The sequence below is a fragment of the Mirounga angustirostris genome, unplaced genomic scaffold (assembly GCF_029215605.1).
Source record: "Mirounga angustirostris isolate CCGP_5_RB_7025 unplaced genomic scaffold, mMirAng1.0.hap1 SCAF_7, whole genome shotgun sequence".
NCBI classification, from domain to species: domain Eukaryota; kingdom Metazoa; phylum Chordata; class Mammalia; order Carnivora; family Phocidae; genus Mirounga; species Mirounga angustirostris.
In genome coordinates this window covers 104,824,046-104,896,134 of record NW_026991715.1, presented here as the reverse complement: position 1 = coordinate 104,896,134, position 72,089 = coordinate 104,824,046, and the positions used below count along the sequence as shown (strand labels likewise).

The following is a 72,089-nucleotide window of genomic DNA, read 5'->3' as shown; positions in this document are numbered from 1 at the left end:
ACAAAGAGAGCAACCCATCATGGAAAAGATAAAACATTAAACATACTCAGAATTAAGAACTTCTGTTCAACAAGACATGATAAAGAGAATGAAAAGGAAAAGTATAACTGGAAGAAGATAGTTCACAACACATATAATGCACAACATATTAGTATCCACAATCTACAACTCCTATTAACCAAATAGAAAGAGACAAACAACCATATAGAAAATAGGCAAAAAGATTCTTCACAGAAGCAGAAATCTAAATGCCCAGAAATGGGGGAGAAAAAAAGTTTAACCCCATCAGTAATCAGGGAAGCACAAATTAAAACCATAGTGAGAAACAATTCAGCTCACTAGACTGGCACAAATGAGATACTACCAAGGTTTTGACAAGAATGTAGGACAGGGTAAACTCATATTCTCTTCATGGAGATACAGTTTGGTACAACTTTGGAAAGCAATTTGGCATCACCCAATAGAGTCAAATAAGCACAGATCATATATCAAGGAATTCTATTCCTAAGTATAAAATTAAAATATCTGGGGCGCCTGGGTGGCTCAGTCGTTAAGCGTCTGCCTTCGGCTCAGGTCATGATCCTAGGGTCCTGGGATTGAGCTCCGCATGGGGCTCCCCTCTCGGCGGGAAGCCTGCTTCTCCCTCTCCCACTCCCCTCTGCTTGTGTTCCCTCTCTTGCTGTGTCTCTCTCTGTCAAATAAATAAAATCTTTTAAAAAAAATAATAAATAAATAAATAAATAAATAAATAAATAAATAAATAAATAAAATTAAAATATCTGTTCACATGTAAAGCAAAAGACACCTTTAAGAAACTCCGATGTATAATAGCCCATAATAGTTCCCAATAGGCAAAAACTTTGGCAAGATTCAAATTTCTATTGACAATAAAACAAATAATAAATTTGTGATCTATCTATGTCATGGATTTTTTATACAGCTGTGAAAATTAATACAAGCACACACATAAAATGGCTGAACTCCAAAAGAGTAAAAGTAATCACAGAATGCCAAATATGATTTAATTGATGTAGTTGAACAGACAAAACTGAATAATAGTTTAGAGGTATATATCTATGTGGCGTGCTATAAAGCAAAGAAGGGCATGCTTAACACCAAATTCAGGATGATGGCTATCTCTGGGTGGAGATGGGGCATGTGATTATGAACTATGATAAGTTTCTGAAGAAAAGGATTGTGTTTCTCTGGAGTTCATCATCAAGGGCCTCACCTAGTCTGTGAATTCACAAAAGCCTACATGAGGAACGGGCATTTGAGCTGATAGCTGAAGAATAAAATTCAATTAGACAATGCTTCTCACAGATACCCATCAGTAGCTGTGAGCTATAATGGTTATTTCCAGTCATAGTCAGATTTTTTTTAAAAGATACGGTTTTATGCAAACAAAAACAAAAGACTGCCCATTGGAGTTCCTGCCCTTATGGAGAAAAGAGATCAATATTTTTAGAAGTTTAGCCTTATTCAGAAAGAATTTGGAGGTTTTCAATCTTTTTTAATGTAAACCAGGCTTGAGAACAAGATCATTAACACAAAAACTGGTGGCCACTAATAAATACTTGGAAATATCCAACTCTTTACTTGGGGCTAAAAGAGAGACTTTGAAGAAATATCCAAGCATTTGGAACAAGTTAAGCTGATGGCTGATATTATAAGAGAGACTTAAATCTTTTAAAAATGCATCAGAACAAGGGGCACCTGGATGGCTCAGTTGGTTAAGAATCCGACTCTTGATCTCAGCTCAGGTCTTGATCTCAGGGTTGTGACCTCAGCGCCCTCCCTCACTAACCCCCCTTTTGGGCTCCACACTGGGCATGGAGCCTACTTAAAAAAAAAAAAAATGCACCAGAACGAACCCAGTTTCAAGTAGCAGCAACCAAACAATATTAAAAATACAATAGCTAATGAAAAACTCAAGGTGGCAATAAAGCTTGGTTTGGATGAAAATGCCTACCTGCAGGAAAGCATAAATCTGCTTCCATAAGAAGCTAAAGGATGGAAAGAAAGAGCAAATAAACTTTAAAAAAAGAAACACTTGCAGAAGATGGGAGATTGGGTTGCTGTTCTTAGACAAAAGAACATGGATGAGGAGCATCTGGGTGGCTCAGTCGTTAAGCGGCTGCCTTCGGCTCAGGTCATGATCCCAAGGTCCTGGGATAGAGCCCCACATTGGGCTCCCTGCCCAGCAGGAAGCCTGCTTCTCCCTCTCCCACTCCCCCTGCTTGTGTTCCCTCTCTCACTGTCTCTCTGTCAAATAAATATAATCTTATAAAAAGAAAAAAAAGAACATGGATGAGATCTTGGAATTGGATATAATGAATGCATTAGACAATGGAGATTTCATAGGATATTAACAAATTTTTTAATTGAGGTAAAATTCACACAAATTCACCATTTTAAAGTTTACAATTCAGTGTCTTTTACTACATTCACAATGTGTGTAACCATCCTCACTCTCTAATTTCAGAACACTTTCTTCACCTCAAAAAGAAACCCCATGCCCAATAAGTACTCGACTGCTTCCCCAGTCTTGCCCCACCCCCCACCCCCACCTGGCAGCCACTAATCTGCTTTCTATCTCCATGGATTTGCCTCTTCTGGACATTTCATATAAATGGAATCATACAATATGTGGCCTTTTGTATCTGGCCTCTTTTAGCTAACATAATGTATTCAAGGTTCATCTATATATCAGTTCCATTTCTTTTTATGACCAAATACTATTCCATTGCATGGATCTACCACAATTTATTCATTCATCCATTGATGGACATTTAGGTTGTTTCCACTTTTTGGCTGTAATGAATAATGCTATGAATATCTGCATACAAATTTTTGTTTCAAAATATGTTTTTAATTCTCTTGGGTGTATGTCTAAGAGTGTAATTGCTGGATCTTATGGTAACTCTATGTTTAGCATTTTCAGGAAGTGCCAAATTGTTTCCCTAGCTGCACCATTTTTCATTCTGACCAATAGTTTACAAGGGTCCATTTCCTCCACATTCTTGCCAACATTTATCTTTTTTTTTTAATGGCCACCATAATGGGTGAGAAGTCTCATTGTGGTTTTGATTTGCATTTCCCTAACAACTAATGATGTTGAGCATCTTTTTATAAGTTTATTGGCCATCTATATCTTCTTTGGAGAAATATTTAGCTCCTTTGCCCATTTGTAATTGAGTTGTTTGTCTTTATGCTATTGCGTTGTAAGAGTTCCTTGTATATTCTGGATACTAGACTGTTACGAGATAAAGGATTGCAAATATTTTCTATTTTGTGGATTGTCTTTTCACTTTTTTTTTTTTAAAGATTTTATTTTTATTTATTTGACAGAGAGAGACACAGCGAGAGAGGGAACACAAACGGGGAGTGGGAGAGGGAGAAGCAGACTCCCTGCCGAGCAGGGAGCCCGATGCGGGACTCGATCCCGGGACTCCAGGATCATGACCTGAGCCGAAGGCAGTCGCTTAACCAACTGAGCCACCCAGGCGCCCTGTCTTTTCACTTTTTTGATAGTGTCCTTGATTAAGATTTTTACTTTTGGTGAAATGCAACTTACCAATATTTTCTTTTGTTGCTTGCGCTTTTGGCATCATATTTAAGAAGCCATTGCCTAATCCAAGGTCATGAAGATTTACTTATGTTAGCCAAGTGGAGTTTTGAATAAACTGGATTTATGTGGCTAAAGTAAATGTGCCTTTAAAGACTGTTAAAGAAAAAAAGCAACCAAATATACATTAAATTATCTGAAGAAGTAAAAATAATAAAGGTACTTAGAGATCATATTAGTCACAAAAACTCACAAGCTTCGTTGCAGTCAGAAAAATCCAGTTTTGGGGATGCCTGGGTTGCTCAGTTGGTTAAGAGTCTGCCTCCAGCTCCGGTCATGATCCCAGGGTCCTGGGATCGGGCTTCACATTGGGCTCCCTGCTCAGCAGGGAGCCTGCTTCTCCCTCTGTCTGCCTCTCTCTCTAACAAATTAATAAATAAAATCTTAAAAAAAAAGAAAATCCAGTTTTAAAGTGAGATTCCAGAGCTTCAGCAGAAACCTAGTCATTTCAAAACTACATCAATAAAGTAACATGACAATGGAGCACTCCACCTAAAGTGATTTACTTTGGAAAGGAAGAAAAGAATCTGTCCAAAGCAGATGAGAAGATCCTTTATGCATGCCAAGAGGTGGACACCTACAGAATACAAGCCAAATCCTTTTAGAAAATCAGAAAGAATCATTGGGTCTCTGATTATCAATTATCATGAGGAAAAAAGGCTCATGATATTTGGTGAGATATCTGTTGGCTGAAAAAAAAAAACTTTGATAAGAAAATAAAATCCATACTTCAGGAAAAATGATGATTTAGGAAGAATTTAAATCTCAACTTTGCAAAAAGTATCTTTCTGTCCCTGGTGTTCCAAAAGGGGCATTTGCCAGAGGTTCAAAGAGGTGCTGGAATTCCCTGGTATGAGGAAGGAAGTCCTCTAAGTTGGGATGGCTCAAAGATCCAGAATCTTGTGTCTGTGTGGACCACATTCTCCAATCAGGCCAACTCCATCCTGACATAGCATTTTCTCCACAACAGCAAGACAGAACTTGTCCTGGTGCTCCTCATGCTGGCAGATGCTCAAAACCTTCCTTGGACAACTCTAAGACATATACATTTTCAGAAATACAGGCCAATAGAATGATACCACATATGATCTTGGCCATTTAATTATGCCAGATTCAATCCTTTCAGCTGAATGGAAGGCAGCTGACCCAGGCTCTGTTCTTCTAAGTCATCTGCCTATCAGAGGTCAGATATCACAGGTGGGTCCCAGGAAATGGTTCCTGACAAGAGACCTCCTGTCATGTTCTTTTTTCTGGAAAGCCAGTTTGGGCCTCCCCAAGAATCTTTTCCACAGAGGGATGTTCATAGCCTAGCACATTCTCTACTGGCAATAAGAAACATCTCTAAACAAGTGCTGGATTTTGTTTTTTTGTCCACACAAGTGAGACACATTCACAATTGATCTAGGCTGCTAATGAGCCCAAGATCAGAATCATAGGAAAAATGCATTTTTGCTTTCTCCTAAAGTGATTTTGATATTTTCTCTTAGTTTTACTGCTATTAAGTGATCATTCCATCCCTCAGGTGGAAGATGGAGAGAATTATCATTCTTAAGATATTGCTTTATCATTGTAGATTATTTAAGCATGAATCTTAAAAGAAAATTGCTTCCATTTTATTCTATTTGTAGGTATGATTATTACAGCATTTTTGTTGTTGTTGTTGACAAGTCCACTAAAATAATCCAGGAACAGAGCAAAAATTTTGCCTTATAAAATAATTTTGAGTATTTTCTCTTTTAGCTTTATTATTATTAGTTAAGTGATATACAAGTGCTCAAATGGAAACATGATAGAATCACAAATCTCAGGACAGTGTTTCACAAATATACATTACATAAATGGGAGATTCATTAGTAAATTGCTTGCATTTTATTCAATTTCTACATAAAGTATAGTATTTTTGATGTTGCTATTAAATAAGTCTCTTCCACTGATCCAGAAAAACACAATAATTTTGTCTCCTAAAGTATTTTTCAATTTTCTCTTCTTTAGTCTTTCTGCTGCCATTATGTGATTACACAAATGCTCAAATGGAAGCTCAATCGAACTGTAATTTTTAAGATAGTGTTTATAAATTTATTTAAAAGTGAATATCATTTTCTCTGTCTCTAGATAGTCTGAAGATAGTATTTCAATTGTTTAACTTAAACTTCCCAATAACATGGTCATAGAAGTATCATGTCCATATTAGTTGTTACAGAAGAAATTTGGAGGGAATGGTATCAGACATCAGGTATGCTAACCATTGATTGTAAATAAAAATCAATACATGTAAAAAGCAACACCAATGAGATGTCTGTGGATGTTAACTGGAGTCCTAAGTTTGCATTCCCCCGTAGAAACTGAATTAAACTGAGGTCAGAGGTAGAGCACCAAGCAACAGATTCTAGTTTTAAAAAGACTGCTGCCAATGATTTTCTCAAACCGTGAGCCAAATGCAGAACATAGTTTGCCCTTTTTTTGTTTTGGGACAAAAAGATATTTTAATCTGACATCCATAATGTTGTTGTCAGAATTAAATGAAATAACACATCTATGGTGCTTGCAGGAATATCATTATTAGATCTACCATTAGAAATATTACTATGGGAGGGCGCCTGGGTGGCTCAGTTGGTTAAGCGACTGCCTTCGGCTCAGGTCATGATCCTGGAGTCCCAGGATCGAGTCCCGCATCGAGTCCCACATCGGGCTCCCTGCTCTGCAGGGAGCCTGCTTCTCCCTCTGATCCTCCCCCCTCTCATGTGCTCTCTCTCATTCTCTCTCTCTCAAATAAATAAATAAAATCTTTAAAAAAAAAGAAATATTATTATGGGAAAGTAATGAAGAGAAAAAAAGCTACAGGTTAGATTCACTATACCAAAAAGAGAACAGTAACTGTGACTCATGTCAAAATTGGAGTTATTAAAATGTAATCAAATTCAGAGGGTGCAATTCTAAGAAAAATTTAATGGAGAGACTCACATTAATTTAAAATTGGAAACATTTCAATATTTGAGAACCATGAACTAATTTGGAATGGTTTAATACTTCTTATAAATGCTAGTAACGGTGACAGCATAAAATACATTTGCAGGTGGCAAAATTTAAAACTAATGTAAATCCAAAGAGCTGTGATATGGGTGGAGAGAAAGAAAATGAATGATTTGCTTATTGATAAAATGTGACTATCATTAAACAAGAGAATGGATAAATGAATACTGAATTAGCTAGAATGTTAAGAAGAGAAAAAGAGTAATACTGAGAGTGGTCAGGAAGAGAACTGACACCATTGACTGTCCGTGTAGAGGACACTTCAGGAGTGGCTGTTTGACCTACAGAGAGGCTTCTTCTCTAGAACCCTTCCCGGTAGACAAGGGCAGGCTCAGGCAGAACCTGATGCACTCTGAGGAGTTGATCAGTCCAGAGGTAATATGACCTAAGTTAGGCCACTAAGATCTTATCTCAGGATTTGGGGATTTGGAGCTGAGTGACAGAGACTGGGAATCAGAGTCATATTAGTAGCGGTACTCTAGGGATAAATAAGGTCTATAGATTTATTGTTAAGGACTTTAAACTTGCCTTGGCTCCTGGTTCAACAACATTCAACTAATTCCCTATGCCAGGTACTGTGCCCTCCTGACATCTCTCTTCCCTCCCCAGCCCCATCTTTTTGGCTCAAGCTAGCTGATTAAGTTTCTATTATTTAAAACCAGAAAAAATATTTCAAAACAAATCATTCAAAGTAATATTTATATAGCATCAAAAAATGTACCACTTTTATATTACCAGTGAAATTCTAAATAGTAAATGTAGATTCTGTGAAGTTGATTTCAATGTGAATAATGAAGCTCTGGAAATTCCAGGAAAGATAAATGCAGACGAGAGAGGTAATAATAGTTATCAATAAAAAGAAAGAACATGGTTTTCCATTTGGCCTTATGACCAATGCACTACATGATCTTTTTATTTCTCATTTTGTAAGCAGAAGACTGATGGAAACTATGTCATAATCTAGTACAGGTCTATACCATGTTGTTTAGGAACTATTGAATTAAACCCTAGAGATTCCGAAATACAGAATTTTAAAAAATCTTTTGTTTATTCAATAAGCTAATTTTTATAAACAGGGATTGAGGTCAGGGGAAATTGATTACCTCAAGGTCAGGAGGATAATTTTAGGCAAGGCTGCTTCTAGAACCCTCTCTAATGCTCTTTGGACATAAACACATTGCTGAAGAAATGTTTCCTGACAATTAGAAGTATAATGAATAAAATAACGGTAGCCTATTCATTATAGATAGCTTATTGGTGATCAAAACTTGCTTTGTCATGCTGTAAATGTTTAGATTGTAACAGTCTAGACATTTCATTAATATTTCTTGAAGAATGGAGATATTAATTTATCCACTTGAGTCACCATGGATATAAAAAACAAATAAATGAAATTGCCCTCATAATGTGAAATGCTGCAACATAATAACAATTTGATATTCTTGTTTAAGATTTCAAATTGAATGTTGCTTAGTTAGCAATATATTATACTAAAATTTTCATTTCAGAAATAGTTCATTAGTCTAGAATTGGTGGATAGGGACATTTGTAATTATTTCTCCCACAACTGAAAAGATATTATCTCCTATGCACGAACTTTGGATATAAACAAGAAGCACAAGTTTTACCATTAACACTGGGTATGGGAAACTGCCTGCAGGGCCACCTATGGAGACCTGTTTAAATTCTATACTTCAACTACAGGAAAATTTCTCCTTTTGATATTTTCCCTATAAGATGATGGCAAAGTTAAATGAATCTGGATTTTCTGCCACCCTGTAGCCTTTATTGACTTTAAAGTCTCATTCCATTTACTAAACAAAGAAAAATAAAATCAACTTTCTACAATGAATACATATTATTTTCATAATTGGCAGAAATACACTTTACTATCAGAATAAGAAGAATCAAATCATGATTTTTTTCCTACAACTGGTAATTTTTAGACCCTACATTAATTTAAACCTACCAGTTTCAGGCTTAAAATTAAGTTCCAGGGACCTACCTTACAACTTTGTGCCTATAGTTAACAATACTATATGGTATACTTAGAATTTTTTTAAGAGAATAGACCACGTTAAGTGTTCTTAATTCAATAAAAAAGTTAAATCTATGTCATATACATGTTTTGTTTTCAATGAAAACAATGGAAAATTTTAAAATCTCTTTTTTCCTAATAATAAAAGTAATACAGAGACTTCCAGGTCGGGGACAAGACAGAGTCATTGCACTTCTCCCGATTCCTTCTGCTAAGTACAACTAAAAACTCTGAATGGTATTATGAAACAAATACAGGAAGACTCTGAAAGATAGAGAAAAGGCAGATTGGCTAGTTATCTCGAAAGACATGGCAGTGAGTTCCCTGGGTTTTCCTTTTGCTTCATATTCCTCAGACTGGGTCCGGCAGATGCAGACAACCTAGAAATGCCAGCAGGCTCAGACAAAAACTGCCCCCAAAAGCCTGCTCTCTCTAGACAAAGGACCAGGAAAGGCACAGCCTTGCAAGGAAAAAAAAAATTTGGTTAATTACCACTCATGCAGAAAAAAGTTAATGTGGGAGGCCTGAGCCATAAAAAGTCTTGCTTGAAGGTTGGCCTTTGGCTATCATCTAGAAGCTTCACTGATAAAACAGTTCCCTACATTGATATTAAACTTTCCCTAAATGATATGGATGTCTCACTGTGCCTAGACTGTTCATGCAAGTGATAATGGTTTATGCTGTACACCCGCTTTCCCTCTGGGGGTCTGGAATTGGTGCTAGGCAGTGGGTACCTATATGACCAGTGCAAAAAAACCTTGGGTACTGAGTCTCCAATAAACTTCTCTGGAAGACTCGGGGTGCCTGGGTGGCTCAGTCAGTTAAGCATGCCTTCAGCTCAGGTCATCACTGGGATCGAGCCCCCTATCAGGCTCCCTGCTGAGCAGGGAGCCTGCTTCCCCCTCTCCCTTTGCCTGCCATTCTGCCTGCTTGTGCGCGCGCGCTCTCTCTCTGTCAAATAAACAAATAAAATCTTAAAAAAAAATGTCCCTGGAATACAATACTTAATACCTATTGTCACAATTCACTGATGGAAAAATTAAGTGCATCCTGGACAATTCTATTGGGAGAGAACTCTGAGAATCTTGTGCCTGTTTTTCACTAGACTTCACTCCACAAAACTTTTCTCTTTGCTGATTGTGCTTTGTAACCTTTTGCTGAAAATATCATCAGTGAATACAACTGTATATTGAGTCCAGTGAGTACTCCTAGTGAATCACTGAACAGGAGAGTGTTCATGGAGACCCCCAACATAGTGCCATACTCCAAGTATCACAGAAAAAGTGGTGGTCCCACCCCCACCTCTGTCAGCAATAGCCCAGTGGGAAACCTAGACTTTCACTCATGCCAGACTATAATGAATTATCCCAATCCCTCTATGAGGACGGTGTCAGAGAAAGCTGAGTGGGAAGCCAGAACTTGTACCATCTTCCAGTGGTAATGAGGTCCTCCCCCACACCACCCATAATGTTGGTGGAGGCCACGTGGGGAGTAGTGATGAGGCATCCTTCGACCTCCCAACTAGGGGGGTATCAGTGGAAGCCTGGTGGAGAACCTGAACTCCCACTCCTACGCAACAGTAATGAGGTGCCCTTTCCTGCCCACATGGGGTAACAAAAAGGGCCTAATGAGAATATGAGCTTGTACATCAACCAGAAAGTTATAAGGTAGAATCTCCCTAACCCCACTCTGCAGTATCAGAGAAGGCCTATTTAAACAGAAGATTTAAATAAGATCAAGAGTATCATAATATAATATCCAAAATGTTCAGGCTACAATAGAAAGGTACCTGTCATACTAACAACCAGGAAAATCTCAATTTGAATGAAAAAGACAATCAACAGATGTCAACACTGAGATAAGACAGATGTTGGAATTATCTGAAAAGGATTTTAAAACAGCCAGCATAAAAATATTTCAATAAACAATCATGAGCATGCTTGAAACAAACAAAAAGTTTCAGCAAAGAAATGGAAGATATAAAGAAAAGACAAATGGAAATTTTAGAACTGAAAAATTACAATACCCTAAAATAAAACTTAAAAAAAATTAGTGGATGGGCTCAACAGAAGAATGGAGGATTATAGAAGAATCAGTGAACCTCAACACAGATAATAGAAATGACCCAATCTGAACAAAAGAAAATAGATTTTTTAAAAATTAACAGTTCTGGGGACCTGTGGGCTACTCTAAAAGATCTAACATTTGTTCCAGTAGAGTCCTAGAAGGAGAGGAGAAAGAGGGTGGACCTGAAAAAGTATTTAAAGAAATAATTTCTGAAAAACTTCCCAAATTTGGCAAAAGACATAAACCAAGATTAAAGAAGCTAAGTGGACCTCAAACAATAAATCTAAATATATCTCCACCAAGACACATCACAGTCAAACTTCTGAAAACTAAAGACAAAAAAAAAAAAAAATCCTGAAGCAGTAAGAAAGAAACAACAGCTTACAAAGAGTAGGAAAGAACAATTCAGATGAGATTTCTCTTCTGAAACAATGGAGGCCAAAAGGAAGTAGCACATTTTTCAAGTGCCAAAGAACTATCAATCCAGATTCTGTATCCAGTGAAATTATCATTTAGTAATAAAGGGGAAGTCAAGACATTCTCGAAGGAAGGAGGTCTCAAGGCATTTGCACCAGCAGAGCTATCCTAATAGAATGGCTAAAAGTTCTCTGAACAACAAGGGAATGATAGAAGGGACTTGGGATATTAGGAAGAAAGAACAATGGAAGGAGTGAAAATATGGGTAAATATAATATACTTTCCTTCTCAAATTTTCTAAATTATAATTGATGATTGAAGCCAACATTATAATATTGTTTGATATGGTTTTCAATGTATGTAGGAGAAATGTTTAAGACAATCATAAACTGTGGAGAGTAAAGAAACATAAATGGAGTTAAGGTTTGTTTGTTTTTAAGATTTTATATATTTATTTGAGAGAGAAAAGGAGAGAACGAGTGAGAGAGCATAGCAGGAGGAGCAACAGAGGGAGAGAGAGAAGGAGAGAGAGAAGCAGGCTCCCTGCTGAGCAGGGAGCCCAACGCAGGCCGGATCCCAGGATGCTGGGATCATGACCTAAGCCGAAGGCAGACACTTAACCAACTGAGCCACCCAGGTGCCCCAGAGTTAAGGTTTTTATACTTCACTCAAACTAGTAAAACGCCATCACCAGTAGACTGTGGTAAGTTAGGTATATATAATGCAATACCTAGAGCAACCACTAAAAAATTCATACAAAGAGATATACTCAAAAACACTACAGACAAATCAAAGTGGAATTGTAAAATCATGTTCAAATAACTAACAGAAAGACATGAAAAAAAACCCAGAAAAACCAAAAACAGAAGGAACAAACAGAAAACAATAAATTGGCAGACTGAAGCCTTAATATATCAATAATTATATTAGATACAAATGGTCTATATCATTTGTAAAAGCCAAAAACTGGAAAAAAAAATCCAAACAGGTGAATAATTAGACAAATTGTGGTAAATCCATACCAGGAAATGCTACTCAGCCATAAAAGGGAATGGACTGTTGCTACAAACAATAGTTTGAATAGATCTCAAGTGTCTTATGCTGAGTGGGAAAAAAAAAATCTCAAAAGGCCTATATGTAGGATTCCATTTACATAATATTCTAGAAATGACAAAGCATAAAGATGGAAAACAGATTAATGACCAAGGGCTAGGAATGGTAAGAGGAATGGGGGTGGGGGTGGGTATAAATGGGTAGCACAAGGGCATCTTTGTAGTGATGGAAGAGTTCTGTATCTTGATTGTAGTGGTTATATGAATCGATATGTGGTAACACATGGCCTAGAATTATATGCACACACATTGTACCAATGTCAAACTTTTGACACTGTACTAAGGCTATGAAAGACATAATCATTAGAAAAAAACTCAGTGAAGGGTGCATATGATCTTTTTGCAACCTCCTATAAATCTATAATTATTTTTAAAAAGTATATATAAACTGTACATACAAATGTATATACATCTAAAGCATAGAAAAGACTTGCAAGGATAGGCATTAAATTATGTGTTAAGGATATATCTGTATTACTTGAAATTTTTTTAAAAAAATGCCTTCATTAATTTCTTATATCAAAAAGAAAAAGAATGCAAAATCATTGTAAAAAATCCAAATATAGAAAAACATAAACAAGATGAAAAGCACTTGCTCTATGATGCCATCCAGAGATAATTTCAATTAACTCACTTAACAAATACTGAGTGTATCCTATGGTGCCATGAACTGTTAGCATTTTGGTGTATATTTCAGAACTTTCCTATGCATCCAAAGCCACATACAAATTATAATCATTCATGGATATGTATTATTATATGCATAATATATAACAAGCTCTCATTACTTGACGTTCTATTCATTAATATTCATCCATTCAGCAAATATTTGATTACCTGCTTTAGCCAACGTCATGCTAGACTCTGAGGATATAATGGTGAATTAATCAGACATGGTCTGGTTCCTCACAAAGCTTACAGTACAGTGAGAGACTGTCACTAAAAAAATTTTCTGAAATAAATACACAATTACAGATTGTGTCAAGTTTAGGTAAACTTGGTAAACTTTAGGTAAAAGGTAAACTATGTTTTTGAAACGCCCAACTATGAAAGGAAAGGTATCTTGATGGCAAGATACCATGGCATGCTTATCATTGATGGAAATTAACCAGTAGAGAGAAAGATTAAAAATACAGTTGCCAGAAAGGATACTAGATTTAAAGAAGGCTGACAAGGAAGGAGCCAGAGCACAAGTATAAGGGTTGGCTTCAGGTAGAAGGAAATTGCCATATAAAAACAAGCAAAATAAGCAAAGACAGGTGCAGATGTAACTTAGTTCATAGATTCAGAGGTCTGAAGTTAATTCCTCTTTGAGATCTTATATTTTCTTTTTTTTTCTTTGAGGGGGGAGGGGCAGAGAGAACCTCAAGCAGATGCCCAGCTGAGAGCGGAGTCTGACATGGGGCTCAATGACCTGAGATCATGACCTGAACCGGAATCAAGACTCAGACACTTAACTGACTGAGCCACTCAGGCGCCCAGAGACCTTCCATTTTCTTATCAAAAATATAAGACAATGTCATCCACCAAGAACAAGGATGTAAATTGGAAGATCTGAGGTTTAAAGAGAGTTGTGGTTTTAAGTTGTCATTTGGGAAAGCAAGCTAAATAGAGAAAGACAGTAAACTTGCCAGCCTGAATTAAGGGCCTGTAGGGTGTGCCCTATGGGGCATATTCTAATCATTTTCAGCACCCTGACTGCCATGAGGGAAAAGGCAAGGGAATAGGTATTAGGAGAAACAAAGTGCTATAGTATCTAAATAAGAAAGAAAGAGAAAGAAAGAAAGAAAGAAAGAAAGAAAGAAAGAAAGAAAGAAAGAAAGAAAGAAAGAAAGAAAAGAAAGAGAGAGAGAGAGAGAGAGAGAGAAAGAAAGAAAGAAAGAAAGAAAGAAAGAAAGAAAAAAAAGAGAGAGCGAGAAAAGAGGGAAGGAGGAAGGATAGTTTTTCAATTGGGAGGAGAGAGAAAATGGCCTGAGAGAAAAGGGGAAGGAAGTAAACAGGTCAGGGGAATGTGGGGATAAAAGCAAGGTGGTGGTGGATTTCTGGCTGGGGTGCAGGAAAGTCCTTTAGCCTTCTAATCCAAATATGATCACAATGATGTCAGCAGCTTATCATCTGATTTTATGAAATTGGTTCCGTATTTATTTTAGTCTCTTAGACCTAACAACCTATCAAAACCCTAGGGAAGAATTCCCAGGCATCTTTAGTTGCTGCAAAGAATTATGAGTGAGGCACAAATATATTACTCTCCACACATTAGAAGGGAAGATCTAGTGAGCAATAGGAAGGAGAAATTTAATTATTTAATTATTCTCTTCCTAATGACACTTTGTGAGTTGCTCTGAGAACTTTTTTAATGTCCATTTTGTATTTATTCCTAGTTCCCAGGAGTCCAGCTCCTTTCTTCTTCTTTTTTTTTTTAATTCAATTAGCCAACATATAGTACATCACTAGTTTCAGATGTAGAGTTCAATAATTCGTCAGTTGCCTATAACACCCAGTGCTCATCACATCACATGCCATCCTCAATGCCCATCACCCAACTACTCCATCCCCCTACCCACCTCCCCTCCAGCAACCCTCAGTTTGTTTCCTATAGTTAAAAGTCTCTCATGGTTTGTCTCCCTCTCTGATGACTTCCCATTCAGTTTTCCCTTTTTCCCCCTATGATCCGCTGTGTTGTTTCTTATATTCCACACGAGTGAGACCATACAATTGTCTTTCTCTGATTGACTTATTTCATTCAGCATAATACCCTCCAGTCCCATCCACATCAATGCAATTTTAAGTATTCATCCTTTCTGATGGCTGAGTAATATTCTATTGTATATATATACCACATCTTTTTTATCCACTCATCTGTCGATACATCTGGGCTCTGGACATTGCTGCTATAAACATTGGGGTTTACGTGCCCCTTCAGATCATTACATTTGTATCTTTGGGGTAAATATCTAGTAGTGCAATTGCTGGGTGGTAGGGTAGCTCTATTTTTAACTTCCTGAGGAAACTCCATACTGTTTTCCACAGTGGCTACACCAGCTTGCATTCCCACCAAGAGAGTAAGAGGGTTCCTCTTTCTCCGCATCCACACCAACATTTCTTGTTTCCTGACTTCTTAAATTTCCAGCTCCTTAATTCTTAAGATATTTTTTTATTTCACGAATGTTTAGCTAAATAGAAATGGACTTGGAAGAACTGAGATATGGGCAAATCTTCTGTTAAATGCACTATTTGTCCAAAATACTCTGCTACCATTATTCTCTAAGAAATACCACTGTTCAACGCTTGCAATTATTAAATTATCTATGCTTGAGTAACACCAAACTTATCAGATTCTTCATACAATGGTTATTTTATCAAGAATTTCTTTATGCATCCTTTTGCTTAGATTTAAAATTTAAAATGTCTTAGTTGACATTTATGATTAACAAAAACAAGCTTCTCAAGAAACAGTAAAAAATATAAAGTGGCCAAGCAGCTGGTTAGCACATGAACAAGGAACAGACTGGGTTGAAAGAAAATTTAATTCATTCTGGAGTTCAGTCCCTTGTTTTTTGACCATCTCTTCGGCTGAACTGCTACCATGTGATTTTTGTACAAATTCTTTTAATTTGGGGTTTTCTTTCCCCCTCCTTTTTGAGAGCAAGAGCAAGAGAGAGAGCGGGCGTGCGCGCGCGCGCGTGTGTGTGTGTGTGTGTGCGTGTAGCACATGGGAGTCAGGGTGGAGGGGTAGAGAATCTTAAGCAGGCTCCAAGCCCAGCATAGGGCGGAGGGGGAGCTCTATCTCAGCACCCTGAGATCTTGACCTAAGCTGAAATCAAGAGTGGGATGCCTAACCAACTGAACCACCCAGGCGCATCCCCCACCCCTTTTTTAAGGAAAAAGGGTGTACTTTTTTTTCTCACTGAAAATGTTTCATTTTTAAAAACGAGCAGCTTTTCATTCATTACTAATGAAATAAAAATTGCCAAAAGATACAGGTAAGGAGAACATAAAATAGTGTTTGTCTTAACTAAGAAACTGTTAAGACACAAAACTTGGCTCTTTGCTTCCCTTCCATCACAGCCAAAAGGGAAACATGAACCAGTTATATCACTGTCAAGTAGAAGGAAAAATATACGTAATTCAAAGACTTGTGCATATCTGAGGCCAATATTACGTTCACATTTTCCCTTTTCAAAATCTAAGTTTTATTTGGCGCCACATAGAACAATCTAGCGGCAATGATTTTTTTCTTCTTCTGCCTAAAAGCAAAGTGATGCACACTGAAAACTCGCTGTATGAATCAGACAGAGACTGCACCGAATTTCCACTAAAGTCTACAATTCTTTTGTCGGGGTTTGTAACTGGCTTTCCTCGCATTCAGAGGGGAGGTGGGGATGGGCAGGTGGAGATAAAATTCGGTACAATACTTTAGCGATCTCGATGGCAGCTCTCGAATTGAGATTTGCTTCTTTGGTTTTTTGAGTGACTTAGGCTTGCCCCTTCCCTTTCCTGCAGGTCCTCAGTTTACCCTTGCATTGAATAAAATGGGTAGAAAAGTCTAAGCTCCTAAAATTACTAGTGTTGGAAGCCCCTGGTGCGGGGGGGCGGGGGGGGTCCAAGTCTTCAGTCTTAAAGGTCACCTTTCAGCTCTCATCCGGAACATGACAAAGCCACGAGAATCCTAGTCTCGAGCCCTACGAAGGTCTCAGCACACCTGGAAAGCCAGGGTAACGCCACCGACCCGCCTCCTTCCGCGAAACAATACCACAGACGTCATTCGCCTGAAGCACCACCCCCACCAGCTCAGCACCCACTGGCGGGCGCATGCGCAAGACAGGAGCGGGCCGGCAGCCGTCCAGGGACCCTAGGTATCTGCACAGTGGTTAAAGTCTCGGAAAGGCCTGGCTCCCTCGCCGGGTGAGGAGATCCCTGGCAGCGGCTATCTAGGATTACCCCCCACCAAAGACCAACGCGAGAAGGTGCCGTGCGGTCTCCAGAGCGTTTCCGTTTCAAACCTGAACTTCCGGTTCGCTAGCCGGTTCCGGTCCCCGTTCTCCACTTCCGGTCGCCCTCGGTTCCGCTGCGGCCGGTTCCTGCGTCCGCTGCTGCCGGTTCCGCCGCGCTCCAGGTGAGGGGACGCAGGGTACCCCGGGGCGCTGCCCACGGAGAGGCCGTTGGGGCCGGGGACGCAGCGCAGCACTGGTGTTCGCGCGACGCGGCTTCCACTGCGGCCGGCCGCGGCGGGCTGGAGGCTGCTTGGAGGAACCCTGGGCCGCGTCTGCCCCAATCCGCGGCCCAGGCCTCCGGCCCCGGCCAGCTAGTCGCAGGGGCCACCGCCCGCCCATCCGGCCTTCTCGCTTCTGTCGTGGGCTTCCCGAACCCCAGTGGGTTTTGCGTCCCCTAACTCCGTTCCTCCCTCCTCCTCAGCCTCCCTCTTGAAGGCATCCGGCCTCTCGGGTTTTTGAGTCTCTCCTATGCTTGTATGCTGTCCCAGACCATGCACTTCCCGTAGCTGTCGTCCCCGCACTACCTCGCAGTTGCTGCTGCTGTGCTGTAGGCTTGTTGAAAAGTTCACCTCCCAATTCCCAAGATGTTAACTTTTGCTGCCGTTAGTTTCAAGTTTTCGCCTTTGCAACATTTTAGTCGTGTGGTCTTGGACAAGTTGTTTTCTTTTTTCAGTTTTCTAATGTGTATAATGAAGACAATAGTCGTTAGTTCAGGATTGCGAAAATCAAGTGAGACAAGTTGTTTAGCATGTTGTCATTTTTCTGTCATCGCCACCATTCGTCTTGCTCTCTAGAGTTTACTAAGTGCTGTCACAGGTGTTATCTCACGCGTTAACACTGTTCTTGTTAAGTAAATATTAATAGTCTCATTTTGAGGTAGGAACTTTGGAATTGACTAGGCAAGTCAGTACAGTATGGTAGAGAGAAGAACTAACCCAAACAGCTGTTCTTGACTCCGGGTTCGCTATAAAGGTGCGATCCTTACTTGTGTAGGTTTAATTGCCAGACACTCCCACCCCCAAATCATTTTTTGGTTTGCAAATCTGATAGGGTCCAGAATGATACATAGTATTAGAATTGTGTGAGAAAGAAGGTTAAATGTGAAAACATAAAAGGACTCAGGCATTTGCATTGTGTGTTCCATTGTGACTGACCTGAATATTGAAGAAATGAGGTTCAAAAGCAGTTTTAAGGACTATGCATTTTTGCAAATTTTGCAAAATTTTGATGGTGTTTGTTTTGTTATGCTTGGTCCTTTAGAGCACTTGCCAACTTGGAATTCCCACTAGCGGTGTAGGTGTACAATGTTTAACATTTGTATACTACTTTACTAAGCATGCAGAGCCCATGCCATCTGGCGTATTTTCTTTTTTAGCTGAGAAAATTGCGTCTAGAGCACTGGCTCTCAAACTTTTAGTATGCCTCAGAGATGGAGGTGAGGGGGAGGCTGAGACAGGGATTGTTAAAAAAAACACAAATTGCTAGGTCCTTTCTCTCCAACTCCAGTTATATTTTTAACAAGTTACCAAGTAGGGTCATGCTGTTAATTGATCTGAGACCACACTTTGAGAATACTGGTCTAAAGGTGAAATGACTTGTCCAGGCTCATCTGGAGCTCAGGTGATCTCCAAACTCTCTGTGCCCCCCCACCCCCCAACACAACATAAACTGTGTTAGTGGTGTTTGCATTCTCAGCTCTTGTAAATTTTCATTTTTATTCCCACCTTCACAGAGAAATAATATTTAAACCATATTTTAGTTTGGCTCAAATTCTCTTTGGCTGTTTATTGAGGATCATAACATTTGTTAGAACAAGTTTTCTCTAACAGAATACATTGCCCTAAATTAGCACTTTCTTTAAATTTCAGTAGAGCAGATATAAACATAAGAGCATAAATATAAGTGATTTTATGGTGCTCTGTTCTAGTGGACATGTTGAAGACACCTTAAGTTTCTAAGTTATTTTTGCATATTATGATTCACAATTTGCCTTCTTGCAGTTGGTCATAATCCAGGGAGAATGCAGTCAAATGTTTCATTAAACAAGCGATAGCATTTGGAAATGGAGATTAGGAAATTCAGTTCTCTGACCTGGAAGGGGGCAGGGGGATAGACTTAGGAAAACTGATAGAAAGTTTTAAGAGGGAAGAGACCTACATGCTATTGTTGATGAGAATAGCAGCCAGTATTTAATCTCTGTGTGCTTAAATCTGTGCCTGTGGGTTTTGTATTAACTGATATTTGACACCTTGCCTCCTGTAGGTCCCAATTTAAGAGAGACAGTTGTGATGTAGGGGAAGAAACATGAGATTTTAGTCAGAACATGTTCTGTTCCCAGCTTTGTGCCCATGAGCAGATTGCCTAACCTCGTTGAAGCCCCGTTTCCTTAATTGTAAAAGAGGGACAGTTCTTATCAACCTTGTTAAATGACATTGCATAAAAACTGTCCAATTTGTTAAATATGAAACACATAATGGCTATACTTTTTATTTAGCACAGTGCCTAGAACACTTCAGCTCAAGTTTTTAGGAAAATATATTTAGCCAATACTTATTTATGTAGGGCTTACTATGTGCCAGGTCTGTGTGACTTATGAGAGTTAAATTAGCTAATTATGTATAAGACCTCCAAAGTAGGTAGTATTCTCATCCTTAGTTTACAGATGAAGAAACCTAGACACTAAGAGTCTGATAACTTCCCAAAGTCAAATAGCTAATAAGTGGGATAGCTGGGATCTGAACCCAGGTACTCTGGCTCTAGAATTTGCACTTTTAACAACTCACTGTGCCACTTCTCAAGTGTTAAATAAATATGAATGGTCCATCATGGAGGAACTTAATCTGTAGCTTAAACCTGGTCAAACAGAGAGGGAGGGATAGGTAGCTGATCGTTGCAGCTTAACAGTCGAACAGGGAGAATCAGACAGAGTATTAGGAAGTAGTAACTTTAAGCCAAAAATTGGGGGGGTAGGGGAACTTTAACTTTGAGTCCTAATTACTTTGGGTGTTCTGGTATCATTTCTGTAAGGAGAAAATGTTATTTCTCCACCATCAAGTTGTAAAGTAAGACTCAAACTGCATTGCTCCTAAAACTTAGTTACAAGTTTGGCTACATCTTTGACATACCTATTTTAACTTATTTACTTGTATATCCCTTTCTTTTTAGGTATCTTTTTCTGAGTGAAAGCTGCTTGATCATATGTTTCAAGGATGGCTCTCCCTATCATCGTAAAATGGGGTGGACAGGAATATTCAGTGACCACACTTTCAGAAGATGATACCGTGCTAGATCTCAAACAGTTTCTTAAGACCCTTACAGGAGTGCTACCAGAACGCCAAAAGTTACTTGGACTCAAAGTTAAAGGTAATTCTCTCCTCACTTTAAACTTTTTTGCATTGATATATTTATGAATTTTTATATTAGCTCTGTTCTCTTTAATAAGTCTTTCCCCTTGGAGATTTCTTTGTTAGGGATATTCCTAAAATTGTTTTATGATGGAAATAACAATATTAAAAATTACTTGAAAATACCACCACTATTAAGATTACTTTTGATTCCTCTGACAGTTGATGTTTGCTTGTGAAATCTTTGGCACAGAAGTCTCAGGTAAAACTGTAATTTCTGACATCTGTGTTCTAGCACAGCTTTTTCGTTACAGCTTGGTTCTTGTACTCTCCCTAAATTGTCTTTTCTGCTTCAAAAATAATGATGATTTAAAATGATGATTTAAAAATTATAGGCAGTGTTCATATCCAGTCTGAAAAGGACTTTCATGGTGTTTGTGTTTGTTGTATCATTGAAGGGTGAATTTTGGGTAGCAATAAATCTCTAGTTTTATCTTAGGTGCTCAGTGTTCAAGACTTTCTGGAAAACATCTTCATCTTGAACGACAAAATAAAACATGAATTTATTTTGTTTAGCTCGTTGAATAAAGGTGTTCCTCTGAGATGGAGTTGGGGAAAAAACAAATCTTGTATTAGTTGCTACTTCTTAGTTTGTTAGACGTTGCTAATTCAGCAGTGACAGTTTGTTAATTTAAGGAAAAAAAAACTGCTGTGGAATCTGTACCAAAACTTTTAATGTTAGGGTTTTGTATAATGGGATAGTGAAACCAGCACCTGAACTTTAGTGAGAAAACAGTCATTTGCTTGTATTGTAGGCAAACCTGCAGAAAATGATGTTAAGCTTGGAGCTCTCAAACTGAAACCAAATACTAAAATCATGATGATGGGAACTCGTGAGGAGAGCTTGGTAAATGTTTACTTTTGTTACCATTTGTCCCTTTGAAGATATGATTTATATTACACTGTTGTATCATGGTTTTAATTGTGGTAAAATTGTCAGTTTGGCAGTCAGTGAAAAAAACTTCACAATGTATGTGGTATTAACTCAGCGGAAAACAAATACTAGGGAACTTGTTAGTATATAGTTAGCCATAAGCATAGTAGTAGTGCAAATGGTCAAAATAACATGGTAAATCTGCCCAGTGAATGTGTATAATGAATTATAAAATGTGGAAATTTTCTCACAGTGTGTGTTTGAAAGATTCTTGACCTCAGACTGTATCTTTTATTTGCTTTTTATGTTATGCATGTATTTGTTCTGTTAAAGACAATTTGGTAAAACAAAACTGTTTTTCATCTTAATAGGAAGATGTCTTAGGTCCACCTCCTGACAATGATGATGTTGTCAACGACTTTGATATTGAAGATGAAGTAGTTGAAGTAGAAAATAGGTAAGTGCTTTATAGTATCAAAGGAAATGGGTTGTAATGTGAGAAAAAAGTGAATGTTTCACCTGATTTTATTTTTCTATTAGGGAAGAAAACCTACTGAAAATTTCTCGCAGAGTAAAAGAGTATAAAGTGGAAATTTTGAATCCTCCCAGGGAAGGGAAAAAGCTTTTGGTACTAGATGTTGATTATACGTTATTTGGTAAGTCAACTAAAACTGTGCTTTATTTTCTGTTACCCATAACAACTCTTTTTTTTCCTTTTGTTTATTTTTTCCTTCCAATATGAAATATTTGAAAGCTTTTCTTATTATTATAAAAAGTATATCATTCATTGTAGAAAATACTGAAGTCATCTGTAATCTCAAACCCCTAAAATAACTGTTCTTATATTTTAAGTGTATCTTCCAGGGTGTGTTTGTATGTATATCCTTTTTACTTTTGCTTAGTGATATTTTGAATATCTCAGTCATTTAATATTATTCATTATGAATTAAAGATACATATTTTTTGGTCACCACTACTCTAGTTTATGACTGTATCTTAATTTAACCATGTCATTCTCTATTGATTAACATTTCAATTTTTTGAGGATTATTTAAAAAGCATTTTTGATATTTTATCATTTCAAGTGATACAGTTTTTCATTTAATTATGTTCAGGGCAGATTCTTTTTTTTTTTAAAGATTTTATTTATTTATTTGAGAGAGAGAGAGAGCACAAGTGGTGTTGAGGGGCAGAGGGAGAAGCAGACTCCCCGCTGAGCAGGGAGTCCGATGTAGGTCTCGATCCCAGGACCCTGAGATGACTTGAGCCGGAGGCAGATGCTTAACTGACTGAGCCACCCAGGTGCCCCAGGGCAGATTCTTAAATTTAAAATTTCCCATGTCAGCAAAAAAGAAAGATGTTTATTTCATCCTCTAATATTGCTAAGAACTGACTAGTTAACTCCTGATATTAGCATGAATTTATTTACCTCTAATCCTAAACTTTAAGTACAGGTCATAAGTTAATGTGTACTTATTTTAAAATTTGATTATTAAGTTAGTTGGGCCTGTCATTCTGGTGAAATGTGATTATATCTGGGAGGTGAATGGCTAAAGTGAGTATAGGTGGCTCTAGTTTGTTTTTCATGTGACAAAATAACGTCTGTATTTTAAAGACTACATGAAAACTAAATTTACAGTTTACTATATAAGCCTGAATTCTGGGTATTGCTCTTCCCAAATTAAAAAAATCGATTAATTAAAATTGAATCGCAGTGATATCAAATTGTGTGCTTTCAAAGACATCTGTCAACCAGTATAATTCAGTCTTAGGTAGTTTGCATTTGAATGTTTATATTACATTTCATAATTTTCATTGATATCAGGTACTTATCCATGATAACAAACTAGTAATCATCTATGACTGATTTTCTTTTAGACCATAGGTCTTGTGCAGAGACTGGAGTAGAATTAATGCGACCATATCTTCATGAATTCCTAACATCTGCATATGAGGATTACGACATTGTTATTTGGTGTAAGCTATATTTTTTGTTTAGATTTCCATGGAAGTAATCTTGTTCTGTAAATTATTCTGCTTTATAAAATGTGACTTAAAATGACCTGTGGTTAAATATGATGCACTTTTCATTTGTTTTAGCTAATTTCTGATGAAACATGTTTGACTTTCTTGCATCACAATATAAACTTATATGTATATTTGCCAATACCACTGAAGTAGTTAAATACAGGAAGAGAGTAGGTTATGGTGTCAGAATAAAAATGATCTTATTTTCGGGGCGCCTGGGTGGCTCAGTTGGTTAAGCGACTGCCTTCGGCTCAGGTCATGGTCCTGGAGTCCTGGGATCGAGCCCCGCATTGGGCTCCCTGCTCGGCGGGGAGTCTGCTTCTCCCTCTGACCCTCCTCCCTCTCCTGCTTTCTGTCTCTCATTCTCTCTCTCTCAAATAAATAAATAAAATCTTTAAAAAAAAAAAATGATCTTATTTTCATAAGACCCCACCTTGATTAGGAATTTTTCTTTCTGATCTTCACTGTAGAGTCTTTGATGCTTCAGGATATTGTTGGTTTCTCCTTTTTTTATCACTCTAGTTTCAAAACATTTGGAGAAAGACGTATAAAAAAAATCACAGTGATGTTGTTCTTCAGAAATAAAGGAATATGAATTAAGGAAAATTAAACAGACTAAGGCAGTATTACTCAAATTGTGGTCTGTGGACCATTCCAGGAACTTACAGGTCTGTGATAAGATCATGAGTTTGCTCCAGAAAGTAAATTTACTACATTACTGAGCACACTGTTTAGTTCAATGGACATTTTGTTGTGGCAAGACTTTATTGAGAAGAGAAACTATTAATTTATATCTTACCTCCCCACAAACAGTTAAAGTTGCTTCTTGGCAAGCCATAGGCAGAAAAGAGCTATCCTGATTGTGAATTAAATAAAATCTCATCATGAAAAATGCTATGTTTAATTGTACTAAGTTTTTGCTGAGTGACCACAAAGGTGTTACTTCAATCTTTAAATTTCCTTTGTACTTTTCCTTTTAATCAGAGTATCTCCATTTTTCAGTATTAATACGAGTTCACAGCCATTTAGATTAAATACATAGTTTTCTGGTTTATAAGATACAGGGAGGAAAGCTTCCTGGGAACAAATTTTGTTCAACTGACACCTGAGATGACATTTGAGAAAAAAGTTTTTCCTCTAAATGTTATTAAAGTAGACTTAGAAATTTAGAGAATTTTTTACAATCATATATTTAAAATAAGTTATTTTTGTAAATTATGATATCTAATGGTAGTATGTTGAAATGGGCACTTCACTTTGGAGCTAAATCAACTAGAGTTTAATTCCGACTTTGTCCTTATTTTGTGATACTGGGCAGGTCAGTTAATATCTCTGAGCCTCAAGTGCCTCATCAGAAATGAAGATAAGTAAACCTGTATTACAGGGTAGTTATAAGAATAAAAGTATCAGTATAGCAACTAGTACCATGTCTGACATACAATAACTAATTAATTGGAAACCCTTTTTATTAGCTATGAATATTTTTGTTTTTCATCTGGGGATTGTAGACCTAAAATAGATACTGAATTTTAAAAAATTGTTTTTCCCAGTCTCATGATTGTTGTCATTGTAGATGTATCAGTCTCTAAGATTTTAGTTCAACTGACCAGTTTTGTGTGGAAGGTGATTTCTTTCAGTTGGTGTGTTTGTGTGCTAAAGACTTTTATTTTGAGAACTCAGGTACCTCTTTTGTCTTTAACAAATACATGCACATACACATACTGTAAAAATTAAACTCCTTTTCCCTTTTTAACCATTTTACTTGGTAACAGCTATGTAGTTTAGTCCAGTAACTTGGGACCAGAAAGGCATATAAAACTGAGGGTTGAATTTTAATATCAGTGATCTCAAAACTGGTTGGTGTCTGACAATGAGCAGATACATAACAGATAGAATTTATGAATTTAGTTGTGTCAGTTTCATTGTTAAAAGCTCCTAGACTCAGTGAGCACTAAGTTTCCTGAGCCTGGTAAAGTGTTGATTTTTATTGGACCTATTGATCTTTAACATCAACTTTTGGCACATAACATTAATCTGCTTATATTGACATATATGCCAGTGCATTGCATGGCAGTGGGAACATGGAAGTAAATTAGAGATCCAGGCACCCTATATTTAAATGTGGATTGTTGGAGAACAGTGTCAGGGCTGTTTTTAAACAGGAATTTAGGTCTTGATTTATAAATTTCCTAGATTCAAAATTCTTTTGAACATTGGTTACCTGCATCTTTTAGATAAAAGTTGTTAAAATTCTATTCTGCGCTGATGCACTAAAAGTAAGTTTATTTTTATAAATACTTAAAATTACCGTAAATATGTTAGGAATTATTATTTGTGATGCATTTGAGCTTTTAATCTTGCTTAGAAAACTTACTTATACAGAAGAAAAAATTTTTAAATGAAGTTCAAGCTTTTCATTTGTATCGTATTATCATTCTTCATATTTTAGCCGCAACAAATATGAAGTGGATTGAAGCTAAAATGAAAGTAAGTGTTAGACAATCCATTTAAGAATGTTTTGAAATTGAATTTGTCTTTTTAGAAGTTCCAAGTTAAATTAATTTCATTCTCATTGGAGGGCATTTAATAGATAAACAGTTGGCCATTATCAGGAATAGAGGTGTGCTTAAAGTCTGGTTAATGGTGGAATATATTGTGTAATTAAGGCTTTTTTAAGAAAAAGTACAGCAGAGCTTCACGTCCTTTTTTTCCCCCATTTTACAATAATGCTTTTTTTTTTTTCTCCTTTTGCTTTGGTGTGTAATAAAGAAGTGATGTTCTTCTGAAATATGTAATGGGATGTAATCTGTTTCTAGTTTCTTTTCTTTGGACTACCATTTGTTGGCTTAAACGAAACTAATAAACTTGGTAGTTGTTGAGCAAAGTGTGGTTGGTGGCCAGTAGGGTAGAAGGTGGCATTATGGGAAATGGTAGCTGGAATATTGAGAAAGCCTGGAATTTTTCATACTACTATATTTTAACCACATGAATATTTGTATTTATAGGAGCTGGGAGTGAGCACAAATGCAAATTATAAGATTACCTTCATGTTGGACAGTGCTGCTATGATAACAGTGCATACTCCAAGGAGAGGACTAATAGACGTAAGAAGTCATTTTACTTTTTAAAGTTTTAAATGTTTATTTTCTAGTATACTTTTTGTATTTATGTTGGTGGAATAAAGTACAGAAAGAGTTGAGAAGCACATTTGAGTGGATAATAAAGTATCAGTTGAGTTTGACATAGGAAGATGTATGTAAGGTTAATAGATTGGAATTTTAATGATAGAATTAAGGATCTTGAGCAAGACCGTCAAGAATGGTCATGGATAATTGTCCCATGATGATGGCAGCACAGTGTTGCTCAAAACAGAGTAGGTGAGAAAAAATACTGAATATCATCGAGGAAGATACGAGAAGCAAACCAAAACATACTCACCCTGCCCTATATAAAACTGATAAGTAAAAGCAGAAAGCATGATGCATGTACTTTGGTGTGATGCATATGTAACCCTGGGGAAGAGCAACAAGAACCACCAGAGAAAAGGGTTGGGCTGAAAAGATTAGGGTTCTTCACTTTGTTTACTCATTGAGTAACCAGTCCTATTATTGAACTCTTATTTGAAGGTGTTACGATAGTCACTGTTGGAGACATGGTCTATACCTTTGGGAAGCACACGAACTAATAAGAATTGGGGAGAACTTAGCAAACTAGGAAAGCATAGAGGAGACTATTGAAATTGTCAAAGTCATAAACAGAATCCTTTAAATGCATGGAGATTTATTCAATAAAGGAAATACTTCATACGTCAAGGGGAAAACATTACCTACTAAAGTCGTACATTTATAAAATCTAAACACTAAAAAAAAGTTGGGGAATGTTAAACATAGTCATGTTTATAATAGTGAAAAATTAGAGACAGAAAAATAAATCTGGTGGTTGCCAAAGAGGAGATAGGTGAGGGGATGGGTGAAAAAGATGAAGGGGATTAAGAAAGACAAATTTCCAGTTATGAAATAAGTAATGGAGATAAAAGTACAGAATAAGGAATATAGTCAATAATGTGATAACATATAGTGACAGATGGTGAGCACTGAGTAACGTATAGAATTGTCGAATCACTATATTGTACACTTGAAACTGATGTAACACTGTGTGATAATTATACTTCAAGAAAAAATGAATAAATCCTCAATATCTAATAGTAGGGAATTGGATATAAAAATTTTTGTTCATCCATAAAATGGAATGCATTTTTGATGTAACAAATATTTGATGTAACAATATTTAGTGATTTAAAAATTTTTCATGACACATCATTAAAGAATAATTTAGAGAACAGTATTTGCAGACTGTTAGAAATAGTTTTTAACCGTTATTTAGTTCAGGTTTCCCCTTAACAAAAGATCTATAAACTGTAAAGCTGCTGGTGTTTATAAAAAAGACTGGAGGAGGGGCACCTGGACTGCTCCAGCTTGGACTCTTGATTTTGGCTCAGGTTATGATCTCAGGGTCCTGGGCTCAAGCCCCACTTAGGGGCGTGGTAGGCATGGAGTTTGCTTGGGATTCTCTCTCTTCCTCTCCCTCTACCCCTCCCCCTGCTCCTGCACTCTATCTCTCTCTAAAATAAAATCTTTAAAAAAAAAAAAAAAAGACTGGAGGTAAATATATCCTTCGTAATGACTGGATTATAGTTAATTTAAAATTTTCCTGGGTGCTTTTTGTGTTTTCAGTTTTTTTTTCCTACAGTCAGCAGTATTATTTCTTTCTTTTTTTTTTTTTTTTAAGATTTTATTTATTTATTTGACAGAGAGAGAGAGAGAACAAGTAGGCAGAGAGGCAGGCAGAGGCAGAGGGAGAAGCAGGCTCCTGCCGAGCAGGGAGCCCGATGTGGGGCTCGATCCCAGGACCCTGGGACCATGACCTGAGCCGAAGGCAGCGGCTTAACCGACTGAGCCACCCAGGTGCCCCAGCAGTATTATTTCTTTAACTGAGAACAAAGTAATCCAAGTTTTGGCACTTGACATAATTAGAAAATGACAGCACTATTTAAGAGGATGTAGGATTTTAACCCTGGGTGTCATAAACTAAAGCTCTTGTCCTATTTCATGAAGCTTTTGTTAGCTAAGAAAATGAAGAATCTGGGGCTCCTGGGTGGCTCAGTTGTTAAGCGTCTGCCTTCAGCTCAGGTCATGATCTCAAGGTCCTGGGATGGAGCCCCGCATCAGGCTCCCTGCTCTGTGGGAAGCCTGCTTCTCCCTCTCCCACTCCCCCTGCTTGTATTCCCTCGCTCGCTCGCTCGCTCTCTGTCAAATAAATAAATAAATCTTAAAAAAAAAAAAAAATTAAGAATCTGGCTTACTGTGTCAGTCATATTTGTCTTGAAGTATTTGGTTGGTTTGTTTCAGTAGTAAACAAAAGAGTAAAAAACTAAGGCAAATAAAATTAAAATATTTTAAATAATAAAATAATTTCAATAATATTCTTTGCAGTAGCTAGGACACTAAGAAAAAAGGCTTTCTCTATATTAAAATAAGTTCTAGAAAGAAAAACAACCTTTTTAAATGACAACCTTTGTTACCATTTATTTACTACCATTTAATCTCCTATAATTATTATTATCATATAATTTCATATTACCGTAAAAGAGACTCCTGTCTTCAGCAAAAAGTACTTCTAAAAATTAATTTATTTAAAAAATTTTTCTGAATGTGTAAAATAAACTCATATGATTCAAAAATAAAAATAAAGTATGTAATGAAAAGTCTTCCTCCCTCTGGCCCTGTAGCCACTTAGTCCTCTCTTCCTACTGTTCTTGTGTGGTCTTACAGAGACTTTATGCAAGTACCAACAGATACGAATATGTAAGGAGTTATCTTTTTTGAAGGCTCATTTTAACAACTCAGAAATAAAAGTAAGAATTTACAAATAATAGTGATTTTGAAGTTAACCAGTTGCCCTAGAAATTGTGCACCTGTGCCACTGAATAAGACAATCAGTTTTCCTCTACAAAATGTTTAAATTCTGTATTAATAGAACCAGGCACTTTGTTCGTTATTAAGGTTTTCTAGTTTTGAAAACAGACCCCATGTGACACTCAAGCTCTAAGGGGCATGTATTAGCCCAGGAAGTCATGTGACTGCTCAGCAGACAGTTAAGCAATTACTTTAAATTCTTACATTTTATTTTTTTAATTTTATTTATTTATTTTTTAAAGATTTTATTTATTTATTTGACAGAGAGACAGCGAGAGAGGGAACACAAGCAGGGGGAGTGGGAGAGGGAGAAGCAGGCTTCCCACGGAGCAGGGAGCCCGATGCGGGGCTCCATCCCAGGACCCAGGGATCATGACCTGAGCCGAAGGCAGACGCTTAACGACTGAGCCACCCAGGCACCCCTAAATTCTTACATTTTAAATAATTACTCCTCCTTTAACCCCAAATCTTCATGTTAAAATTATGGAAAGTCTTACAGTAGGTTTAGGTAGGTAGACATGAGCAGACCTTTCAGAAGTTAACATCGCGAGATCCGTTGTGCTTTAAAGTGTGTTGCATCTCAGCTGTGGTCTGTTCACACGGCCAGCCGTCACTGTCCTACAGGAGGAAAGGAGTGCTCTGACATAGTTTGGGCATTTTGAGGTATCTCTGCTTTTAAGAAAGGATGAACTGTTGATAAAATTGGGAGTTAAATCTAAACTTTTGTTCTAAGGTAAAGCCTCTTGGTGTTATATGGGGAAAGTTTTCGGAGTTTTACAGCAAAAAAAACACCATAATGTTTGATGACATTGGAAGAAATTTTCTAATGAACCCACAGAATGGACTAAAGGTAAGACATAATTTTATGCTTATGTAATCTGAAATTTGTGGTAGAACTTGAGCACTGTTGAATTTCATAAATTTTCGGAAGTATTCTGGTCACAGGCAAGAAAGCTTACATATCTAGAAAAATTCATATAGTTGAACATTTAGAAATTTAGAAATGAATTTAGAAAAATTCATATAATTGAACATTCTCTCTCCCACATTGATACCTTCTTGGGTTGCCAGCTCATCCAGGTATTTTCTGTTTAGTTAGCTCTGTGGAACACCATGGGCTTACTCACATTGACTTTCAGCATCACAAGTGAAAGCAACAGACATTTTATTAGGGATACAAATCTTAGGATTTCTGATGTTCTGGTTAGCTGGAAAGCTGGCAGTAACGGTTTATTTTTTCCTTTTTAAACCAAAACAGGTTTTTGAAAATTCATACAGGGCAACTAGAGATCTTAAGAGTTATAAAATGCCACAGCTAGGAATCTCAGTCACCTTGTCTACCTTCTTAACTTTATATAAACAATCTGAGGATCAGAAAATTTGTAACTTGCCCAAAATCATGTATGTGACTGGTTAATGACAGAATCTGAGTTAGAATCTAAGTGACTTGATTCCTAGGCCAGTGGTGATCTTAGCATGAAGTCATATGCAATCTTGTATAGGTATTATAGTAACATTTAATCCTGGTAGCATTGTAAATTGGTAAGATAAACATCTAAAACTTTACATTTCTGGATGTGGTCTTTAGTGTATGAGGAAAGGTTAGAGACAGAATGCTGATCTTGATAGTGAATTGCCACAATTATAAAAGCTGTTGACTTGGAAGAAAAGTACTTGAGGTGAATTGGTAGTTATGTTCCTCTCTAAAATGGTTTCTGTTTGAGGCTTTGGGAGAAATGTTTTTCTTGTGTGTAGTTTGCCAGGTGTGAGGTACAGGAATAAATTCTTGAGAAAAGATTCAATTGCTCTAAACCAAATTCTCTATGAAACTAATGGTTAATACCTGTTCAGGAAAAGAGGTGAAGTCATGATCTTCAAGGATGATTTTTGAGGAAAGCTTTAACTTAAAAAAAAAAAAAATACGATCATTAGTTTCATATGTGTTTAGAAGAAACTTTATTTTCCTAGCCCACATTTGGGCTCTACTTATCTTTGGATGCAGAGATGATATAAATTTCTAGTTCTTCATATTACTTTAGAGCAGGATCTTTTTTTTTTTAAACTAGGCATTCTGTAGAATCACTGAAGGAATTTCTAAAAATACCTGTCTACAATCCCCCCAAATTTTAATTCAAGAGAGGTATATTTAAACATTCCACTGGAAATCTTTCATATGTCTCCTTTTGAAACCTCTTTTAAGAAGGTAGTTATTAATGATTTACCCACAGTGACATAGAAGCAGTTTTGAAATTGAGAACTATTCTTCCTGTGTTTTGTTGTCATGGTTTCATAATGTTCTTGATAGAAGTCTCAAAAAAGATTTCACAGAGATCTTAAAGATGACTGCTTATTTTTAGAACAGTAAACTTCTAATAATATAAGCTTGCTAATCTTAAGGTTTGACATAGAATATAGAAGACATTGTGAATTATGAATACAGTACTGAACTAAAAAAACTTTAGTTTTGGTCATGGATAAATCGATACTCTGAAAATTTCATTTTTATTTATACAAGGAAATGATGATATAAGAGAATGCAGATAATCTAGACCATCTTAAGTTCCTAAAAAGGTTTCTTTGATATGAGACGACAGTGGTCATATATATTCTGCCCTGCTAGTGAGATCGTTTTTAAAGAATGATACAATAAGAAGTGATTATGCTAGAACAAGTGAAGGTAGACTTCAAGTGAAGGTAGAAGGTAAGTGAATAGTAGACTTTTTTCCACTTAACTAGCTTAACTTTTAGATCCAGAGTCATCGGAGTATTTTAGTTTTGCAATTTAATAGTGCTTACAACCAACTGTTAAGAAAGTAACAGTAACTTAGCAGGGCCTTGGTAAACTAGGAATCACATTGTACATTGTATATTAATAATTTAAAAGTTAACATGTCTTTACAATTTTTATTTGAATGAAGGAATACTTTGAAACATTACAGTATTGCCCAAGATTATGCAGAAACTCATTTCACTACATCACAATATCATGCCTCTTTACTTCCAGCCCCAGGGCTTAAGCAGGGTCTGTTTCTTCGAGAGAATCTTCTCTTACCTCCCACATTCATTGCTGCTGCTGTGATACAGCACTGCCCACTCTACCTGTTTGGAGGCAAGATCTCCTACAAGTGCTTTGCTTCTGCGCAGACTCACTTTCGTGCCCTTAAAGTTGTGGGAGCCTGGCTGGCTGACAGCTGTGGAGGTCCCTGGCACCAAGCTGTTCTGATGCTAGTAGAACAAATGGAAAAATGGTGGTGTGTTTTTCCAATAACAGAAACTATTTAAAACCTTTCCTCTTCTTAATAGGATATGGATTTCTTTGGGTTCATTGTTCTCAACCAGTGACAGAATTAAATGTCATCTGTTTTTCAGTGTTACTATGTAAAATTAATAACTAATGAGCAGTTTGCATTTTCTCTAAATCAAAGTAAGGATATGTTAATACTTTACTAAGGATTATTTCTTCAGTCCTTATATGTGTGTTTTAGGCGTATGATTTAAAAAAACAATTTTTATAAAATGAAAAAAATCCAAATATAAATAGAACTATATAGGAATTATATAAGGAACTCCTACATATGCATCATTCAGTTTAAACAACTTATTAATTCATAGATGATTATTTTTACTTTGTATGTACCTGCTTCCCTCTCTGTAATATTTTGAAGCAAATCCCAGAATATCATTTCATCTGGAATTAATTAAAAACTTTTGGAAGGCTGTCTTGAGTTTTATAAAGATATTTGAGCTGGTGTCTGAAAAAGCAAAACTCCTTATTTGAACTGTGACATAAAGAAAAGTGCTTAATATTTATAATTTAACGAATCATTATAAAGATAACACGTGTAATTACCACCCAAGTCAAGGTATTAATATCCCTTACTAATTATGATTCTCTACTCTGTCTGCCATCCTGACTTTTATGCTTTTGAAATAAATGCTTTTCATCATAAAATATATCAACCTTAAATATTTGGAAAATAGACTTCTTTTTATGGGAAAACTTGTATAATTAAAAAATATTTTTATGGAGACTTTAATGATAAAAATGCTTGTGATAAAATGTGAAAGGACATGTTTTATAAATGTATAATATCTTAGCTATATGAAATTTTATAGAAAAATAGTGAAATGAAGATCATCATTGTTAAAATTTATCTCACTCCCCTGTTGGATCATGCTTGTATTTGGTTAACTTTTTATAAATTGGGTGGCATGAATTAAGTTACTTATTTAGTAAGAAGCGTCTAGATTGATAGAAGAGGAAAAAAATCTAGCAGTTTTGCAAAGTAAGAAGCCATGTAGGGCTCAAGGGCTGGAAGAAAGTTAGTGTTGTCAGGTTCAGACTGAAAAATAACATAAGGTACATGAGGTAGAAGGGCTCTTGGCACTGTAAACGTTATACACGGACTGTCAGTTTATTTCACTGAGATAGTGCAAAAGTCATTTTTAGGACTGACATCCTTAATAATATTTTCATCTCATTAACTGAATTTGAATGAGAGGATAGTATAGATTTGTGCTAGTTTCCTTATTGCAGTGTGAAGTGTTGGATGTTTGTTTTCTAACAGATAAGGCCTTTTATGAAAGCGCACCTAAATCGAGATAAAGACAAAGAACTTTTAAAATTAACTCAGTACCTCAAGGAGATAGCAAAATTAGATGACTTTTTGGACCTAAACCACAAATATTGGGAAAGGTAAGTGCTAATTGCTTATTCATTTCCTTTTCACAGTAGTGAATGAAAACATTGTCTGGTGACCCTGGTATACACATAATTCTGAACTTTTATTTAAGATGGGTGAATTCTGAAACTATTTTCTAATGCAGTGACATCTCCCCCAAAAGTATTCTTCCCTTTCATCTTAACCTCCACCTTGTTCATAAACCTGCATCTCTTAAGATCTTTAATACTTCTAGGAGAGAGGATTTGAGACTGGTACACATTTGTGTTGCTACTTATAAATTATTTTGTGACACTGGATAGGTCACTCTTTTATGAATCATATGGAAGGTAGTCCCTCTTCTCATACTATAAAATAAAGTCAGGATAAAGTAAAACACACTCAAAAGTTTCCTGTGAAAAATCACTCTACAAGTAACCTCTCTGTGTAGCAGAAAAATTAGAAAACTATAATCCAGTAGAGAAACAATTACTTAATGATTTTCCTTTCCAGAGAGAACCACCATTACCATCTTGATGTATGGTCTTCTAGTCTTTTTTCTAATCACAAACATAGGCACACATCTACATATAGCCTGCCTATGAACATCAAGATTCTGAAGCAGGGAAAACCTCTGGGGAAGTGGACAGGATTATAGTGTACTGCAAGTAATTTTTTAGAATTTGGTTTTTAGGAATCTGCTTGCATTAATACAGCAACAAAAGAAACTGTTTGTGTAATAACAACAGTTTGGCTTTTCGGATCACTCTGACATATAGCTTCTTAATAGATAATTCTCATAATCCTATAAGGAAGGTAATGCAGGCATTTTTATCCTCAGCTCCAAATTATTGATGATGTAACAAAGGCATGGAGTTAATAAATGCCACAAAGTGAACAAGTTTTGTACCATTAAAACGTGTCCAGGTCTTCTGATTTTAAGAGCTCTTTCCCCACCCCATACTACTGAGTATAGTAATTTGTAAATGTGAAAACCCACAATCGTTACTCAAGAAAAATAAGATCTTTCTTTTCTTTTCTTTTCTTTTCTTTCTTTCTTTCTTTCTTTCTTTCTTTCTTTCTTTCTTTCTTTCTTTTTCTTTCCTTCCTTCCTTCCTTCCTTCCTTCCTTCCTTCCTTCCTTCCTTCCTTCCTTCCTTCCTTTTTAAGATTTTATTTATTTATTTAACAGAGAGAGACACAGCGAGAGAGGAAACACAAGCAGGGGGAGTGGGAGAGGGAGAAGCAGGCTTCCCGCTGAGCAGGGAGCCCGATGTGGGGCTCGATCCCAGGACCCTGGGATCCTGACCTGAGCCGAAGGTAGACACTTAACGACTGAGCCACCCAGGCGCCCCGTGGAAAAATAAGATCTTTAAATGAGTTTGAGGTTCTTTTTGGAAATTACAGTGTTAATATACCACTTTCACATGAGGTAGTCAGGCAGTATGAAGGGAGAGAATGCAGTCTCCAGAGCCTTGTTTTGAATCTGAGCTCTGCCACTTTCTAGCCCGTGGAACTTGGGCCCTTAGCCTCTTTGTGCTTGTAAAATAGGAATAAGTTCTGAAAGAAAGGTCTGCATAGAGCTGTTGTGAGGATGAGTGAATTAATACCTGTACTTAAAACAGTGGTTGGCACATAAAACAATCAACAGATACTAGATTATTAACAATTATTACTCATCTGGAGAAGTTTTGTTATTAAAATGAACTGCTTCTTTTGGGAGGAGAGTTAGATTGTTATTATGAATTTATCATGATACAGCTTAGACATCTTTATTTTATTTCTTGCAGGTATCTGTCAAAGAAGCAAGGACAGTAGTTACAAGTTATATTGGCAGTTATTGAGGATACTTGAGATCACAAACTTCTTGCTTTTATGCTAGAAATCATTATGATAGTGCTGGACACTGCAGTGAATATCAGACTGCTTATACTTGGTCTTCCAGTTTTTTGTAAATTTAATTTTGTATTTTTTGAAGATCATAGCAATATGCTAAAAAAATCCTTTTTTCCCCTATATGAATATACTGTTACTCTTGAAAAATATTTTCTCCAGCATTGAGTACTGAGTTCCTCCCCCCCACACACACACAAAAATCGACAAAAATGTATACTCAACAATGTCGTTTTGTGGCTTTGGAAACAAGTTATGTCTTGTGTTTTTGTCTCATTGTGTTGTTGTCTGACTAAATCTAAGACCAAACCCATCTTGCAACTACTGCTTTTCCCTTTAAAACCAAAAAAAAAAAAAAAAAGTTTTTGCGTAAGGATCCTAGTTTGGTATGCTTAAAATCACCAAGAGTTTTTTTATTCCTTTGTCATAGACACAGTTTCTCTTCTTACTGTGCACTATTTACATCTCTAAATTTTGATCTGTCTCAGTTTGGTCTATATGTGTGTCCGTGTTTTTTGAGTAAAACTGGAAAACGTCAGCTGTGATACAAGTGTGTCTCATAGTATGAGAAATAGAAAACATAAGCCTGAAGAATAAAAACTAAGGAACAAAAGTTATTTCTTTTTGGTGGCTAAGTAGAAGCACTTCTGCCTAAAACCGTTGTCATGAAAGCAATTAAAGGCAATACATTTTTAAGGGGACGGCCCTAAAAAGCATGAACAAAAAGTTTTTGTTCTGTTCCAGCTATATCTTGTCTAAGTGCAAACACTGTGTCTCAGTGAAAATATTTAGCCATAAGATTAAAAAAAAATTATTTGCAATGCTTACGCCTGCAGATATGTAATGTGACCACTGTTTTGTGTTGACAGTATTGCTTTATACAGTTCTTGTATTTGAAAGGAATCTGATCCTTTCAAATAAACATGGTGTATATTGTTCTTACGGGACTATTTCAGTGGTGTAAATAATAAATACTTTTTCTTAAAACATTGGCTTTGCTCTCTACTGTTCCAAATATTTTGCCTCTTTGTTGAATCACAAAGTGAAACAAACAGTAGGCTGGGGCAAGGACCTCTTGAAAAAAACTAAACGTGTATGGTTTAAAAGTGTGAATATCACTCTTCATTCAGAATTGGTTTTAGCAGCTACTTAGATATGTTAAATTACTTAGTTCTAATAAGTACCATGTTTTCAGGAAGATAAGCTGTTTTCTTTGTGACAGGTTATTATAAAGATATACAGTGCAGAAGAGTTTGAGAACCCTTAAATAAGATGATTCAATTAAAAACATTTCTAAATTATGAGGCTAAATTTCAATATTTAAGGATGGAGTAGAATTTTTTGGAATATTCATTTCACTGGGGCATTTTCCCATTGTAAAAGGCAGTTTATCGTTCCAAGGTAGGCATGGAAAGGGCTTAATCTTAAAACTGAACACTTAGAACTGTTTAGTTCAGTAAAGAGCAGAACATTTTCTAAATCAATATAAAATACGAAAGTGAGCAAGCCTCAAAGCGAAGTAGGATTTTTTAAAAAACATTCTCTGCCATTAGGTGGTGCTCAAACCAAAGTTTATTAGCTGGTATGCAAAATTTAGTTCTGGGAGAACATTGTTACTGTCGGCTTACCGAGATCACATGTGTCAGCTTACTGAGATCACATGTGTTTTCTAATAGAGTATTGGCGTTTTTACTTTGTCTTCTGCATCTCGTAATTTATTGAGCAGATCGATCTACCTCTTTGTATGTGGCTCACACAACAGAACCAGGCTGATACACAGGCTGATGAAACAGCAAGTTAGTTCTATGGTTTATATGTTCCTAACTTTTAAGCAGTTGGTTCTTAGTAAAGTATATTTAATCTAAAAATTGCAGAACATCATTAAACCTTTGATTCAGAGGGCACTTGGAGATCTAGTAGCCCCTCAGGTCCTTTATGAAAATCATTTATTGGACTAATGATACCTATAGGGGTTACTCAGTTTTAAAAGCAAAGAATAGATACATGGGTCATTACAGTGAGTAACTGAAATGTTCTTTATTAAAGAAAGTAAAAATACTGTCAGTTTTGTGGAGGAGGTGGGGCTGTGTAGGGAGAGGGGGACTGGGAAAGAAGAATATGCAAAAAGAAAAAAAAGAAAAATGCAAATCACTTTGGTTATTGCTTGGTTTTTAAGTGACGGTTGCCAAGAATAGTAATAAAACATGTGAATAGTGAATAAACTGGGTGAAGGATTTTCTCATCCCAGGTAATCAACAGAACTCTCAAGGAAGAAATTGTCACAGTTTCCCCTAAAGTATTTTTTACATCAAAATTTATTCTTATTAACTGGAATAGCAGCCCAAGAGATGTCGCTAGAGATAAACACTTAGATATTTATGTAAGGATATACTAGTTTTTGGAATTGCTTTGGAGAAGCTATGTCGGTCTTGATGGGAATGCTAAGTATTTAGAGCTTAAAGAGAAATCCTTGAGGATTAGTTTGACAGATTTATCAAAGACTTACGAGAAATTAATGCATGATAAGAACTAGAACAGAAATATCAGACATCCTGTGGGTTTAAAAAAGGCTATTAATTACCTAATATCCATGAGTTTCCACGTAGAATGGAAAATCTTACAAAATCTCTGACACTGATGATTTTTTAAAAACTCTTTGGAAGTAAGCAAGCACTTCTTAAATGCTGGTATAAAGATACTTCCTGATATAAAGTATTACTTACTAAAACCTGATTTCCTTCTGAAAAGCTTTAAAAGTTCAACCTATCATTAATAAAACCATTTATAAACAGTGGGAACACAATCATTAAAAATATCAAAAACAAACAAAAAATATCCAAAACAGATTGCTTAAACATTAGTGATATTTCCATAAGTCAATATGGTTACAACAAATGAGTTACATTGTATGTGTGTAATTTGTGACAGTAAAGGCCAAACTGAGGACTTTTTAGGAACATATAGATTATTAAAATGAAATAAAGTTTTAATTGCATACAAATCCCTCTTAATCCTATTACCAACTCTTAATTCCCTGGAGCACTTCTGACTACTAATACTTCTTGTTATGTAATATGTAGGCACATTTCTAGTTTCCCAGGTGAGGCCTTAAGAAGAAAAGGCAAGTGATTTGTCAGAAAAACCTGTGGCTAGAATCCCTCCTTACTAACAGTGGGATCTTGTACAAGTCTCTCTAATTCTTTGAACTTTTGTTTCCTCCTCAAAAAAGTTCTAATGATGACACTTCTCTTTCCCATAGACTGTTGCAAAGGTCAAATGAGAATTCATGGGGAAGTACTTGGAAGCAGTTCAAGCTTATGTGAATCTTAGATGTTATTAGAAGTGGTTCAGAGGGTGTGGCTATGATTGAGCTACATCATTCTTGAAATTATAATTACCAAGAGTGTAGTAGTAAAAGGAAAACTTTGTGTAATTAAGTATATGTTTTACAAATACTACCATGGCTTTCTGAGAGTTCTAAACAAGGAAAGTAGAATGAGGACGACTTCTTATGGTCTACATGTTTTTGTAAGTATCCAGCTGCTGTTAGTAATTGCCTGGACTAGAAGACCTGCCAGCCCTGCTCCTAACCCCCCCAACGTAGGTATGAAACTTTAGGGGCATTGTAATTATAGCTTATATAGTGGAATATTGACATTATTTTAATTTTAATTTTGGAAACAGCTGTTCCCAGACAGAAGCTAGCTAATTTTGCCATGCATGTAAAAAATAATCATTCCAAAGCAATAAGAATTATTTATTTATTTATTTTTTAAGATTTTATTTATTTGACAGTGAGAGATAGTGAGAGAGGGAACATAAGCAGGGGGAGCGGGAGAGGGAGAAGCAGGCTTCCCACCGAGCAGGGAGCCCGATGTGGGGCTTGATCCCAGGACCCTGGGATCATGACCTGAGCTGAAGGCAGACGCTTAACGACTGAGCCACCCAGGCGCCCCCAGCAATAAGAATTTTTTAAGCATTTTTTTTTTCTTGTAAAGCTGTACTAAGGTAGATACTAGTTTTTTTCCTGACCGGCTTGGCAGAATGAACTGTCTGTGCAGGAACCAGGCAGTCCACATTTAATGGATATTTGTTAGTCCCACTATGTGTCTCAGGTGCCATTCTTCAGAGGTAAACATGAAAAGATTGTCTTCTCTCACAGAATTTGCGTTTGAGTAAAGAAAACGATAAAATATAATTTTCAGAGACTGAGAAGTGCTATACAAACATGATAGAAAGTGGAGTTGAAGGTTGGTGATTGGCAATAGCATGGGTAGGAGTGGGAAGACGTGAATGCTAAGAGGTATCACTCAGAATATTATGAAGAAGAGTAGTGTGGGTAGAGCTAGGAGCATGTGCAAGGCCTTAAGGCGTAGTGGGAGGTGAGTGGTGGCTGGTGGGAGAAGAGGATGGGAGAGGTAGGCAGAGCCCACGGGGATAGGATTTGGCAGGTCACTGTAAGTAACCTGGTGAATTCTAAGTGAAACAGGACACCAGTGGAGGGTTTTAAGTAGGGGAATGATAATTTTTAAATCGCCTTATTGAGATCAAATTTATACAACCTAAAATTCACCCATTTGAAGTATGCGATTCAGTGATTTTTAGTATATTTACAGAGTTGTGCAGCCATCACCATGATCTAATTTTAGAACCTTATTTGTTTTTAAAAAGATCATTCTGGTGTGTGGAGAATGGACTATAGAGGGGCAAAAGTAGAAAGGACAAGATCAGTTAGGTTACTGTTATCCAGGTGAGAGAGGTTTCCAAAGTGACCAAAGGAAAGTTTGCATTCCTTCACTCCTTCACTGCATCACTTCCTAACTACCTGTCAAGGCACCGTAGTGTGCTAGGTACTGGTTGAGGGGCTAGGTCTCCAGTGGTGAATGAGGCAGGAGTGATCCCTGCCCTGTGGATCATGCCCCTGTGGGACCGTGCATGGCAAACTCATCCCTCTGGGCTTCACCACCTGCTAAGGCATTTCATTTGAAGAATGGAGAACTCAGCATATCAAAAGTCTACATACAAAGAACCTTTCTTACTCCACCTATACCCACAGTGAAAAAGCCCTCTGGGACGTCAGCCAATCCTGCTGTCCAGAAGCTGGCCCCGTGGTGAAGTGTCCAGTATGAGCATGCATGGTGTGTGACAGTGTGGAGGGGAGCAGTCAGGCAGATCAAAGACCCCTTTCCATTTCTCTAGGGAGTGTTGCAGGGAGTATAGAATATCCTTCTACCTGTTTCGTAAATGGGCAGCAGAGAAAGTCATTTACGGGGTACTTTGCATTTGTACTCAACATAACCACTTCCTCCCCAGCATCTAATGGGGCTACAATGTGTGCTCTAACTCAGTGGCTGAGTTCTGCTGCCAGATGTTTTCTCAACTCTCAATCCCAGGAACCCTTCCTCCAGCACTCATGCAAACTGGTTCAAAGGTGCTGCGTTACAATCAGATCTTTCAGAGCATGCACTGCTGTAAAATTTTGGAAATTTTAGTCAAAGCATAAACAAAATAATAAGCTAAGCCTGAACGTCTACTAAGGGGAAAATAATGAATACATAAGCACTATTGACGATCTTACTGTTTTAAGAAGACATAATTAAAAAGAAAGAATATGGGACTGTGAATATTCTTTATTTCCCCCTAAGCATTTCTTTGCTCAAAGAAGAATGAGTGTGCATCATTGTTTTGGTGGATTTGGTGAATCTGTTGAATCTAACGACCTAATTGTTTAAAAGACCTTTCGTTTTCATTTTTAAGGACTATTTTTATTTATTTGAGAAGTACAGGTAATTTTTTAAAATTACATATAATCTCACCATCTTGGGGTGACCCAGGTAACATTGTGATGCACTTCTTTCCGGGCTTTTCTCTGTGTCCATGTGTACTGATGAAATATTTGTATAAGAATGGCTAGACATGTCTCAGTGGCTCTCTGTGCTTGAATTAGCCTGTGTGGTTATTTTTAGATCCATATAATTGAAAGCTTCTGGAAGCAGAGATCCTATTTCTATTACTTTTGTATTCTTTCCAGGTACATCGTAAGTTTCTGAACTTGGTAGGTCTGTGACAAGAGTTAAGCTAACAAATGTGTAAATAAACAAGCCATAAAATATGCTTACTTAGTGTCATTATTTTTAACATTTGCTTCTTTAAATGCTTCCAACTATAACAAGACTCATGACAGAATAGAATACATGTATTTATTTCCCTTTTCTTTTTGTATCCCTGCAAAAGAATCAATCCCTGTATTGATTTTTTCCATCTACCTAATAGGAGGACATAGTGAAATAAGGAAAATATTTTCATGAAAGCTTATTGTAAAGAAGAAATTTGTAAGTTCCAGTTACCGATAACAGTGAGGTTGGGTGGGTGAACTACTGTAGTCTTATGTCTCCATGATATACAAGAGATATTTTCATCAGTCTCTTAGATAACATTTTGCCTTTAGTATAGTAGTAAATTGATTCATGTGGTTTACAAATGCCTTCACCAGACAGTAATAGAAGTGCAGAGCAGCATATCTAATGCCGTAATTATTTCTCCTACATTGATATTCTCAGGGAATTCTGGGAGCTCAAGACTAGATGATTGTTCTGATTAATAGGACACGGAGAGGTATTATACTGAACAGCAAATTATTGAAAACAAAGTGCTACAGTTTGCCTGCTGCCATCCAGTTGACTGAGTAACTAAGCATCCGCACATCCAGCCCCACTGTGAGGTGCAGTGAACATGCATGGGAGCCCACGTGTTGAGGAAGTCCTTCCAGGGCCACTAAGCTCTAACACTTCTCAAACAGGGCCCAAGAAGGACCCATATTATTGCTGCTGCGTCAGGCAGCTTCAGCGTATGTGAAAAGATAGTTAGATCCTGTAGGTCAGGGCCGATCCTGTGGTTTGAGTGAGTGGAGGAACTCAGCTAAGTCGTGTTTTGGAGCACAGGTCGGGATCTCATGCAATCTTGAAAGCACCACTTGGGGACAGCAGGGCAGGGTATGGCCCCCATAAACATGGACTTGGGAGTTAACAGGTCTGGGTTGGACAGCCAGTCCCACAACTTCTGGGGGATCTAGGATTAGAAACTTAACTCCCTGTGTTTGGTTTCTATTGCTGCATAACAGAGCACCACAAGCTTAGTGACTTAAAACAGCAAGCATCGATTTCCATGGTTAGGAGTCTGTGCACAGTTGAGCTGGATCAGGGTCTCACAAGGCTGCATCAGGGTGTTGGCCAGGCTGGATTTCATGTGGAGGCTTGCCTGGGGGAGACTCTGCTTCCCAAGAATCTGCTCATTCAGGTTGTTGGCGGAATTCATTTCCTTGAGGCTATATGGCGGGATATATGACTGATGTCCCCCTACTTTTTAGTGGCTGTCAGCTGCCCTCAGGTTCTAGAGGCTTCCCATAATTCCTTCCCACATGAGCTTCTCCAGTATGGCGACTTAACCTCATCCAACCCTCAAGCAGAGTCTCTGACTCCAATCTGCCAGAACAGAGTTGTCTTATATAACGTGAAGTCATCCTGGGAGTGACATCCTATCACATTTCCCATATTCTGTTAGAATCAAGTGACAAATCCCTCCCATACTTAGAGGAGAGAATTATGCAAAGGTGTGAACACCAGGAGGTAGAATCATTGAGGGTTATTTTATGGTTTCTCTGCCACAGTCCCTGATCCTCATCTGTAAAGTTGGTATCAAAATACTTCACAAGGTGATTAGATTCAAAATAATTACACTTATGAAGTGTTTGCATGGTGCCTGGGACATAGCATTCAATAAATGTGATGATCATGGTCAGAATCATTGGTGATACCCAATGGATGTCCTGATAATTACTTTCAGTCTTCCTAAATCATGGCCCTTGTAAGAACTCCTTAGGGTATAGAGAATTTCAAGTTCTTGAGTCTTTCAAAGGATAGCATCAAACCAGTTATCTATGTGATATGGAGAGAAGGCAAAGAAAGACATTGATTATCTAAGGCAGGACATAATTCAAGAATAATATCTAACTTGACTTTGAAATAAATTTTAAGATTTATATTATTTCTCTGATTGCTTATGCTAAGAAGGAAGTCATAAAGGACTGCCTGTTTTGTAATTCTATATATATGAAATGTATAGAACAGGCAAAACCACAGAGACAGAAAGTCGACAGTGGTTGCCTAGGGCTGCCAGAGAGGAGAGGGATGCTGGATTGAAATCTGATGGCTAAGGAGTGCTGGGTTTCTTTTTGGAGTATTGAAAATATTCTAAAATCGATCGTGGTGATGGATGCACAGCTCTGTGAATATACCAAAAGCCATTGGGTTGTATGCTTTAAACGGTCAATTGTGTAATACGTGAATTATAGTCATTATAGCTATTTAAAAAACTTGGCATTCAAATTCTAGTAGCTAATGATGGCTTCAGTCTATAGAGTTAGAGTAAAGCCAAAAATGAGAGTTTGTTTGTATATATTTGAATAACTTCGCCATTATTTCAAAGTGAAATTCCTCCCTTTTTTGGATCTAGGGCCAAATGTAAACTCTCAAATTGCTTATTTGTATATACTTGCCTTTTGAGATTCAGTACTCAATATTTCTCTTACCCAGTCAAGTTTTAAAAGTTACAGAATCGAAATTACTCAGATTGAATTCTCTAAATTTATTTGTGTAAAGAAGAGACAAATTGCAAGATCATTTGAAAGCAGATGGTGATTTTTTCTGAAAAGCGATAGGACATTTGCAGTTTTTATGTGACGATCTAGTTAAATCCATGTGGTTTTTTTCTTCTGCTCCTTCTCTTATTATCCCTTCTTCTGGTAGAAAGAGCGGGCTACCTAAGTGCAAATGGCTGGGTTGAGAGTCAGTGGCAATAAAAACCTCAGTTGCTGGACTAGCCAAGCATGTTCTGAATTCTGACCTCTTCAAAACAATAGCATTTTTGCATGATTAAGTATGCACAGTTTGTTCCAAAGCATTACCAAGGAAAGCAGGCTGGTCTGTGTCTGGATCGCCATCCTGAGCTTGGTCCTCCTGGTTTGTGAACAAGGATCTAAACACTGAAGGCTTGTAAAGACCATCGATTGGGTCAAGTGCAAATGGCCACCCCAGGGATGCACACAAAAAAGTGGAGCCAGCCACGCCTTGTTTTTATCGATGACAGCACATCAGATTAGCAGGTCCTCTACTAAGGACCCAGGGCTTGAAGGCCTGCAGCAGGTGCATCCATGCATTTGCAAACTCCAGAATCACCATTAGAAAGTCATTTCCTCCAAAGCTTCCAGGAGGCTGCCTGCCCCCCTCACAGAGCATGTGCAGACCAGGGGATGGACTTCAGTTTTAGAATTATGACTGGTTGGAAAATATTTTCACTGTCTGGAATTCTTGAGCAGGGTGATCTCTCCTCCTCTGAGCCCCAGAGCAGCTCCCATACCTCCACTGACAACTGCATGAAAGTATCTTTTCAGTTTGAAATACATTTTCAAAAAATACAGAGAAGATGAGAGAAGGATATTTTTTAAAAACCCTAAGATATACACATTGTTAATACCTTGATATATTAGTGCTTTCCAACAAGAAGAGAAAGTGAACCTTGAATGTGAACTCTACATATAATTTAGAAATTTCTAGTACCCACATTTAAAAAGGCTAAAAGAAACAGGTGAGATAAATTTTAAGAGTACTTTAACTTAATATATACAAAACATCATTTCAACATATAATCAACATAAAAATTATTAATGGGGTATTTTACATTCCTTCATAGTATCTTTGAAACCCAGTGTGTATTTTACATGTAATGTACATCTCACCACATTCCAAGTGCTCAGTAGCCACATGTGGCTGGTGCTAATACCGAACAGTGCAGGTGTGTGTGTGTGCCGTGAACCTTCACTCAACACTTGCTTCAGATGCTCTACCAAAGGAGGGAACACCCAGTTCTTATGAACTTGCTCAAATGTGGGTGTGGGGCCAGAGTTAAGAAGGAGGGGTGAGGCTTAAAAGCCATTGACTGTCATTCATCAAAAAAAGGAGTTGGACTCTTTTTGTATATGTATCTTTATTATCTATCTATCTATCTATCTATCTATCATCTATCTATCTATCTATCACATATATGGTGCTCTTCCAGATGATGAAAGATATTCAAAACTACGTGTTAAAAAAAATTCATTGTGGGGGTGGGTAATAAGTAAATTGGAAGATACTAAAAGCTTAAGACTTAGTAAAACAAGGCTGTGTATATATAGCAAAAGTGCAGCAGTTTGGGGAAGGACACACAACAACTCCTCCCACTAGCAAATATGGCCCAATCAATGCCCCAGAATGTTTTCTGCTGAGTCGCCAGCCCCACCCCCCTACTGCAGGCTGCGGGGCGCCTCTCTCTCATCCTTCAGCTCTCCGTCACATCTGATCCCCTCACCCTCATCCGAGGGGTTCTCCCGTCCACGCTATCTGAATGAACATAGAGCTTCCCTTGCCCATAATTCTCTTCTCTTCCGCTGCTTCATGTTTCTTCATGAAGCTACCACTTCTGGGATTTGTTATTGTGCTTGCAGTTTATCTCCCTCCATGAATCTGGAAGCTGCATAGGGCAGGTGCTCGAGGCTGTTTTGTCTGCGGCATTGGGCCAGCCCTTAGAGAAGAGGCTGACGCAGGGTAGGTTCTCAGTTGCTGACTGAGTGCCTGCCTGATTCGGAGGGCAGGAGGAGGCGGCCGCCCAAGAGAAGCAAGAAGGCCCCACTGTTAGAGCCACCGGGTTTTCAGAAAAGACAAAGTCAGGATTTTTCTGTTTTAAGAAAAGCAATTTCGTTTTTAAGTGCTTGGAATAACGTTAGGCTAACTAAGGATTTCTGGAATGCTTTGGGATTTGTTTTAGTGAATAAATAGAAATTATATCTATTAGCATTAATTTTTATGTGTAAACGGGTACATCCAAATTGTATAAAAGCAGTTCTCTTGAAGCATTTAAACCTCTTCTTCACCCCACAAAGCGTTTAGCACATGCTTCCCTCAAAGATTCTATTAATGGGAACTAAAACCATGAGGTTGAAATGCAGAATAAGGAAGATTTTTTTTTCCATTTATGCAGGCATATAAGTGAATACCTCAGAACTGTGCAGACCCAGGAATCCGATATCAAGGATCCTGGGAAAATCAACACAATGGCCTATTCTGATATAACCTCAGATTAAGGCATGTTTTATTAAAAAGAATATAGGAGGAAGGGAAAGCCTTCCTTGTGGTAGAACTCAAATTAATAAATGGAGAAAGAATGATGAAAATAGAAGATCACCATCAGGCAAAGCTATTGTTGTAGCAAGTATCATCAGTGTATGCTAAAATTATTGGCTAAAAGTATGATGAGAGAGAGGATATGAACATACTCTCAGAGTATCTCTCTACTAGATACATGAATTCTAACGGAAAAAATAGAAGCTCTCCTGTGGGGAAACGTGGTAGACGCCACCTAAACCAAGTGATCAAAGTCAACATCACCTGTCCTGAGATAACCTGACTCCATGCACCTCCTGATAGGATTCACTGAGAAAGGGAAAATGGCACTGGTGTGGGATTCTTGACAAAAATGCAGAATTCACATTTAATCCTGAGGGAACATCAGGCAAACCCAAGTAGGTTTTACAAAATATTTTATTTTACAAAATAATCACTGAATTTCAAAATGTCAAAATAACAAATGATTAGGGCAGACCAAGAAACTGTCTTTGATCTGAGGCGATTATGGGGGCATGAAATTTAATGCAATGTTCATCCTGGATTGGATCCTGGGCCCAAGAAAGGACACTGGTGGAACAGTTGGCAAAATTTAAATCAGGACTAGGGATTAGTTAATAGTATTGTATCAGCATTAATTTCCTGCTTCAGATATTTGTACTAAGATTATCTTAGTATGGATGATGTTAGTACTAGGGTACTTAACGCAAAGGGCGGAGTTGGTAATAGTCATAAGGGAGCTCTTGTACTGTTTTGCAATTTTCTTTCTCTGAAATGAATTCAAAATAAAAAATTGAAAACAGAGATAGGTATATTGACTTGGTAATCTGAACCAAGCAGAGGAGTAATGTTCCTAGTAATAATACTGTTATAATTTGGACTGTGTCCCACCCCCAGTTCACATGCTGAAGTTCTAACACCCGCAGAATATCGCCTTACTTGGCAATAGGGTCATTGTAGATGTAATAAGATGAGAGCATACTGAAGTAGGATGGCCTCTTAGGCAGTGTCCTTACAAAAGGGGGAAGTTTGGACACAGGCAGGCACACAGGGAGAATGCCATGTGAAGGTTAAGGCAGAGATCGGGGCAGTTACGCAGCAGAAGCCAAAGGTCACCAGAGATTGCCTGCAAACCGCCAGGTGCTCGGAGAGAGACATGGAACAGATTCTCTCCACAGTCCCCAGAAGAAACCAACCCGGCTGACAGCTTGATCTTGGACTTCCAGCCTCTAGAACAGTCAGACAATTAGTATCTGTTGTTTACGCCACGTGGCTTGGGGTACGTTGTGAATTGGCCCTGGCAAATGAATACACGAGTTAACGTGTACTGAGAATGTACAATACTCGAGGCTCTATCTTGAGCTCTTCACATGCGTTATCTCATCGCATCTTCACTCCGCCCTTTGCGGTAAGTGCTATTATTGCTTCCAATTAATAGCCAAGAGAACTGATGCTTAGAGTGGTAAGGACTACAGCTTGTCGATGGCCAAGTGGGTTAAAACCTCTACAGTCTGACATCCGCATATTCCCAATGGACTTCTTACTCCTCCTGGCTTTCAATCCCAAAAGTTTCTTACAGGATGTGAAATGGTTGCCTTTGATTAGTTTCTCTTTATATCTTATATATAAATTCCAGGGATGAAAAATAGTAAAGTACACATGTGGATGCCAAATCCTGTTTACTCACCCCCCATTTCTCTACAATCACCCCAGCATGGTGAAATCAAACACCTGCTTATTTGGAAACACTCAACATCCGACGTCTTAGTCCTCCCAAGAAAGGAGCTTTAGTTATCCAAGGAGAGATGCCATTTTGAAAGTGAGTAAATAATTTAAGTGAATACTGGGATTAAATTCAGTCATTCAAATCATGTGGGGCTGCATCCTGGGGCAATGGAGCTACTTAAGAAAAGTGGAGAGTAAATGTTTCCTCCATTTGATAGCAAATAATCAGAGAGAATTGCCCACTGGGGTCCATTTTGTTTGCCTTCTTGAGTCATTCCTTCATTCAATTAACCTTTATTGAGCATCCCTGGGCTTCTTGGCACCAGGCTCAGCCAGCACCATTTGAAGAAGACAGTCCCAGTTTTCAGTTTGTCTCTTATTCAGGGTTGTTCCCAAGGCAAAAAGGTGGAGGTGAAAGCTTTTGAAGTCACATTCCTGCTTCCCAATTCTCAACCCCTGTCCTCATAGGCATTGTCTTCTGAATGACTGAAGGGAATTTTCTTGCATGTAACGGTGATCCCCCATTCCCCATCTCTAGCTCACATTTCACACATGGGCTCTGAACCCATCTGTGGGTTCAGGTTTTAAGCAGTAAACTGATGGGCTCAGAGTTTTGTTTTACCCTTCACTTTTCTGCTTAAAACCTTTCAATGGCTTTCTGTTGCCATCATGGTGAAGCCCAAGCTTGACACTTGAGGACCCACCTACTTTAGTTTATTTAGTAGGATTTAGTTCCTATTTACCCTCCGTCCTCATTTTTTTATCTTTCTCCTTTCCTTCTTGTCCCTCACACTATGCTTCAGTTCAAAGGAGCTTTCACTGGTTTCCAAACATGTCTTTCTTCCAGACTTGTGCTCATGTTATTCTCTTTACCTGGTAATTCCTCTTAATTCTTAAAAGTCACAGCATGGATACATTTTTATTTGGGAACCTATTTTAGTTTCTGTTTTTGCTCCAACAAATTACCGTATATTTAACTGCTTACAACAATACCCATTTACTATCTCGCAGACCTGAAGGTCAGAGGTCCAGGTGGGCTTGGCTCGGTTCTCTGCTTAGTGTTTCACAAGGCAGGTCTGTGTTCTTTTCTGGAAGCTCTGGAGAACAATCTGCTTCCAGACTCATTCAGGTTCGTGGCAGAATTCAGTTCTTTGTGGTTGTAGGAGTGAGGTCCCCATAGCCAGCAATAGCTTGAAGGTTAAATCCTTCTTGTGCTTCCTGCATCTGTGACTTCTCCCTCTTCTGCATCTGACTTCTAAGTGTTCGTGTGATTACACTCATTCCACCTGGATCATCTGGGATGAACTCATCCTATTCACGGATTCTAAGGACTAGGCATGGACATCTTGGGAAGGGCATTTTTTGTCTGCCACCGATGCTCACCTTCAAATCGAGGTTCTGGGTCCCTCCTTTGCAGTCCAGTGGCAGGCACTGTTGGTTGCCTAAACAAGAACCATTTCCCACTCAGCTCCTTCTCTGCTCTCAGGGCCTGCCTCCCACTTCAGAGGGAGAGATTGCCAGATTCTTGTTTTCCCAGCTTCCTGGTAGGTAGGGCATGAGCATGTCTGCCCAAGGACTCTGGAAAGACTGTCTTTTCTGATTAAAAACACATGTTAGAGGAGAACTGCCTTTCCAATCCTCAGGCCTGATGAAATGAGGACATGACACGGGGAGCTGCAGTAGGCCATCTTGAGGGGCACAGATGAGGACGAAAGCCTGCATACCAAAGCTAGTGGAGAAGAAAGTTGAAGAGTCTGAGTTCTTGATGATGTCATCGAATTGCTGAATTGCATCCCACCACCCCTTACCTCCAGACTTCTTGGTAGGTGCCCTTCTAGCTCCTTATTGCTCAAGTCACTTTTTAGTGGGGTCTCCCTTACTTGCAGCCTGAAGCCCCTGTAAAGGCAAATCCCCACAGATAACTCCGCAGAGTTTTCCTTACCTATGCTAACACTTTCCACACTGTACTCTTACTGTCCTTGCTGCTGGCTTCAGCCCTCTTGAGGCTGTAAGATCTTGGAGGCAGCAGACCTGCCCACCTTGCTCATGGATTCTCCCCTGCACCTCTGTGCCTGGCACAGTAAACACGAATAATTATTTGCTTAATGAATGAATGAATGAATGAATGAACAAATGAGTGAAAGCCCTCCCTCTCCTTCAATTTTCTTTACCCCAAGCACTTACCACTGTCTCCACGACCAGGGTTGCCATGTGTGTTTGGGCAGGTCGTGTCCTGCACAAAGGGCCCTGGTTGGGGGGTCGAGAGAGCAGAAATCGAGCCTGCTGTCCGCTCAGGAAGTGATGTACCCTGGCATGGGGCTGTGTCTGCCCGGAGGAAGGGATACCTTTTTCCTTATTAGCCTTAAGGTGTTCTAGGGCTAATAGCAGTGCTGTGGCAGTGGGTCTGGTGAGCCTCTAAGGACCCCAAAAGTGCAAAAAGAGGGATTTCAGAGAAAGAGGTCAGCCATGGCTGGAGGATGTTTTAATAAGGCTGAGCAGAAGCCCATGCAATGGTTCTGAAACAGAGCCCGGCTCTGTATGCTGTGATCTGGGGGGGGGATGTCACTGCTGGGTGCTGGCAGTGGACCTGGGAGAGGGCTGATGGGCCAGAGGACACAGATTTCTGAGTCAGGACTGGAAAGCTTAAGTACTTGTCCTGAACCAGCCCTCATCTCCATGGGGAGGGAGGAAGCGGTGGGTTTAGGACTGCTTCTCCTTTTGGGCCTGACTTTATAAACACAGAAACTGCAACTGACATTCGAGGTCTTCTTGCCAGGTGCAGGGTGCTGGGAGCCTGGTTTCCTTACATTCTCACAACATCCCTGGGGAGGCGGTTGGCACTGCGAGCATGCTTGTTTTAGGGGGGAGGAAACTGAAGTTTCCCCCTCTAGCACTACAGTGCCTGGAGAGATTAAGGAATTGCCTAAGGGCGCAGAGCTGGTAAGTGGGCAGCAGGGATTTGAGCTGAGGTCTCCCTGCCCAGGGCTGGGTGCACACACCCCCCTGCACTCTGGATCCTCCCAGGCACTGTAGCCCCCGTTCCATCAGTGTTTGCTGTGTGCTTGTTGGATGGTGGGTGTGGGAAGGAGGAAACGGACTAGACACTACTGTGTGTCCAAGATTTGCTCCCCAACTTTTCCTCTCCTCCAAACCCCAGGGTCACTGGCAGAATATTCAGCTCTCTGGAACCCCCCATGCTGGGGTTAGCGATTGGCCCTTTTGCAAAGAGCCAGGGAAGCCGCCTGGTGGGCTGGTGGCGAAGGGCCTGGGAGAGATAATTTACGTTCCTTATGAGAAAGGCAGGGGAGATTAGTTAGCAGCCGCAGAGCCCCGCAGCCGGTCACACACATGGGCCCACAGTGGGCAGAGGGGCTGCGCAGGACCACGGCGGCTGCCCAGACGCCCCGCGCCTGCGGAACCCAGACCTGCGTGAAGGTAAATGCAAATCCGCTCCGCCGAGCGTGCTTCCTGCAGAAGGAGGGTTTTCAGTATGCGCGCCTGGTTTCCTCTGCCCTCAGCCCGAATGCTGATTTTATTTTTGCATTTTATGAGCCTGAGAGAGGGAATTCATTTCCTTGGTTATAATATGGCTCTATGGAGAAAGTCTTGTCCAAATGCATTTTGCTCACAAATGCTGTCCAAGAAGAGGAGCCAAACTGCAATGAAATGGAAAGAGATGATTAAAATCTGATTTATAGGCAAGGTGAATTGGTAGGTTTATGCCAAATTATTGCATCCAGGAAGGCTAAAGGAAATGAAAAGTCTCTTCCTGGGAGCTGAAAACCTTTGTAAAAAGAAATATTTAGGATGCACATACTCTTATCCCAGCCTGGCTATATTTTAAAATATGTATTCACCATGTTTGCCCCTTTCAGACTGTGCAATCCCTGAAGGCAGGAATTGGGTTCATTGCATCTTGGTATCCCCCATGTAGGGATGTTTCTGCAATTTTATTTATAAGAAAGGGATTCTACGTTGAAGGGCTTGATGATCTCTTCATTGACCAATTAATGCTTCCTCCATCCCAATTCACCTTCTGAGACACACCATGACCTCCTAACAATGATCCCTCCATGTCCCTACCCCCACAAAAGCATAGGGTCCCAAATTATTATTTTTTTCAGGTTATAGGTAATATAATAAGAATATTAGCCATCAGCTTTTATTGAGTACTTATTATGAATCAGGGATTTCGATAAGCACTTTCTCAGGGTTATTCCATTAATCCTCACAATCACTCTGTGAAGTGGTTACTGTTATTATCCCATTTTACAGATGAGAAAACTGAGGCTTGAAGAGGTTAAGTAATTTGCTCAAGATCACAGAGCTAGTCAGTGGAAACAGCCACCACTCACTGAGTGCTTACTGTGGGCCAGGTACCGTGCTAATCCCATTAAACTGATGATCTCATTTTATAGAGCTCTTAACCCTCAAGAAGTGACCTTCACTGCTTAGAATTTCAAGCATTTCATCCCTTGGAGACCAGAAGCAGTGGGAGAGCAGGGTCTTGTTTAGCCTTGTATCCAGAAAGTTGAGGATGGTGCCAGGGACAGCACAATTACTCAGAAAAACATTGTGGAGTGCATGAAGGAACAGCAAACGTGTCTTTCCCATGGGAGCTGCTTCCCCGAGCCCCCCCCGCCCCTCCCACCCCGCCCCAGCTTAGTCCTGCTCAGGCTCAGACTGCCCTCGGCACAATCTTCCTGACCATGGTTCCCTTTCTTCAGACAGGCAGGGTGTTACCAGGACCCCACATGGCATCATTGGATATGGCTCCAGGGCTCCCCAAGGGGTTATACCAGATGTTCTGTGAGGGGCAGACCCAGGTGTTCTGACACCAGTTCCTACCAGTGCCAGCCTGCCTTTCAGAGACGGGATCTAGATGTTGAAGAGAATATCTTTATTTAATTTTCACTTTAGTTATTTCCTGTTTTGAAAACAAACATGGGAGGGGTTATTGCTTAATGGGTACAGAGTCTGCTTGGGAAGAAGAGAACATTCTAGAGATGGCTGGTGGTGACGGTCGCAGAACAATTTGAATGTAGCGGATGCCACGGAATTCGACACCTAAAAGTGACAAAAATGGTACATTTTCTCTCATGTGTTTTCTACCACCATCTGAAAAACCACACACATGGGTTTCTCTTTTTAACACAAGAAGGCTGGGGTAGTTACAGGGGTTGGTTCAGCTTCTTGTTGTTGCTAGGGTCCCAGAGTCTTTTTATAGTCTCAGCATGATGGTTTCCATTCTGGTTGCAGGGTTTCCTCTGAGACTTCTTCAATTTCATCTGCTCAAGAGAGGAAGGAGGGAACGGGTGATGCTCGCCCTGGCTCTGTCTTTTCTCAAGAGAACGCCAGCAGAATTTTCTTAGGTGTCATGGGCTGGAACTAGGTCTCATGGCCTTGCTGGGCAGCCAGCGTGGCTAGAAAAGTGATTACGTAGCTTCCCAAACCTAGAGCTCAGGAGGGTCACTGGGAGAGAAAGAAGTTGAGAGGGAGTAGTGATGGGACAACAAGCAGGCTGTGTTTGGTGTCCTGCTGAAGGTCACACGGTCATGTAGCCGGGCTGGCCAGAACGAGTCTCCTGCAGTCCCAGTCTTGAGCTCTTCTGCTATAACATTTGATACATATGTAGTGGATAGACGCCTCATAAAAAAGGACTGTCCTGGAGAATATCTTTCAAAGACAAAAGCTCTTCAGTGCATGTGCTGAACTTAAAATTAATCGGATGCTAAGAGGTCATGTCAGTTGGGAGCCAGAACATCTGAGCTCGGCCCTTTGCTGGCCAAAAGTTTTGGGAAAGGTCCCCTGGTCTCTGTACTCATAAATGTGATTAATTATTTTTTCTTGGTTAGCGTTGTTCATTAAGTGCCCACTAAGTGTTTTGGTATGTCTAGATGAAAGGCCCTGTAGGAGGACAAAGAGTTGTTATTAACCAACCGTATGCTATCAAGTGTGGGCTCATAATACAAGATGATAGATTTCAAATGTTGGATGAGGATGACGGGATCTTCACACCGTTCCTCCAGGTCAGAAGCAGAGTAGAGTAAGGGCTCCAGGAGTCACTTCAAATAAGGACACTTACAACATCCCTATTATAATTATCTTGCCATTGCAAGGAAGCCCAAGTATGTTCACTTGGCCATTGAAGATAGTAGAGAATGGACTCCATTCTCTCGGATCCCACCACTTGCTCTTTCCATGGGAGGCACCGAAGAGGAATTGGCAGGCTCTGCCCTTTCTTTGACCTCCCCTTCTCCATTGAGCCTTCCTGGGCAACTCCAGGTTACACTGATTCTTCTCCTTTGTTCTTACCCCAGGGCACCATATACCGTACATTTTAGCATTTAGTGGTACTGCAGTTAACTTTTCATCCCTGTCTTATAAGCTGTGCCAGGAGTGGGCACTGTTTGGAGGAAGGCCACCCAAGATTTTCTGGAACTCCTCAACCTCAAGAGCTAGCACATGTCCAGACATATGACAAGCCCTCCATAAACACTGGATCTGGCCCTATGGGATGGGATGCTTATGACTCGACCAGGTTGGAGTTTTATTCCATGATGTTCTGGAACTAGTAGAGTTGATTGCAGGCTAGAAGGTGAACAGAGCAAGAGCATCCAACCTCTAAAGAGGGCATAATGCAGTTCGGTGCCCTTGCAGAGTTCCCTGTAGTCAGACCACAGGGACATTCCCTGAGCTCAGCAAGACACTGACTTTGGGAATCCTATAAAGGGAAAGGGCAACTCTGCAAAACTGGAAGTGAAATTGCTTCAAAGAAGGGCAATTCTTAAATGGCAGGGGAAAAATAATGCAGTCCTGGTAAATGTGGGAATAGGATCCTCGAGTCAGCTGAGAAAGCCCAAAGTATTATTGCAAAGAAGAGTTATATTTTTATTAGTTCATCGTCAGAATGTAAAAACAAGTAAACAGAAAACGAATGAAATCATTTTACAGAAAGCATATTCATTACTTAAAAGTAGCACCTTAGTGGTGGGCACTTTCTGGTCACATCCGGTCAGGTTTGCTCACGCTGACGAGTAAGCAATTCTTGATCATTTTCTTTGCATCTTTGTGCTTTTTTTGCCTGGCTATTAAGGAGCACCTGGCAATTCTGACAGCTTTATGTGCTTGGCCCTACCGGTTCTCCTTCCTGGATCATAAGACCTTTTTACTTTCCAGACACTTACATTGTCTCCGGGTCCCTCTCCTATGTCTTACAGATAGATGGGGGTAGGGACTGCCAGGGTGGCTGAAGCTGAATTTCAACTTCAGTTATTTTTTTAGCCCTTTCTAAATTCAGGCAGCCCAAAACTAAACTTGCTTAGAAGTACAGGTAGGTGGCCCTGAATTGCTTTATCAACACCACCTCCAGGAAGTCTTCATGGATATAGGAATTGACATCTCCATCTCCAGAACCTTCTCAAATGGATTCATGTCTCCATGCCTCTATTTAACTACTTCTGTGTTCTCATCCATCACAAATATATTATGGTGCTGGCATCAGAACATTGTGTTCTCACTGGTTGTCATAAAATCCATATACTTGCAGTCTTGCTTGAGAAGTTTCCAGTGTAAATAACACATAAATTCACATTTTGCGTAATAGGGCCTCTTCCTTACAAATCAGGTCCTGAGAGTATGAAACATACAATACATCTTGGCACACAAGTGTCCAATAAAAATAATAAATTAATAAATACATAAATTACTTAAATATTTAAATAGCATTAAGGTCAGTGGCAACCTGCTAGCTGGAAAATCTATAAATAAAATAGCTGATTGTTTCAGTGGCCATTTGGCATGTAAATGTAAAAATACTGCAAAGACATGATAATGATCCTTTACAAAAAGCAAATTAGGTAGAAAATAACTCTGGGGGCCTATTCTATTGAGTCTTTAGAAAATTCTGCATAATATCTTCCACTTTCCCTCCAAGGTTTCATCCTGGGATTGGAACCTGAAAAAGAATACCAACAGTTTCTGTGAATTAGAAATGTGGCAACAAACCCTTATTTCACCAGACACATGACTGGGGCAACTGGGTTTGGGGATTCCATGTCAGAAGGGCCCAGCCTGTCCTTATGTGGCCTAGGATTTGGTTGCCTTTGGTGTCTTCCCCCCACTCCCAGGTGCCCAGGATAAGGTTCTAACTCCTGAAAACAGCTTGCGAGCTATTCTTGCTCGGACTCTTAGCTACCTCTCCCCTCTCCCTCTTCTTTGCCTTCTCCTCCAGGAGGGCAGGACCTACGCCTGTTTTCTTTACTGCAGTATCTCTGTACCCAGCATAATGCCCAGAACACTATGGGCATCAAATAATATCTGTTTAATGAACAAAGGTATCTTTCTGACTCTGGTGACTGTGAGCCAGGCACCCTATCTCCCCTTTCTTCTCCCGCACTGCCCCCCACCACTGCCCGGCACCCGGGGAACACTGAGTGTTCAGGTGTGGGCTGGGCTTTGGGGGCCTGCTCACCTAACTGCAGGACACAGATGCCCAGTCACTCCAGGAGGAGCTGTAGTAGCGGTCTCGGGCTTGCACGCGGATCTTGGCATCCTTGTGGCACGTGACCTTGGCTGAGGTTTTGTCCACGCAGAGTCTCTCTTTCTGCAAAGGAGAGGGAAGTCGTTGGCAATGCAGTCACAAGAGGGGCTGGGCATATTTCTGCAAAGCTTGATCTCCCCAAACAAGCACACCTTGGTTTGGGGGCACCACAGTAGCAAATAAACACTGGAGTTGTGTAGAACTTGCTCCACCTACCGATAGAAGCTCTAAATACAGATGCAGCTTTTCTATTTCAGCCCAGAGGGAGAGATGGTTTGGTCCAGCTTTCATCTTTCTAGAAGAGCTGCCTCGCCCGAAGGCCCCGTGCACACTCACCCCTGTACTAGGCTGATGGTGGGACACAAGCAGATATGTTCTAGCTGTCCCCTGGATATTCTGAAATACTATATCCTGATCCTTTTATCAGAAAACATGCTGAAGGGGCACCTGGGTGGCTCAGTGGTTAAGCGTCTGCCTTCGGCTCAGGTCATGATCCCAGGGTCCTGGGATCGAGCCCCACATCGGGCTCCCTGCTCAACGGGAAGCCTGCTTCTCCCTCTCCCACTCCCCCTGCTTGTGCTCCTGTTCTTGCTATCTCTCTGTCAAATAAATAAATAAAATCTTAAAAAAAAATAAAGAAAAGAAAACGTGCTGAAATCCAGGTATTGTTAACTTTTAGCTGTGTGACCACAGGAAAACGCTTTGGGCTCTGTGTCTCAGTTTCATCCTTTATAAAAAGAGGGATAATAATTATTCCTATCTCATAGATGTGGAAATGTTAAAGGTAATCCTCACATAAAACTCTTGGCCAAGTCTTTAATCGATAGGAAGTGTTCAGTAAATATTACCTATTAATGATGTAAATTTTATGTAGGGAAGATACATATCAAGATTTTAAATAATATTTAGGTAAAGTCTACTCCAGAATAGCCCTTCCCCCCTACAAAAAATAATTCTCAGGGAGTGACTGAATGGCTGAATTTCGACCAAATGCTAAACACTATCCTGAATAAGGCCTTTATCCAGTGATTTCTAAAACCGGGGTCCCAGGAGTGTTGGGCTTTATAAAAGTGCCTTCTGGAACTTGGGATTATGATGGCAAGGCAGGAAAGCTTGAAAGCCATCGTCTTAGCCTCTAAGCACTAACATTCTGCTCAAAATCATTTCACGGTATGTGGGACAGCTGGGAATTATCCATTTGGGGTGAGACATAGCACACATGTTCTATCATTCAATTTACTCACTAAACTGAAACATTAAATAATGATCTGAGGCTCCTGGAGCCCAGATTTCCTATGTGAGGACCAATTCTGAGCACAAGAATTAATGACCACCCATACTGGAGGTCAGCTGTGGTTAGGTACACGGAATTTGTGTCCACTGGACTGGCTTCCTGGTTCTGACCGTTCCTAGCTGGGTAACTTTGGGCAAGTCATTTAACCTCTCTGAGCTTCAGTGTCTTCCCTAGTGAAGTGTTGATGATAATACCACCTGCCTTTGTAGGGTTATGTTAAGGATTAAGTGATCCATCCATGTAAAACCCTTAAAGCAGTCTGAGGCGAGGAGAAAGTGCTAAATAGATGTTAGCTACTGTTATCGTCACTCGTCTCCTAGCTGTGGGCCTGCATAAACCTGGGTAGATGGCCCTGGAGTCACCTCTTACCTTTTCCCTATTGTTCTTGCCCTGGCCCTGTATGCAGAATGTCAGGGAGAAGTAGGAATGCGGGGTGCTCCAGGTGTCGGGGTATTCCCAGCTGACCTCCACATGCCGAGAATTTTGTAGTGGTTTCAGCTGCAGGTTCATGGGCGGGTCCGGTTTGACTGGAAGAAGATAAAGAAACACCCTTTATTTTCCTCAGGGGGCTTTGGTGTAAGGTAGTTCTGCCTTCTGATCCCACTTTCCCCTTTGACCAGCCGTGAGTCCCCAGGACAGTTACTTAGCTTCCCTGGGCACCTGGTTGGCAGGCAGGAGGCACCCCCGCTGCCGGTGCTCACGCTGGTGTCCTCGCCAGTTGTCCCCTCCTCCCTGGCTGAACCTGAGAGAGGCTCAGAATCCTTCTCAGCCCTGCACAAGCCGATGAGTCCCAGCAGTGGAACCGTCTCGGCATCGTGCTCAGAAGAAATTCCGTAGAGACAATAAGACTCTCGCATCTGGGCTAGGTGGGGAAGGACCACCCTCCCTGTGCTGCGTACCCCTTTCGGCACCAAACTTGGACCTGAGCTGAGCCTCTGGCTAGGGATGAGATGAGAGATTTTCCACCCAGTGCTCGTTCTGTAGTCTTGTTTTGTTTTTGTTTTTTTAAATTTATTTGACACAGAGAGACAGCGAGAGAGGGAACACAAGCAGGGAGAGTAGGAGAGGGAGAAGCAGGCTTCCCGCCAAGCAGGGAGCCCGATGTGGGGCTCGATCCCAGGACCCTGAGATCAGGACCTGAGCCGAAGGCAGATGCTTAACCAACTGAGCCACCCAGGTGCCCCCGTTCTGTTGTCTTGTCATGGGATCTGGCGGTAGTTGAAGTCAGATAGTCTCTCTGCTCATTCATTCATTCAGTAAGTGCGGAGTGAGCACCAGCTATGCGCCAGCTACTGGGGGATAGAGCAGCGAGTACCACAAAGACTCTGGCCTCAAGTAGCACACCTTTGCCTAGATGAGGGCAGAGGAGACTTTCTATGGAATGTCCAAAGCCCAAAGACCATGGCTCCCAGTAGACGCTTTTCAGATATTCTTCTCTCTGTTCTTAACACAACTGACATCTTCTTTCCTTCAGAACTCAGCTAAATACCACCTCAGAGAGACCTTCCCTGGCCATCCTATGTGAACCCAAACTCTGCCCCCCCACCTGCCAAGAGTAATTTCTCCACAAATGCTCGAGCAAGTTCTGTGGTTCTGTGAATTTCATTTCATGATGAACGTTCAATGGACACATGGCAAAGGAAGTGACAAATGGCAAAATCTCCATCTGCTGATTAAAAAAATAGATGTCCATTTTGGAGGGGCTTATATTAAAATAATGAAGTTTTTTTTTTTTTCAAATGCTAGAGAAAGACTCACTGGGAATAACTACAATTAGTAGGGAAACCTTGGTTCTGAATAAAAATGCTATGCCTGAGGGGGTCCTGCTGGATTCACCACAGAAGCTGTCTGGACAGCAGATAGAAGGGTAGCCAAGAGCCTGCTTTTCCCAATGGGGCAGAACTGGGTCTGAGTTGCTAGCTGTGAGATCCGGGGCAACTTACGTAACCTGTCTGAGATTCAATTTTCTCTTCCTTAAAATGCAGAGAATAGTATCTACATTGAACTCTTTTGGGGGTTACAGAATAAAAGAGACAATGCGTGTAAACCCCTTACCTTGGTGCATGGGGCATTGTGGACATGTGACAAATGGCATTTATCTTTATGAAGCACATATAATTAAGAGGACTCACTGATGTCCCTGATGAAGAAGCTGCTGGTGTAGTTTTCATACTTGAGCTTGTGAATGGCACCCACCACGACCTCGATGGGTAGGCTCTCCTCGGCCGCGGGGCAGGTGCTGCCCTCCTGACACCCCACCGTGTACTTCTTATAATCCCTGTTGTCCACTCTGACCCTCTCTGCTGAGAGTGTCACTGCTCCACATGTCACCCCTTGGGGGTCAGAGAAGCTGAAATCAAAGACAGACATTACCTCGTGTCTCACCCATTCGTGGGTCAGTTCCCAGTGGCTGGAGCCAGACAGCCGTTTGAGGACACAATTTCTCCAACGGGTTTGATTTCTCCACAGGGGCCAAGAAGCTGCCCTCCCCAGGAGAACAAGCTTTGCCACAGAGGTGGTACAAATATTTAGAGACAACTCTGCATGTCTGTGCCTCTGGCCTAAATGAATCCAGAAATGTTTAGATCCAGAGCCCTTGGTTAAATCTCCTTATTAAAATTTTAAATTCATTTTTCCCATTGTAATGACAAAATCCATATGTGCTAATTATAAAAAATTAAAAAGATAAAAATGTGCATAAATGAAATGTGTGTGCCTCTTTTAACCCTAATCTCACTCCCCAAACAGAAATACTATTCAGAGCTTGTTGTATCCCTCCAGACCTTTGTCTATGAATATTCAAAGCAATCATATATCCACATGTATATGGATACACACATATTTTGCCTATATATATATATACTCACAATGATTTTATTTTTCATTAAATAGGACCCAACTATATATATATGTGTGTGGTTTATAACCATCTCTTCCCCCTCTGAACTTATGGAGAGTGCTCCATGACAGACCACACAGACTGGGTTATCCATTCTGATGGCTGCATGTTAGGCTGGAGGATAAGGCGCTGCACTTTATTTAACTTTTCCCCTGCTGATTACCAAAAACATCACAATGAGCACTGGTATCTGTGTCTCTGTGCATTTGTACAAGCATTCCTTTAGTAAGCCTTTTCATTTTCAAGACGGAAAAGGGAGACCCCAGAGGTTAATGTACTCAGTTACATGGTGGCCAGACCAGGCCGATCACCTGGGGTGTGCTCTGTCGCCCTGCCTTGTTCAGGAACCTGGATGGTGAGGGAGGGAAGTCACACAGACCTGCTAACATAGGTTCAGTATCCATGGAAACTGGTTTCTTAGGGGAAGTCCAAGTACATCGGACAAACAATGAACTTCAGATTAGTGGTGTCATCGGCAGAAGGAAAGGGAGTTGAGGTGGCTCTGGGAAAATTTCTAGAAGCCTCAGGATTTTGGAGTTGGCTTCAGGGCTTTCAAGATCTATGCCCCGGAGCTCTTGTTTCTATTTTCATCTCAAGGTACAATTTTGGCAAGTCATTCGTAGCTTTGATTTCTCCTTTTATCCCTCCCTGTGATGCTATGAGCCTTAATGAAGCATTGCCAGCCAATCTGGATGAGTGGGTTCAAACACAGCAGAGGCTATTCCCAGGCCCCAATAATATCCTGTTCTAACCCACACATTTATTCAGGCGATTAGCTTAAATCTCCATGTTCTTTCCCCAATTTAGGCAAGAGGGGGCGTTGAAAAAATATAGGTTTGACTTTGTTTTCTCCCTTATCATTAACTGATAGGCCATGGCGAGGTTGCCCTTATTTTCTTAATGAAATAGTTCTAGCAAAATACTGAGAAATCAGAGTGGTTTCACTTACCCTCTGCTGCTCTTGACACTGAATTTCAAGTCAGTATTGATTGCCGTCAGCCACCAGCAGGTGAAATGTCCAGAATAATTCTTTGCCTCACACTTTAGATAGAACTTATTTTTGGATTCTGGATTTGAAAAGAACAAAAATTCAATATTTGCAGGTTTTCTTTCAGATAGATTTTAATTGTGGTGAACCACAGGCCACCAAGTCGTACAGGAATGAAGATCTTCCATTTATTCCCTTGGAAAATGATGCTGCTCCCCTGACAGGCAGTTCAGCGAGGACTGAGAAGGTCTCAATAGGTTGCTGATTCTGCAGACTATACTATGCACCTAACACATCAGGGGGAGGCATTAAATTTTTCGAGGCGGCTGCCCCGTGCTGAGTTATGCACTATACATGTTGGTTAATTTCCATTAGCCATTTAAAAAGAACTTCAGGAAAACCAACCATGAAAATCTCTCAACATGAGATCTGGATGGTGCCCAAAGCATCTAAGAAAGCAAAGAAAAACATAGGTGCTGGGTGGTTTCAGTAAGGGATTTGATATCAGTTCCTTAACTACACTAGTCATGTCTTAACCTTTTACATTTTTTAATTTATTTCTTATGGAGCAAAAGAGAAAATTGACATCCTCTGAGCGAATGGAATTACCTTTCTGTTCCTTTAAGATATCAGTGGACCAAATTCCATCTTCCTTTTTGTGAATCAGCAGGAGCGAATGGCTCAGAACCTTGCCTCCTTTATGACAGGTATACCGGCCAGCATCTCCAAATTCTTTGACTTGGATGGTCAGAGTTTTACCAGAGCCTAAGACCTCACTGCTCTGGTCCGAGGTCCAGGTGATGTCATCTTCTTCAGGGGTATGGCAGGTGAGGACCACCATTTCTCCGGGTGCGTCCGGGTGCCAATCCAACTCTACGACATAAACTGGAGAGCACAGGGAGTGGAGAACTGGACTGTAAGCTCCAGGAACCCCGGGACTGGGATTTATGAGCCACCTGTGCATCTGCCCTCCTGAGCACAACCTTGCTCGTGACAGCAAATGCTTGCTGAGATGATTGATCTCAGGTCACTGGGCCCTACTTGGGTTTAAGGTCGTGAAGAGATAAACAAAGTTTTATAGCTGCCATCGAGTCATTAACTGGCAGCCTGTTTTTAATAATTGACCTCTGATTCGCTGGCAGATGGGGAAGGCCTTGATACAATAGAAAAATGTGAACAGCACAAAACTCTTTACCAAAGGCCTGGTGGAGAGAAGAACCTTCCAGTACAATTTCAGTTATGTGGAAAATAAGGCAGGGCACAGAGATGTCAAGAAAGACTGACCAGCACTGAGATCTTGTCCCCACTAACTGGCTAGGGGATTTGGAACAAGGTAGTAGATCACCATGAGCCTCAGTTTCCTCGTCTCTAAAATGATAATAATAGCTCTATGTCATAGGTTTGGCTATGAGGATTAAATTTAAAAAAACATATAAAGCACTTAGCATGGTGCTTACCATTGTAAACTCAGTGTTGGTTTTTTTTTTTTTTTTTAGTGTTGGTTATTGGACCAAAGTTTGGTCCAATGACTGCACAGAGAAACTGCCCTATAATTTTCCATGGGCATTTGAGGATTTAGTTCCTACTGCATAAATTAACTCACCCATGGAGATTTTCATTCAATTTTGTTTAAGCAGTTTTACACTCTTATGAAGCAGTTTAGTAGATCCTGGTCTTCCCATTTCATCGAGGAGCATGCCAAAACCAAGAGGCTAAGCAAGCTTACATCAAGTTAGAAGTACAAGACCGAAATTTCAGGCCTTCTGCCTTGTTGGCTTGGCATTGGATCTCTAACCTGAGTATCTAAACTGGCGCTTGAGGAATGGCCTAGAAGAGTACTGCGATGAGTGCGTCACATCCCAGCTTCATTCATGCATCACTTACTAACGAACTAGAGTCATTTAATGTAATGGTTCCCCAAGCCTGATCACTGAATCACCATCAGCAGCAACACCTAGGAAACTGCGGGAAAAGCAAAATCTGAGTTGTTGAATCAGGAACTTTGGGATGGGCCCAATGATCTGGTTTGTATGCTCTCCAGATGATTCTGATGCCCTCTCAAGTTTGAGAGACACGCTGGTTAAGAGCCTGGATATTGGAGTCACATGGGTCTGAGTTTAGATTCAGCTCTACATCTTACACTTGCCTGTGGCCTTAGGCAAGACATTCAATTACTCTAAGCTTCGGTGTCATCATTTTTAAAATGAACAAAATATTAGTGCTTGCTTCAGCAGGTTGAGACATGGATGATACAAGCGAATTCATACAACAGCTTAACATAGTGCCCTAAATGCTCTATAAATGGTGACCCTTATTGTTGGCATCCAGATGTAAAGCACTATGGGACATAAAGTTCTTACATCAGAGGGATTTATAACTACTGAATGGGTAACAAAGACGTGAGCTAAAAAAGCGTTTGGGACCCAACTCTTTGGAAATGATTCGCTATGCTGACATAAAACCACGTGGCTCCTTTGGCTTTCTCTAGTTTTTCTTTGTTCCATCAGCAACTGAACAGCAAGGCTGTTTTTCCTGTCACAACTAAGACTCAGAAGGCCTAGAAGGCCCTTACCCAAGGGCAGGGGACAACAACTGCAAGAGGGAGCCTGAGGAAGAGCATCCAGAACCTAGTGCCTGGCTTCATCTCCTCATCTTGCATCCAAAGTCGTCTGCCCTCTGTTTCTCACATTGACTTGCTGGAATTTCGGTGGTTTACCAAATTAGAAGTAACTTCGGGGTTTACTATGCAAGGGCCAAGCTTCCTGAGCTCACCAAAAATCCCAGGGTTGGAAGGGATCTGTCATAATTATCTGGCTCAGGCCTTCGCCTTTGCTCAAGGGAGGGTCTAAAACTCTCAAACTCTCCTTGGGCAGAGGGGAGATGGCTGGATTGTTGAGCCCAAGTCAACGTGAGTCTAAATCCTATGCTTCCCCCAAAGTGCTTGGTCAGAGGTGAGTCCTCTCCGTGCTCGGAGGGAGTGATACTGTGCGGTGGAGGGGGGGATGAGAGAACGTAGTTCTTAATCTTTCCAAATCCTTCACTTTGGAATTTTCACTGTATGATACAGCTGGTTTTAGTAATACTTGTGAAGTCCATATAGCCTTTCCTATCACATCCCACAAAAAGCTCCTACTCTGGCCCCTAATATGGAAGCCAAACGACATAGGTGAAGGAAGTACAGACGGCCTGCCTTTTCCCAGTGATGGCACTCACTAGGAACCTCCCAAGGCCTGGTTGCCCCTTTCGGGCTGATTTCCCCCCAGGGCCTGCCTGATAAGTCCTGGCTTAGATTTCGGGGCCGCCACAGAGAAGGAGAGCCTGGTTACCATTTTTCTCCAGTTCCCATATGGCCATGAGGGGAGATGCCAGCAAAACCAGGGAAAACCAGGAGACGACCAGCTGCTGAGGATGCATCTGCAGGAGGGGGAGAAAGAGAGGGGAAGAAGGAGGAAAAGAGAAGAGGAGGGAAAAGAGAAGAGATGATGTCAGTAATTATTCAGTTGCTTTGCAAACCATATTCATGCTATGCACATTGTTTTTAATCTTGATTTTTCTCTTTCTTGTCTGCACTATCAGATTAATACTACCGGAATTACGGGAGCCCTGAGCCAGTCTCTGGGTAAGAACATCTCCAAAGAGAGAACCACAGACTATCTGGAGCTGAAGGAGACCAGCCCTCTGATAGAATCCTCTTATTTTTAAGCTGAGAAACCCAGGACTCAGAGAAAGAGCATGACTTGTCTGGATCAACATTCAGCAGTGATATACTTGGTACTTACTAGGTAAAGGGCTCTGGGCTAGAGTCACTGGGAGTTAAAAAAAGGATTTGGGCCTGGATTCTGCCTTCTAGGGGCAAACACTTTCATTCAACAAATATTTATGAAGTCCGTGTGTTAAGTGCCTACCCTCCAGTTGGAGAGACAAGCTATACCTCGTATCACTGTACCCAAGGTGGTATGTCCAGTGACACCTGGGGTAAAGGACTTGGGGTGATGCTGGGGTGGGGGATAAGCAAAGGCGATCTTCCAAATTATGGCAACGATCTGGTAGCCAGGTTGAGTTTCTCTCCGTGTTTAGACGATAATTGCTCAAAACTCAAAGGTTACTTGTTCCTACACGACGAAACCAGTGATTCTCAAACTTGAGCGCATATCAGTGTAACCTGGAAGCCTTGTTAAAACACAGATGGCTGAGTCTGGGGGTGGTGGGAGGTGGGGCCTCAGAATCTGCATTTCTTAGAAGTTTCCAGGTGAAGCTGATGTTGCTGGTCCAAGGACCACACTTTGAGAACCTTTGGTTTCACCCATGTTCGGGGCCCACAGCTCTGAAAATCAAGATGTTCTATGGGAGAAGACCATGAAATACTGATATACCCACTATGAAAAGTGAAATGCCTCATTTTGTGCCCAATCAGCCACCATCTTATAGTAAAACTCAATCTAGATTAGTGTCCAGGGTTTGTGCAAATATTTAGAATGTGAAAATTGTACCCTACTTCTGAATTAGATAGAGAAGATTATTATTTAATTTCATTCTGAAACACCTCCATCCATCTCAGAGAGCACCAGCATTCTCTGAGCAGGAACATATGCTCAGAGACCACTGAGTAAATCATACGAAGAATAAGACTCAAAATTTTTGGTCAATACCTTAAAAATGAGCATCCCTTGGCTGGGGTGACTGAATATTGACAAATCACGGCTTTGTTAGGACCACTGCTAACCTAGGAGAACCTTGCCCCACACTTTACTCCCTTAGATTACAAAGGCTGTGAGTGGCAGAGACAGGACTAGATCTGGCCTTCCTGTCGAGTCAGCGCTCTGTCCCTGCCGCTTCCACAGGCACGTCTATTAATTTGTCCAGGTTACGACTGTGGCAAAAGACTGGTTGCCACAGGGCATCAGTTAGGACATTCACAGGCTCAGAGAGTCAGGCCGACGTGGGCTTGAACCTGGTTCCTCCACTCGCTAGCTGTGTGATGTTGCTCAAATGATCTCTGAGCCTCAGTCTCCTCATCTATAAAATGGACGTGATACCCATCTCAGAGGGTTGTTGAGACAATGCAATGAGATGACATCTTGTAGAAGGCAAACAATAACAGGTCAGCTTGCACCAAGGGGAAGAGATAGAGAAAAATTTGATAACGTTTGTTTTGTATACAAGGCTAGACCAAAAAGTGCCAAGCTGTAGGGAAATGCCCTAGAGGTATTGCAATCACACAGGCTTGTAGAGCCCAGCTGCCGGCACTCTGGGAAGGGAAATAACAGAGATTCCTGGCATCTCCTGGTGATTCTTTTGCTCTATCCTAAGGCTGGGGTTTTCCCTTTGCCTCTGTGTCTAGCACTTCCTCCTGGGGCCTTAGATGTGTTTGAGAATTTCAGGTGACCTGCACTTCAGGGTCAAGGGAGCCCTGGTGACGATTCTTTTTTTTTTTGACAGAGAGACAGGGAGAGAGGGAACACAAGCAGAGGGAGTGGGAGAGGGAGAAGCAGGCTTCCCGCCGAGCAGGGAGCCGGATGCGGACCCGATGCGGGACCCGATGCGGGACCCGATGCCAGGACCCTGGGATCATGACCTGAGCCAAAGGCAGACGCTTAACGACTGAGCCACCCAAGCTTCCCCCTGGTGACGATTCTAAGAAACAACTTGCATTTTAGTAACACCCACATTGTAAACCATGGAACCCTGGCTGGGGGTGGAGAGGGTGGTGGGTCACTCCCTTAATCCAACCCAGGGAATCCAAAAAGGGGGCAGCATGGAGTTACCCTGTTGCTCTCCAGATCAGTGCATACCGGAGAGCTATACTCCACAGCCCACATTTCCTCGGCACACTAAGTTGGAGAGTCTTGAGGATTAAACAGTTTTTCCATGTAATTTTGTAGGTTTTCTAAATGCTTGAAATCCTTGTATATGGAACACAGGGACCCCAGGTCCTGTGCTCTGGTTACACTCCCTAATGCTGGTGCCAACACATGCCCATGACACTTGAGGGGCATTTCTTTTCCAAGTTTTATCTCGTTTGTTACTTTTTAATTTAAAAAATTATTTTTTAAAATAAAAAGACATAGTCACACCAGGCATGGGTAGCACATTCAAAGGGCCCCAGCTCTGCCACTGATCAGTTGTGTGACTCTAGGCAAGTCACTTGATTTCTTTAAGCCTCACACTCAATCTGTGAAATGGGCATCCTGTTGTGGTGAGGAGTCAGTGAAAGAATTCAGGTAAAGTATCCAGCAGGGTGCCCAGAGGAAGTCAGGACTCTTGGCTACTTGCTCTTCCTGAGTCCCATTCATAGCACTTACTACAACTGCAACACACACACACACACAGAGCAATATAATATAGTTACTTCTTTAAGTTAGTCTTCCTTGCCACACTGAACTCTCTGATGGCAGGGATCATGTCTTTCTTATTCCACACTATACCCCCCAGAGTTTAGCATCAGTATTCTAGCATAGAGGGATTTCATTAATTATTAGAAGAATGAATGAATGAATGTACAGAAACCATAAAATCTCAGATCCCAGTAAAATGAACAGTAAGAGGTTGTCCAAATTCTTTCTAATATCTTGAAATTCCTTACTTGAGAAAAGTGGGCCATCAGCTGGGGTTTTGTAATCTCTTGGTTAAAATATTTTAACCTGATCATTATTTTTTTTAATGTGAAAATTATTGCAGACAATGTATCTGGGCAACTATAAGGCCCCAATGCAGTGTAATCATCTTTTTCCTCCTCACAGATTTAAAAACCCTTCAGAAAGTACTTTTAAACACTGCAGTTGCTTTTTATTTTTAAAGTAACACCAAAATTAGCTAATCCAAAAAATCTGGATAACCCAGCTGTCACTCTGGTTGATTATCCCAACTGACTATTGAACCCAACATAAACATGGGAGCAAGGATGCTCTGCACCTTTCAATTATGAGGTGTAAGTATAATTCAATTGTTTATTGAATTCATTCTGACTTAATGAGTGAACAGCTTTGAAAAAAGTTGACAGTACTCAGGGAAGCACCACTCACGTCGTACAATTTAACCGATGGGCATTAATATTGAGGAACATACTTTTATGTACGTACCGCTTTCAAACAAGACAAAACAAACCTTTCTTATAAAATGTGCCTTCATTCACAGAACTCGGTGTACAATTATTATTATTTGACTTTTAAAAGGAATACTTTCAACATCAGTTCCCAAAGGACTGACTTTTGGCTCATGTCCCAGCAGGTAAGTCACCAGGAATGCCTCCAGAAATCCACCCACTCCACCATGCCAGGCGCGGGGAGCGCTCAGAAGACTCTGCCCCTCTACCCCGCGAGCCTGCAGGCCTGCCGAGGGCTGGCAGGGGCTAAGGATGTGCTTACCTTGCTTCTGGCCCGGCCGCAGCGTTCACTGGGTCTGAAACCGTTGTTTCTTCTGCTATTGCTACTGGAGCTTATATACCGGACTCCTACCAAGCTTTCTGATGGAAACTTCAACTAGAAACTGACTTGTTCAAGTTGCAACACTGAAAACAAGTCTCAAAACCTTCTAGGGGAATTTCAAGAAGTTCCTTTTTTTTTCCCCCATGTGTATCAATAATGCTGAGGGAACACAGGCATCAAAATCCCAGGTAATGAACTAAGAGGAAATAAATTTTGGGTGGGGAAAAAGGAAGGAGATGCGCTGCTCATTTTTTTGGATTAACATCATAGCCAATGTGTTTAGAGCCTGCAGCAGGCAGCCACCCTGGGCGGCACAGACGGGAGAAGGAAGGCCAAGGAGACACACAGGAGGCCAGGTTCAGGTCAAGATCAAGCAATTGTACGCTAGAGGGTCCAAAAGCAAACTCTATGGTTCTCCTAAAGTCAAAGAAAATGAGATGAATGGCAAAGGATTTAGTATGGTTGGGGCCCCCCTCCACTACATTATTCCTTTAACATCTGGATTTCAGAAACATCCCATTGATCACCCACGGTGCTTCATGCACCACATACACCCTTGCACATTCATACAGACACAGTCCTGGGAAGATGATAAAAATGTGTGTATTACCAATAAGACACAAATATGTAGGGGCACAGCCCATGCTCATAGGTGCTTGATCACGGACAGGTGGGGGCAGAAAGTGAAATATCCACAGTCAGGCATATAGACAACCATGACCCACTCAAGGCACATCCGCTTGGGCACCCAGATAACCTCACACTCATTTGCACACAAAACTATGGCCCTAGGAGCTCTATACTAATGCACAGAATTAGCAGAATTAGCTAGAAATTCCTAGCGGAATTTAACATTGTTAAGAGGGGTGAAAGGTGAACACAGGATCAGACACCCCCCTCCATGCCTCCCCGTCTGCACACGAACGGCAAGTAAACGCGAGCGTGAACACCTACACCGAAAACAAGCCTACAGATGCGGCCGTACCCAGAGCCGCCGACAGAGGGCGCTGCTGCGAGGCGGTGCCTGAGGGGCGCCTGGGACCCAGGAGCGCACTCCCGCCGCCGACATCTCCGTTACCGCGCGCGGTCCCTTGTCCCCGCCGTGTGGGAAGTTCCTGGGCCCCCGCAGAGTTTCAGGTGGGCGCAGATTCCCATGCTAACTTTCCTTGTAGTTTCTGCGGGGCGGGGGGTGGGGGCTGGAAACCCGGGCGAGAGCAGCGGAGCTTCCCAAACGCACACTTCCTCCCTCCGCTTGTCCCATCCAGAGAGGGCGGGTGCTGCTGAGTTGGCAGTCCCACTGGTTATCCGACCTGGTGCCCTGGCTTGGGCGGAGACATTACCTCCAGCTCAGAGCGCCTTCTCCCCTCTCCTCTGCCTTGTAAGCTTCAAGTGAAACAGAAGTTCTTCTCAGATTAACAAAGCAAAGCGTCCTGTATCCAAGACTTAGTAGATATGAACAAAGTAAGTTGCATCGTATTTTGGTTGTAGGATACCGTGTGTGTGTGTGTGTGTGTGTGTGTGTGTGTCTGAGAGCACTTTTGCTTTGCGATGGACATCTCTGAGGAATATAGCTAGACGATGATGGGGAAGGGACCTTTCCACAGTTGGATTTTCGTTGTTATATGCTACACATATACACTCACACACACACATACATAGATTAAAATATGTATCAACTTGGTGAGGTTTCTTTCTGTAAAAATTTATCACCCCCAACAAACCGTCAAAGCTTACTGAATGGAAAACTTCTTATAAAATCGACGTGAAATAGTTTCACTAATTCATTTATAGTGGCTGCATCACGATAGGTGAGCCCTTCTGTGACCTTCCACAAGTCCATACGTATATACAGTAAGACAAGTAAGACAAAAACATTTTACC

General features: G+C 40.1%; 2 protein-coding genes across 4 annotated transcripts; one reads left to right on the top strand and one right to left on the bottom strand.

Moving 5' to 3' along the window:
* Positions 1–17,270: 17,270 nt before the first annotated feature.
* Positions 17,271–70,431, top strand: UBLCP1 (ubiquitin like domain containing CTD phosphatase 1). 3 transcript variants are annotated; one of them, XR_010413237.1, is made up of 12 exons: positions 17,271–17,408; positions 20,452–20,649; positions 21,446–21,537; positions 21,936–22,021; positions 22,105–22,220; positions 23,443–23,541; positions 26,042–26,079; positions 26,598–26,696; positions 30,301–30,417; positions 34,136–34,263; positions 66,361–66,566; positions 70,012–70,431. XR_010413237.1 is itself a non-coding variant. In XM_045901973.3 (11 exons), the coding sequence occupies exons 2-11, from the start codon at positions 20,496–20,498 to the stop codon at positions 36,043–36,045; spliced, it is 957 nt and encodes a 318-aa protein (XP_045757929.1). In that variant the 5' UTR covers positions 17,271–17,408; positions 20,452–20,495; the 3' UTR covers positions 36,046–39,610. The 3 variants fall into 3 exon arrangements, 1 of the variants encoding a protein (XP_045757929.1); XR_010413236.1 differs by having other exon boundaries at positions 66,361–66,555; positions 70,012–70,391; XM_045901973.3 differs by lacking the exons at positions 66,361–66,566; positions 70,012–70,431 and adding an exon at positions 36,018–39,610.
* IL12B (interleukin 12B) lies at positions 57,535–66,354 on the bottom strand. Its single transcript, XM_045901963.2, has 6 exons — positions 66,111–66,354; positions 63,394–63,669; positions 62,746–62,863; positions 61,030–61,247; positions 59,267–59,424; positions 57,535–57,666 (listed from the first exon to the last, which is right to left on the bottom strand). Exons 1-6 carry the CDS (start codon positions 66,196–66,198, stop codon positions 57,535–57,537), a joined length of 990 nt encoding a protein of 329 aa, XP_045757919.1. The 5' UTR covers positions 66,199–66,354.
* Positions 70,432–72,089: the final 1,658 nt, after the last annotated feature.

Coding starts and splice junctions, on each gene's coding strand:
- UBLCP1 (XM_045901973.3), top strand. CDS start 20,496: ATGGCTCTCCCTATCATCGTAAAATGGGGTGGACAGGAATATTCAGTG. Junction 22,022..22,104: donor GTAGTTGAAGTAGAAAATAG/GTAAGTGCTTTA, acceptor TTTTTCTATTAG/GGAAGAAAACCTACTGAAAA. Junction 26,080..26,597: donor GGATTGAAGCTAAAATGAAA/GTAAGTGTTAGA, acceptor TTGTATTTATAG/GAGCTGGGAGTGAGCACAAA.
- IL12B (XM_045901963.2), bottom strand. CDS start 66,198: ATGCATCCTCAGCAGCTGGTCGTCTCCTGGTTTTCCCTGGTTTTGCTG. Junction 59,425..61,029: donor CTTCTTCATCAGGGACATCA/GTGAGTCCTCTT, acceptor ATCTTCTTCCAG/TCAAACCGGACCCGCCCATG. Junction 57,667..59,266: donor GCAAGAACAATAGGGAAAAG/GTAAGAGGTGAC, acceptor TCTCCTTTGCAG/AAAGAGAGACTCTGCGTGGA.